Raw genomic sequence first — 51,102 nt, 5'->3', positions numbered from 1 at the left:
AAATACTTTTGATTTTATTAAAGAAAGTATAAAATATTGAAATCTACATTTTTTTTTTGGAAGTACTGGGGGCTTTTGGATTCTACATTTTTAAACACTATTATGTTAAGAATCAGCTGTCTCTTCATACTACTGGACGTTTCAATACTTCTTTTCATCTCGAATAACATATTTCTAAAATATCTTGAATTCTGAAAAGTAAGCAGAGAAAAAAATATTACTATTCCTAACATTGTTTTTAAAGTTTAATTGTGGGGCTGGGGATGTGGCTCAAGCGGTAGCGCGCTTGCCTGGCATATGTGCGGCCCAGGTTCGATCCTCAGCACCACATACAAACAATGATGTTGTGTCCGCTGAAAACTAAAAAATAAATATTAAAAATTTCTCTCTCTTTAAAAAAAATAAAATAAAGTTTAATTGTGATGAAATGTACATAAAATTTATCATTTTAACCATTTTTGTGTGTACAGTTCAGTAGTGTTAGTATATAACAAATCTCCAGAACATTTCATCTTAAAAAACTGAAATTCTTACCCATTAAATAATAACTCTTGCTTTTCCTGCAACCCCACCAGTCTTTGATAACCACCATTTTGCTTTGTTCCTACTATTTTAGACATAAGTGGGTACACCTTTTTTGATTGTTTTGTTTTACTTAGCATAATAGCTCTAAGGCTCATCCATTTGGTTTCTGGACTTGCTGGCCAACACTTGTCATTTTTTAAGATCTCATTGTTCTTTTGGTATTTTAACTTTCTCTAGTGATATAGAGAGCATTTTTTTCATATAGTTATTTTCCATTTGTATATTACCTTTGGATAAATACATATTTATTTGCCCATTTTCTCACTAGGTTGTTTTATGTTTTTGTTGAGTTGTACCAGTTCTTTTGGATGTTAACTCCTAGTCAGATGTGATCTGAAAATATTTTCTCCAATCGCATAGGCTGCCTTTTCATTTTATGTCTTATTGTGCACAAATGTTACACCCAAGAAATTACTAACAAACCAACGTCAAGTTTTTCCTGTTTTTCTCTCCTAGGAGTTTCATAGTTTGGGTCTTAACATTTTAGGTCTTTAATCCATCTTGTGTTAATTATTGTATGTTGTAACTTAAGGCTCCATGTTCTTTCTTTTGGAATGTGGTTCTACAATTTTTTTCAGCAACATTTGTTGAGGGGACTGTCCTTGCCCTATTGAGTAGTCTTTTTTTATTAGTTGCTCAAAACATTACGATGATCTTGACATATCATATATCATATATTTGATTCAAATGGAGTATGAATTCTTATTTTTCCCACGTGTTCAGATTGCAGGATCACATTGGTTATACAGCCACGTTTATACATACTGCCATACTAGTGTTTGTTGTATTCTGCTGCCCTTCCTATCCCCCCTCCATATTGAGTAGTCTTGATGCATGGTTGAAAATCAACTGATAATACAAGGTTTTAAATTATTTAAGGGTGTATTTTTGGGTTGTATATTCTATAGTATTGATATATATCTATTATGCTAATATCACTGTTTTAATTACTATAGCTTTATAAAATTACATGAGGAAGTGAGTACTCCAACTATCTTTTTTTAAATTTCTGGGACAATGTCTCCCTTTGCTGCCTAGGCTGGTCTTGAACTCACAATTCTCCAGCTTTTTCCTCCTAAGTCCTGAACTAGGTGTGTGTACCTGGCCAATTACATTGTCTAAAAATTGTTTTGGTACTTAGGGGTCCTTTGAGATCCCATATTAACTTTAGGATAAATTTTTTCTTTTGTTTTTTGTACCAGGGATTGAACCCAGCAGTGTTTATCAGTCAAGCCACATCCTTAGCTCTTTGCTGTATTTTATTAAGAGACAGGGTCTCACTGAGTTTCTCAGGGCCTCAATAAGTTGTTGAAGCTGGGCTTGAAATGGTCCTCCTGCCTCAGCCTCCAGAGTCACTGGGATTACAAGTATCCACAACCACGCCCGGCAACTTTTTCCATTTTGGAAAAAAAAAAAGCCATTGGGATTTTGATAAAAATTGTACTGTATCTGTAGATTGCTTTGGGTAGTATTGACATCTTAAGAATAAACAGCAGAGCAGGATCTAAGATTATGTCTGATACATAAAGGAAAATAAGAAATTATTTGTAAAATAATTCTTCTTAGAAAAATACTTCATCCTCAAAAAGTTGAGGAGTTATAAGGAGTCTAGCATGTGCAAGGGCCTGGGTTAAATTCCCAGTACCCTACAAAAATAAAAAAACAACCAACTTTTACCAACTTTGAAGTGTTGCCTAAATTTTCATAATTCTTATGTGACTATCAGCATTTTTTCCCCAGAACATTTGTAAAATATTTTTGATTGACCAGTGAGACAAGTATTTTGCCAGGATCATTACATTTACATAAACAGCAGAGCAGGATCTAAGATTATGTCTGTCTGATACATAAAGGAAAATAAGAAATTATTTGTAAAATAATTTACAAATTACATTTACATATAGTCTTAGTAGTAGTGTTTCCAGAAATACTATACATATTAAAATAAATACTGTGGTTTACAGACAGGGTTACCATTCTATTTAACTTCTGGTTTTCAGAGTACATGTACTTGGTTTATTTTTGAATGTTTTATTCTTTAATACCACTATAAAACGGAATCATTTTCTTAAATTCTTGGTTTATTATTTGTATATTTCAGAAATGCAGCTAATTTATTAAGTCTACATTCTACAACTTGCCGGATTTTTGTGGAATGTTTAGGACTTTCTACATCTAAGCTCATGTATTCTGTTCTGTAAAGATACCCCTTTTTCCAGTTGAGGTCCTTGCATTTTCTTGCCTCCTTGCTCCAGCTAGAATTCCCAGAACTATGGTGAATGGAAGTAGTGACAGCCTGCTTGTCATAGTCCTTTGTTTTTACCACAGACTTAAAAATTTGTTGTTTACATGTATATGACAGTAGAGTGTTTTGATGTATTATACATACATGGAGTATAACTTATTCTAATTAGAACCCATTCTTTTAGTATTTTTTTTTAGTTATACATTACAGTAAAAGCTGTTTTGACATATCATACATATAATGTATAACTTCGCATTTAGAATCCCATTCTTTTTTTTTTTTAAGAGAGAGAGGAGAGAGAGAGAATTTTTTAATATTTATTTTTTAGTTTTCGGCAGACACAACATCTTTGTTTGTATGCGGTGCTGAGGATCAAACCCAGGCTGCACGCATGCCAGGCGAGCGCGCTACCGCTTGAGCCACATCCCCAGCCCTAGAATCCCATTCTCGTAGTTGCACCTGATGTGGATTTCACTAGTGGTATATTCATATGTGAATACAGAAAGTTTTATCTTTTCTATTCCCATCCCCACTCCCTTCCCATCATTCCTGGTTTTCTAATCCAGTGAACTTCTATTCTTCCCCCCCAACGGACCATTTTTATGGCTTTATTATATTCAGGTTGTTTCCTTCTGTTTTTAGTTTTCATCGTGATCATTGTTAATGTATTTAGCAAATTATTCTTCTGTCAATTTAAATAGCCACTTGTCATGTTGTTTCCCCCCTTTTATTAATGTTGGAATATTTGATTCCTGTACACTGAGCAATGTGTGCATTCCAGGAATAAATCCCACCTGGTTATGGAATTAACTTTTTTAAAGTACTACTGAATCATTTAGCTATTATTTTGAGTCTTCAGTATTCAGGGATATTATTCTGTGGTGTTAGTGTTTGGTCTTATTGTCAGGGTGATAAGGGCCACATGGAGGGGGATTGAAAATGGAGGTTGAGGGGATTAGTGTTGATTTTTAAATGTCTGCCAGAATTCAGTGAGGCCATCTAATTCTAGGTTTTCCTTTGTGGGGAAGTTTTATCACTGATTCAACCTTCTTACTAGTCATAGTTCTGTTCTGATTTTTTTTATGATTTAATCTTAGGTTATTCTTGCTTAATATTTTCAAACAAAAGTAAAACTGGGTACAAGCCAGGATCTCTGGCATATGAAGCATGTACTCTCAGGGGCTTGGGAGGTGAGGCAGGAATACTGCCTGAGCCCTGGAGTTGGGAGGCCACTCTGGGTACACAGTGAGTTTGATAAAACGAAAAAACAAACTAGATGCCATCACTGATAATTGTGATTTTATGCAAAACCTATATTAAAATGTTAAAAAAATGAAGATACTTTAAACATTATTTCTGAGCTTTGCTCTATTTTCTCCCTGTATATCAGAGGCAGTGCGTGATTTCCTCTGATCTTGTCAACAACTGTTGTCAGTTCTAACTTCTTTTGAGTTTTTAAAGTATTAAAATATATCCAATAATTCTATTGAATCTGAAATAAAGAAGGGTGTCTTGTGTTAACTCAGTTCATTGTCCTAGGGAAAAATTTTGCTTTGAACACCAGACATCTAAGGATGGTTCACATATTTTTGAACAGCTGGAGAGTAAACGTGGTGCTGTGTAGCATTTGATCTACCATTACTTATTCATCTAATCCCTTAGAGGACATATTAGATTTTGCAATTACAAATATTTTTATGAATTTTTTAAACATGCATGTATGTGTGTGTGCGCGCACACACACACACACACACACACTAACAGAATACTTTCCTAGAAGTATTACTAGATCAAAAGGTATATGTGGGCTGGGGTTGTAGATTAGTGGCAGAACAAACATACGTGAGGCACTGGATTTGATCCTCAGCACCACATAAAAACAATAAAGGTTAAATTCTTTGATAAAAAGGTATGTATTTATACATCTCAAAGGTGGTTCTGTCTCCAGATCTTTTACACTCAATGACTTTTCTGAACAACTAGTTTATTGTCAACATTGAATTAGTAAATATGTATATTTATTTACATAAAATATTGAACCCAGGACCTTGCACACGCTAAGCAAACAGTCTACCACTGAGCTACATCCCAGCCCTTTTTATTTTATTGACAAGTCTTGCTGTTTTCCAGGCTGGCCTTGAACTTTTGATCTTCCTGCCTCAGCCTAAGGCGTCTCTAGGATAACAGGCATGTGCCCCACCTCTACATTTAATTAAGGTACTGTAGATAGATTAACTAGACTTTTGCTAATAGGTGAAAGAATAACACCTAATAATTCGAGGCTCTTGGAAATAATGCTGATTTTGATAAATATACTAACAAAATCTAGTTTTAAAAGGCAGGAGTTTGAAAGTCTGTTACATAATTTTTACCTCTGGCAGGTAAATACCACTTTTCAGCATTCAGTCATTAAAACTTTTGGGGCTTTCCTTGAGGTCTTCCCATTTTTTTTTCCATTTCTCTTTTCAGTTTATTTGCCTTGTATCTCTCGGCCATTAAGACAAGCTCCTCTGGAATACTCTGAAATTATTAAAAGTGTGATTAGGATTCTGAGTTCTTTTAATATACTAACATGCCTCCAAATCATTTCAAGAATTTACAAATTAAATGACATCTTCCAAAAAGAAATGTTTGCCTATTAACCCCTAAACTAGACAGATTTAAAATATACCCATCATTATGCTATTCCCCTGCTTGAATAGTCCTGCAACTTATTCCCAATGTCCTAATACTCCTTTTTGGGGTACCACTTCCTACACGTTGCCTTACCTCTACTCTTAATTGTTTCCACTCCTGGAACACTCACCCCATCTTGTACAACTCCCACCTCCACCAGCTGGTTGCTTCCTCAGCAGGGTTTTCATTGCTCATTAACATTAGCGTAGATTCCAATTATATTTCCCATAGCTCCTATTCTTTGCCATTTTACAAGCCCTCATGTTATAAAAACTGGTTATTAACTGTTTGTCCCTATAAACTGTGTGATCCAATGTCGGGCATAATGACTGAAACACGAAGGTATAGATTTCTAATGATTTGCATATTCTCACCTGATTTGCTCTTTCCAGAATGTTAATCAATTCAGTGGCAACCCTCCAATCATTTCTAGTGATAAGAGTAATTGACATGCCCGTTCTCCTTTAATGGGAAGGAAAATAAAACCTCATGTAATTTCTTTTATAGTATGTATTCATCATTTAGTTAACATAGAAAGTAATGTAAAAATAGGTACAACTTTTTTTGCTCAAAGACCAAATATATATTATGTGTTAAAATATGTTATGCAAATAGGGTTATGCAAATAGCATTTTAGAACTTTTTAAAAAACAGTCATTCCCTCAGTATTCAAAGGAGATGGCTCAAGGAACTTCTGAGGATACCAAAATCTGACGATTAAAATAAAGTCCCTTATATAAAATGCCATAGCATTTGCATAACATTTACATGATCCTGTATACTTTAAAATCATCCCTAGATACTTACATTACCTAATACAATGTAAATCACATGAATAGCTATTATACTCCATTGGTTAAAGAAAAACATATTCAGTATATAAATTTTTCTGAAATATTCTAGATATTACCTAATACAATACAAATGCTGTACTAATATAGCGGGGGATGTGGTAGTCTGTGGTAGAGCACCTGGCTAGTGTGTGTGAGACCCTAGGCTAAATCCCCAGTACTGAAAAAAAATTTTTTGAACTACAATTAGTTATTGTAATATTTTCCAATTTAAATATTTTTATTTGGTGTTACACAGGATTAAGTTCAGGGGTGATCTACTGTTGAGCTATATCCCTGGTCATTTTTGAGACATGATCTTGCTAGATTGCTTCAAATTTGCAATCAATCCTCCCTCAGCCTGTGGAGTCACTGTGATTACAGATGTGTGCCATTGCACCTGGCTTAATCCATACTACACCAGGCTTACTTCATTGTTTTAGAGAATGATAAGAAATGACTGTAATCTATAGTTGTTCAAATTGCATAAGAGGGTATAACAGTAGGGAAAAAACAATCCTCTCTCATACCATTACCAATTTGAGCACCTTTTTTTTTTTTTTTTGGTACTGGGATGGAATCCAGGAGTGCTTTACCATGAGCTATATCCCTAGTCATTATTTTTGAGGTACGGTTGCTTAGTGCCTTGCTAAATTGTTGAGGCTGGCTTTGAACTTAATCCTCCTGCTTCAGCCTCCTGAGTTGTTGGGATTACAGACGTGGACCACCACACTGACCCAATTTGAATAATTGGTAAATGAAGTAATCACTTGTTATATCAGTATTGTGACATTATAGACATAAAACCAAAGTATCAGAAATAAGTACATGAACCTAGTAGTGACATGGTATAGTTGAATCTGCATAGGTCAAATGAATAGAGGTGAAGAAGCCAAGCAGATTGTGGGGAGGAACAGAATTTATAAGGAAGAGAAAAGTATGGTTTTCTGGGAAGGAATAGTCTGTGATGAGAATCCAGAATTGACCTTTTCAAGGGTAGATTATGCTTACTTACCCTGCTCTTCCAGTTCTCCCTACTCTGTGTACATATTCTTCAATATTCCGTGGAAAATCATAATTATATACATGTGTGATATCATGTACATCAAGACCTCTAGATGCCAAATCAGTAGCGATCAATATTCTCACTTTACCTAAAGAGTGAACCCAAATAAATATCAAATCATTCTGATATAAACCAATCCAAGACAAATGAAAAGTGCCTTTTCCTTTATTATTCTTGGCACTGGGAATTGAACCCAGGTGTTCTGAACTACATCTCAGCCCCTTATTTTTTTATTTTGAGATGGGGTCTTACTAGGTTGCCCAAGCTGGTCTTCAGCTGGGATCATGATGTCTGTCTTCCTAGTATCTGGGGTTATAAGCATGGGCCACTAGACCCAGTCCTCCCATTAATTCTTAATCAGGTGAACTATTATTAACTTTCATTAAAAAGCTCATTGAAAATGGTAACTGAATTTCTTTAAATGATGGCAAATTACAACACAATAGATAACATACTTGAGCCAGTGGTCACTCCACCATCTGGCCAATATCAAAAAGATATATGCCTTTAGGTAAACTGCGACACAGCTCCCATCACAAAGTAATACACTGATACACAGGTTTAAGTATTAGCCTTTTGGGGGCTTGGCCACTTAATTGTAAGAAGCAAATTAATATTTAGAGCTCTAGTAAGTATATTTTGGAGCAGTGTATGCTGAGGATATATGAACTTACAAATGAGTTCCATGAAAAGACGCTGTCATTCAGCCAAGTCCAGGTATTGGGTTTATTTTAAACTGTAACAGAAAACAGTTATATATGTACCTGTTTTAAAGTTCTCTAATGCTTTCTCACGATCACTCTGTTCCCTGTTGCCATGAAGAGACTCTACTGATATGTGTCTGAGAATTAGGTCACTTGATAAATGATCAGCACTGAAAGACAAGATAGGGCAGTGATCTTAAGTGCTTATTCTCATGACACCACCAACTCATTAGCTTTCCTTCTATTAGCAAAACATTGAATAATAATGTAAAGGACAGGTTGCCCCTATTTGAAAATATACAAACAGAAATATCTTAAGCAAATCAATTTGTTTGGTTTTAATGCAAGCATGAGAAAATACTTACACTGCTTTCCTGCTGACAAACACAATGACTTTATCTTTAGGTGACATACTCTCAAGAAAAGTTTGAATATGAGTTCGCTTCTCTTCCTCTGTTGTGATGATTATATTTTGCTTCACTGTATTTACAGCCTAAAAGATTCAAAGATCATAGCACATATGTGTGAAGGAGACATCATTAGTTCAAAATGCAATGTTGGTTAAGGTTTTTGCCAACAAAAAGCAAAGATCCTAGTAAAATTATCTGTTCCCGCTTAGTTCACCCTTTCACTTATTTATTCAAGTTGACAACACTTTAATAGTGTTCAGAGAATGCTAAAAGCAATGATTACCCCTTTAGGAAAATAACTGAATGAATGTCAAGCTTTTGAAAAATATCATCCTGAATTCTGGGTACGACTTAGAATGAAGGGTGGTCACATTACAATCGAGGATTCACAATTCAGTGAGTATTTTGATTTTGACCATTTAATAAAAAAATTAAAAATATTACTGGTACCATTCAACCCATAATGAAAATATTTGTTTACATAGATAATATTTTACTAAGCATTTAATGAAGGGTGGTGAAATCCAGCAGTTATAGAGCCTTTCCTGAATGGTTAATGGTTTATAAAAGTATTTGATCACCATCTGCAAATCTATAATGAAATACAGAGCTAGGAAAGACTCACTTTCCTTTTTTGGAATGCCTTGAACATACTAGGTACTGTAGTTATAATAAAATGAATCTTAGACATATACACGGAAGTATATGGATATATGGGTAAGATTATGTGCAACTGGGATTAGTTCTGAAATTGAGTGGGCAGAGCAGATATGCCAAAATCAGCTATTTTTTATGGTTTGCTTTTGTTTTGGACTTTTTGCTATTAGGGATTGAACTCAGGGCCTTGTCCATTCTTGTTCACAGAAATATCACTAGCCATTTAGCTATGTGTTTTAAATGTCATATGAAAAGTCTTAAGAAACATATCAATATATTAGTAATAAAAAACAAACTTACAACGAGATCTAAAGTACCAACATAGACGATCATTGGTTCTCTCAAATAAGACTGTGCAAGTCGACGGACAGCATATGGCCAAGTTGCACTGAAAATAAAGACACATCAACATTAAACATTTACTATAAATACATTTTAAAATTACAACTTATTAAGCTTAATATGAACCAAGTTACTGGTGAAAGAAAAGTTTACTATTTCCTATTTTTCAATAAGGCAGATGTTACAGAATTGACAATGAATTACTGAGCTATAGTAAAACTACTAGAAACTTATATAGGTTCAACTAAAAATTTTTTACAAGCTGAGTATGGTGGCACATGCCTGTAATCTCAACAGCTTGGGAGGCTAAGAAAGGAGGATCACAAGTTCAAAGCCAGCCTTAGCAACTTAGACCCTAGGCAACTTCATGAGACTCTGTCTCAAAAAAAAAAAAAAAAAAAAAGGTAGTGGTGGGGCTGGGGATGTGGCTCAGTGGTAAAGCATCTCTAGCTTCAATTACCAGTTTAAAAAAAAAAAGGTTTTTATAGGTTGGCATGGTAATTACATGCCTGTAATGCCAGTTACTAATGAAGCTGAGGTAAGAGGATCCAGAGTTCAAGGATAGCCTTGTCAACCTAATGAGACCTTATCTCAAAATAAAGAAAAAAAAGATTGAGGATATAGTTCAGTGGTAGAAAGCTTGCCTGGCATGCATGAAACCCCATTCAATCCTCAGTACCAGAAGGAACAAAAAAGGAATTAGCATTAACCAACACACATAAACTAGTAATTTTCATACAATGTCAGGCTTTTGTTGATATCACATACAAATATTTTTCCAGACATGGTGGCATATGCTTATAAACCCAGAAATTTGGGAGGCTGATACAGGAGGATTGCCAGCCTCACCAACTCAGTGAGATACTGTCTCTAAATAAAATACAAAATAGGGCTGAGGATAAGGCTTAGTGGTTGAGTGCCCCTGAGTTCAATCCCCAGTATCCCCCAAAAAAGTATATATGTATATATAATATCCAAACTTTTTTAATGTGGGCTGGGCTAACAATGTTTGAATTCAGTGATCATTTTAACTTTATAAAAAGGGAATACTAGACTTCCATATACATACATATGTAGACTTGTGTTAGATTGTGATCTAAACAGGGTTGATAAGGAAATACAAGTAAATATGAACAACTTGATAGTTGATAATATTTAAAGGACTGGAGATGTGGCTTATTGGTTAAACACCTCTGGATTCAATCACCAGTACCAAAAAGAACAACGACAACAACAACAACAAAAATAACACATCATTAGGGACAGTGGTCAAAGGATATAAATTTCAATGTTTCTTCAACCATATATAAAATGAAAGTGACCACATTTTGTACTTTTAGAGTAATTACAATGAAATTGAATTTCACTTTTCTTGAAATGGCAAGATAATAGAAAACAGTGAGATTTAGTGTATTTCCTCAATTTTACACGCTCCTTAATGCAAATAAAGACAAAATATATAGAATCAATAGAAACTATTACATAAATGTAGAGTGTCTAAGGACAAGTGATGCATTAGTCAATGTAGCTCTTTCCATGAGAAGTAAATGTTTACAAGACCCTGGGTTCAATTCTCAGCACCACAAAACAAACAAAACCAAAACAAAAAGACCATAAGCCCCTATTTGTAATTTAGGAGTAGTCAGGAGTGAAGCAGTCATCTTTATGCTTACACTGAGTTGCTAAACTAAGTGATGATATCTTCTTTCACCAAAGGATCTCAAAATAATTTCTACTGATGCTCTAAAATATTCTGGAGAATCAACTAAGGTGAGTTTCTAATCCACAGACTTTTATTTTACACAAATTAAGCATACCTACCTTGTCATAATAGTCTGTCTGTCAGGGCGTACATCTAACAAAATCTTCATTATCTGGGGTTCAAATCCCATGTCCAGCATCTTGTCTGCTTCATCTAAAACCTGAATTCACAATTAAGAATGTGGCTGATTAGATGAGAGTTAACTAATATGTATGCTTTCTTTACAAATATAATAACCATTTTGCTGGGCATGGTGGCACATGCCTGTATTCCTAGCAACTTGGGAGGCTGCAACAATATTGTCACTTCCATGCCAGTTTCAGCAACTTAGCAAGATAATCAGTAACTGAGACCTTGTCTCAAAAAACAAAACAAAACATAAAAACACCCTGGATTCAATCCCTAGCCCCCCCCCCCAAAAAAAAAACAAAATAAAAAAATCCATCATTTCTCTAGAGATAAAAATAATTAAGCCATTTGAAGTCATAAGAACAGATCTGTGGGCTGGTAGAATGCCTGCCTTGCAAGCACAAGGTCCTGGGTTCAATCCCCTGCACATACACACAACAAAAAGATTTGTTTTAGTTGCCTTTCCAGTATCTTCTAAATCTGTTTAATGAGAATAAATATCTAAACCAACCAAGTAGATTTTAATAATTCCTTTGTAATTAATTACATTTTCAATCCTTATTTCAATATACTTAAAGAAATGGGGAAATATTCCTAGAATCTAAAGCCATTATATAAGCCATCCTAAAAATATTTTAAGAAGGAGTCGTTTTCCTCCCCAACATTCCCAACGTCTACATGATTACCAAGTATGTTACACTTCTCAAGTTCACAAAGTTATTCATTTGCAGATCATTCAGTCTTCCGGGAGTTGCAATAATGATGTCTACACCTTTTGAAACATCTTGTATTTGTCCATCTCTATCTCCACCACCATATACACAAACACTTAAAAAAAATTCAGAGGTTCATGGTTAGACATCCCATCATAACTGAAAATCTCAATTAATCTATGTATTCTGGATATAGATAACATGAAGTGTCAGATGACTAAGAACTATCCACAACCACCAATTCACAGTGGTAAAAATTAAAGAACCATGTATCATAACTTAATCATACAACACAGTTGTTATTGATTGGATCAATGAATAGATGCAGGATCCTTGTTAAGCTCTTCACCTTCTAAATAGGTGAAAAGCAAGAAGATGCATAAATATACACTTTATTAATGTATAAATCATTAATCTGAGTGACACAGGAGGCTGAGGCAGGAGTATAGCAAGTTCCAGACCAGAGCCTGCAACTTAGTAAGACCCTGTCTTAAAATAAAAAAGGGCTGTGGGCTGGGTTGTGGCTCAAGGGTAGAGCATTCACCTAGCATGTGTGAAGTACTGGATTCGATCCTCAGCACCACATAATAAAATACAGGTATTGTGTCCATCTACAACTAAATAGATTTTTAAAAAAGTAGGGGTGGTGCTTGTAATTTAGCCTTGGGGTAAAGTGCCCCTGTTCAATCCTTAGTATAAATAAATGTATAAATGAATGAATTAATATTTGAGAAAAGATGTCTGCTCTGATTTAAATGTTATACAATGTATTCATGCATTGAAATTTTACAATGGTACCCCATTAACATACAGTTCATGGGCCTGGGGAAATAGCCCAGTGGTAAGTATTCCCTATTATATGAAAAACCTTGGTTAGGTTCCCAGTACTACAAATAGATAAATACTATACTGGCACAGAATTGACCAAAGAAATTACTTACCTCCTAAGACCTTTATATGAATATTTAGAACATTCAGCTTCAACCTGAAGAGCCAGTTCCCGAGTTGGTGTAAGGACTAACATTCCAGGTCCATTCCTTTTCTCTCTATCTCTTTGGAAAGAAAAACAGATTGCCTATCTCAGATGCATGGTATACTTAGTTCAGAAATTTATAGCAATGAGTGTCAAAGATGTATGTATGTAGAGAGACATTTGTACCTTGTAAGATATCATTACAAGGGCTAGGGTTATGACTCAGTGGTAGAGTGTTTGCCTAGCATGTGTGAAGCACTGGATTCAATCCTCAGCACTACATGAGAATAAATAAATCAAATAAAGGTATTGTGTTCATCTACAACTAAGAAGTTTTTAAAGAAGATATTACAGTGTCCTTCAATAGACTTTGGCTTACTATTTGTTACATGCCAGATAAAATAAGCTAATGGTATGACAAGTTTTTGTAAATTCTTTTTGATTACAAAAGCAATATTAACCATAAATTGGGGAAATATAAGAAGTCATACAAATAAAAAATCCAAATAACATAGTTAAATCCTGACAGGGTTTAAGTCATGATTTAAATGAGGAACAATCAATATACCAGTCTTTTCTCTTCTCTGTACAAAATGAATTTATGTTTAAGGGGTCTTATACTATGAAGGTGGAGAGCCTTGCTAAGTGTACCAATGGAGAAGACTGAATGAACTCATAGGAACCAAATAGCAGACATTTGCAAGCTTCCAGCAGAGCTGGTGTTAAGGCACATTCTCTTGTCGGTGTGGATTATAATAGGGAATGGTACAGCATGCAATTTTAGACCTGGCCTGGAATAAATTGTCCTCCTCACAAAACATAAATAACAAAAGAAAAAACCCAGTGTCCCAAATAACCAACATTTTCATTTAATATGGCCTTTTCATTAACATTTATTTAAAATGTGAAACATGTTCTCATTGAAAAGAGAACTGGATTGAACATGATAATTTAAATAATTTGAATCAGCGTTCCTCTATTAAGGCTTTTGTAGCACTACCTATTGCTTCCTAAAAATATTTGCCAATTTATACTTTCATCAGCACTGTATAAGCATGTACTTGCTGGAGACAAGGCATTCCTTTTTGATTAATGTACTAGATAAAGAAATCTTCATAAAGCTCAGGCTGCATTAGAATATGAATTTAGCATCGGGAAAAGCCCTTATTCTTGAATCTAGAGTTACTATTTTTGTATATATTTGCATAGTGTTTAAACTTGCAGCCTAAACTACTGAAATTTGTGATTGTATGTTTGTGTGAGCTTCAGTTTAATGAAAGATTCATAATGGTTTTTGTATTATTATAATACTTGGTGTTTGGGGGTAATTTTTTTTTTAACTTCAATTTTGTTTTTGTTCTGTGGTTTTTCGGGGGAGGTGGGGATCAAAGCATGTGGTCAAATGTATTTTTCTTAAAATTATAACTCTCTAGAAAATAAGAACCCAAACATGGTCTAAACTATTCAATTTTTCAACTTTACAGTACTGACTAGGTTAAACGGGAAATTTAAGTTCTGAATGTTCTGTAAACAGTTTAGCATTGGAACCAACGCCAAATGGAGCACATGCTGTGGCTGGCAATAAAGTTGGAAGGCAGAAAATCCAAGTTTACCATGCCTGTGATCTGTATGTGAAGTGTCAGTTAAACAGTTTCGAGGATAAACTACACTGATGCCATGGCTATCGGGGTACCAAGTAAATGACTAAGCTGAAATCACTTGATCATTTTGTGCCAAGATATGCTGTTGGTGCCTGATAGGGATTAGTCTCTTTTTTAGGTGCCCTGTTCTTCTACCATAATTGTAAATGATTTGTGAGAAGTGCAAGCCATGTTTATCCTAAATTTTGGTCCAATAATTTATAGTACTAGTCATATGCATGTAGCTTTCTGTTTACATCTTGTGCCACATGGTCTTCATTTATGCCAGGTAAACTATATTTGAACTATGTGCAGCTAGCTTTGTTTTAATCAGCTTGGCAACGAGTGTGACTTTTTTAAAAAAAAAAAATCTTGCTGTTCAAATATGTAAGAGCCAAACTCTCTTTCCATTCCATTTTAAGTGTCTCTATTTAATCCTTCTCCTTTCCTCTTACTCTATGAAATTTTTTAACAAAAACAAAACTTTGAGGGCTGGGGATGTGGCTCAAGCGGTAGCGGGCTCGTCTGGCATGCGTGCGGCCCGGGTTCGATCCTCAGCACCACATACCAACAAAGATGTTGTGTCCGCCGAGAACTAAAAAATAAATGTTAAAAATTCTCTTTCTCTCTCTCTCTCTCTCTCTCTCTCTCTCTCTCCCCCCTCACTCTCTCTTTAAAAAAAAAAAAAAAAAAAACAAAACTTTGAGAGCAGCACATGTGTCCAGGTATTACTAGATTATTGCCAGTGTTTCTTCTTTATGCTATAAGCAAGGGAGATTAGGTTTTGTTACATCTTTAATTTATTTCTGAATTTGAAAAATCATTTCTGGCTTTCTCTGTGGCCTCCCTCCTTGTAATAAGTAGGAGTTTTATACATAGTTTGTTTTCAGCAGTGGGCACTGAATTAGGACAGTCCTCATCTCATTGCTTGGCCCTTCAAGCAACCTAGCTAAAAGGTGCTGATATTTTATTTAGTACTGCCAACTTAGTGATCGAAATATCTTGCTTTCTGAACCAAGATATTTGTAGTTCATTTTTGGGTTTTGATACCCAGCGAACATTCTGCATTCCAGCATTAAATCTCCTTCATTTAAAAGCAACAGCTGGAATACCACCAATCTTAAATGCCTCATTTAAAGCAAATTGGTTATGCTAAAATTTTATATTCTCTCAAAAATGGTATTACCTTTATTTGCTAGATTTTCTTAACCTGTTAAAGAGTGCTGTAACAGTTGCTGCTAGTATTTTGATAGGGTTCCACCAGTATTTAGTTTTCACATCATTCTAACGTATAGTTTCAAGTCTTACTAGACAATCTTAATTCCACTACATTTCTGTTTGGCTCCAACATTCCATTTAGCTTGACCAGTCTAATTTTAACATGTGTTTGTTGGAGGTCATTAATGTTACTTGTACAATGCTGTCACTGTGTGACATCCATATGAATTTTAGTGTATATCACATTGCAGTCAATCAGCTGTGATTATGCTTAGAAATACTATAGTAACTAGATGCAGTGTGAATTTTTTTCCATTAACAGTCAGTGGCTTATATGTGATTATGGTCCTGCAAGGTGATACTTGCTAAAATATCTAAACTTTTTTTTGTTGTTGTAACTGAATCATTTTTTTAAAAAAATTTATAAAGCTGGAAATGATCAAATGCTGTTTTTTTCATTGTCAACAGTGGTGTGTCATTTTATGTATGTTCCTAATGCTTATGGAACTCTCCCAAAATAAAGTTATTCAGAAAGAGCAAAAAACAAAAAAAAAAAAAAAAAAAAGAAATCTTCATTACATATTTGGTGTCTATAGCTATGAAACTATTAAAGAAGGCAGCCAAAAGATTTCTTACACTGGTTGAGAATCCAGATGAATAAATCCAGGCATTAAATAAGATAGTGTCTTCCCCGTTCCTGTTTGTGCGACTCCAATAAGATCTATTCCTTGTAGAATTATTGGCCATGCCTGTGACTGAAAAAGAATAATAAACATTAAAAGAGCATATCTCTTCTTGTTATGTCTGTCTTCCTCCCAGCTCCACACTTCATTTAACAATTTTGAATGCAAGGCATTGGTGGTAGTGGTAGGAAGAACTAGAATGTTCATAAGAGATAATTGTTCTATGGTGATTTAATATATATCCAATATTACTTAGGTAAAACATTCAGTGAAACACTAGAATTAAGGAAAGCATACTTGAATTGGAGTTGGCTTCTGGAAACCTGCCCTTTTAATGTTTTCCATAACTTCAGGGTAACATTGAAAGGCATCTTCAAATTTACAGGTAGGATTGGGGATAGGGCGCTTCGCACTATCTTTCAAGTCATCACATGTTATATTAAAATTTTCCTTCCTTTACAGGAAAAATAAAAACAAATGAGGATTAGTGGCTTAGGTCACTTTACTCACAAGAAAGAAATTTCAAAAAAAAAGTTTTACTTTGAAATTCAACTGTAAATGATTAAAATCAGACTACCATAAAATTTAGAGTGAAATATACTAAGAAATAGAAACAGAAGCCCATTTTCCTCCTATCTGAGGATAGTTTCAGAAGAAAGGCGATAATCACTATTATGAGTGGACCCATAAATTTCATGTGCAAAATTATAAATAGCACCTGAAAATCATGTTTCATAATTCAAAACCAGAATGGGCAAACATTTGAGGGACTGTGATGTTCCATATTTTCTTTTTTTCATATTTATTTTTTAGTTTTCAGCGGACACAACATCTTTATTTGTATGTGGTGCTGAGAATCCAACCCGGGCCGAGTGCATGCCAGGCGAGCGCGCTACCACTTGAGCCACATCCCCAGCCCCCCATATTTTCTTAATTTAACAGATGATCCTAAAATTTGTCATTTGTCCCAAAGTGAGCCTCATACCTCCACACTCCTGCTATACCATTCTTAGTTTTATAACAGATTTTTAAAAATTATTTATTTGCAGTACTAGGAATTGGACACAGGGCATCCCACATGGTGGGCATTGATCTATAGTCCTAGCTCTTTGCATTTTAAAGTTTTACTAAGTTGCCCAAACTGGACTCCAATTTGTGATCCTTCTGCCTCAGCCTCACCAGTAATTAGGATTGTGAACATACACATGCTAGGCTCAGATGTATTTTTATATAACAATTTTTTTAGAAGTTGCTATTTTCAGGTGCAGTGGCTCATGCCTGGAATTCCAGTGACTAAGGAAGCTGAGACTGGAGATCTTAAACTTAAGGTCAGCCTCAGTAACTTAGTGAGGCCCTAAACAATTTTGCAAGATCCTGTCTAAAAAGAGACAGGATAATCACAAGTTTAAGGCCAGCCTCAGCATTTTAGTCCTAAATACCCTGTCTCCTTCCTCAGTCTTGAGTCAGTGTATACCACTACACCTGGTTAGGTCCATTATAATCTTATAACCATATGGGACCACCCTTCATATATGTAGTCCATTGGTGACTGATCCATTGTTAGCAGCAAGACTGTATTCAGTTCCTCAGCTTATATTAGTCACATTTTATTGTTCAATAGAGATATGTCTACTCTAGACACAAAAAACATTTTCCATCATTATTGGATACCAGACTTCTAATATGTAGGATGCAACCAAGTTTTCATCTGAATAAATATGGACAGTCTATTTTCATTTGAACATAAATATGGAAAGCAAGCATAGGCTTCATATGCAATCATTTCAATCTTTGCCTAAAGAGTTAATACTAATAACATAATTATACAAAAGCATACTTAAATTAACAATAAACTACATACCTCCAGTTGTCTACTTGCACTTCTGTCATAGAACTAGTTGATGGTGATTCAACGTAAAAGTTTTTCTTAATTGGAGGTAAATCTGGGATATAAAGGTGAAAATCCAAACTTTGGTAATAAGATTTTACATTTCATTAACATTTACTCAAAGCCACAAAAACAAACTAAAATATGTATTAAGTTCACCATGTGTTTAGTTCTATACTTTACAACCAAGAGTTGCCACACTAGGCGATTTCCTTTTGGTTTTCATCCAAGAAAGAGACTTTTATCACTGAAGTTTCAAATAAAGTAAAGCATGCTTTACAAGACAGAAAACCAGTTTATGATGGTTTGCCCTCAAACACAGTTAACATTTCATACCATTATTTTTTAGGAAATTTCATTCTTCTGCTCTGAGCAATATATCTTATATGCCTGAGACCTCTTCCGAACTTAAATCCTTCCTCTGACTTCCCATAGCAAATCTCACAATGTCAAGGTAGCTCTGGAAACTTAACATGCAAATGTGCTGACCAACAATGATGTTAGTCACTTATAATTTGATCATTCTATTCCAGTGCATTACTTTTTAATTTAATATAAAAGATGCAGTATTGCTGCCTCACTCTAATTGCCCAGATTACTATCTAAAACATACCCAGATTTAATATACCACGTGTGGAATTTCATTTAAAATTCAAAAATGGCCAAGTGCATGGCACTTGCCTATAATCTCCAATGATTTAGGAGGGTGAGGCGGTGTCACAAGTTCGTGGCCAGCCTCAGCAATTTATAAAAAATAAAAATAGCTGAGGACTTAGCTCAGTGTTAAAGCACCCCTGGGTTCAATCCCCAAATATATAAGTAAATAAATGAATTAAAAAATATGTGATGGGGTGGTGCATGCCTATAATCCCAGTGAACCCAGGAAGCTGAGGCAGGCGGATCACAGTTGGAGACCAGCCTGGTCAAAAAATCCAAAAAAAAACCAGTCTCAATAAGTTATGCTTTTTATGATTTAATGGTTTTCCCTTTTTCTCACTATTGTTAGCTAGGTCATTCCAAAATAAATTTTTCATCAACCACCACAACAATTTATGGTTGACATGTTTAGTCACTTCACACTTAATTCTTGGGGCTGATTTTCTTCCTTTTTCTTAAACTTTTTACAGTGAGTTACCTCAAATAATGCATAAGCTTAATATTCAGTTTTCCATTTATAAAATAGAATTATAGAAATAATTATGACTACAATGGAATATTACTCAGCACTAAAAAATAACAATATTATGGCATTTGCAGGGAAATGGATGGCATTAGAGCAGATTATGCTAAGTGAAGTTAGCCAATCCCCCCCCAAAAAAATGCCAAATGTCTTCTCTGATATAAGGGAGGTGACTCAAAATGGGGTAGGGAGGAAGAGCATGAGAAGAAAATTACCTCTAGATAGGGAAGAGAGGTTGGAGGGAAAGGGAGGGAGAATGGGAATTGCATGGAAGGGGAAAGGAGACCCCCTTTGTTATACAGAATACAGGTATGATGATGATGTCAGGAAAAAAAAAGAAGTGGGTCACATTAGATTGGGTAGAGAGAAGTGATGGGAGGGGAGGGGAGGGGAAGAGGGGAATGGAAGGATAGTAGAATAAAATAGACATTATTATTGCTATGGGTATATACATGACTACATGACCAATGTGATTCTGCAACCTGTACACTCAGAAAAATGAGAAATTATATCCCATCTGACTCAAATGTACAATATGTCAAGATCTTGTACTGTCATGTGTAACTAATTAAAACAAATTAAAAAAAGAATAAATGAAAAAAAAGAAAAAAATAATTATGATTTAGATCAATGACAAATTTTCCATTTTCCATTTGGATTTCATTGCTAAGAATATGGCAGATATCTTACAGAAAAGAACTAGTATAATCAATAGCATATGTAAATCTGAGGACATAGCACTGACCTGCCCACTTTTTTTTTTCCCATTTCACAGCATCCTCTCGAATTTGATCCCAGTCTATCAATGGCTGATCTTCTGTAACACTGTCATTTGTGCTTGCATTTCTTCCAGCAGAAGGTTGGAATGCGACAATGTCTTTTAAAAATATTTTTTGCCAAATTAGTTTTGTAATAAATTCTATCTGCACAAAATCCTCAAAGCCATTTTTCTATACTATATTTAAGAACTGGAAGTGAGTGTGTTAGTGCACACCTGTAATCCCAGGTACTCGGGAGGCTAAGACAGGAGCATCAAGTTCAAGACTGGCCTGGGTAACTTAGTAAAACTCTGTGTCAAAATAAAATATTTTTTAAAAATGGCTAGGGATGTAGCTCAGTGGTAAACTGCTTGCCTAGCAAGTACCAAACCTTGAATTCTAATCCCCAGTGCCACAAAATAAAACACAAAAAATTGAAAACAAAAACCAATTCTTGAAATATAAAATTTATTTTTGTAAACTAACATGTGCAAGGAGATCCCCAGCACCACAAAAAGATGGGGTGGGGAGGATCATACTATAGTACCACGATGATCTAACTGCATGGGTTTTGTTATTTATTAACTTATGAAAAAATTTACTTATAAAAGAAAATATTATGAAGAGTCTAGTGTGTGCTAAAATACTGTCATGTCATTATCTAATTTTTTTAGAGAGAGAGAGAATTTTTAAATATTTATTTATTTATTTTTAGTTTTCAGTGGACACAACATCTTTATTTTATTTGTATGTGGTGCTGAGGATTGAATCCAGTGCCCCGCGCATGCCAGGTGAGCACACTACCACTTGAGCCACATCCCCAGCCCATTATCTAATCTTTATAATATTCCCACAAAGTAGACATTATCCCAGCTTGACAGATAAAAATCATGTCACCTTGGAGGTGAAGTTCCTTTCCAAGAAACACTAAGGAGGGGAAATGTGGCCATCAGAACCCAAGTTTCTGTTTTACTTTTGTCTCACATCTATGTATGGTTCAATAATGGCCTTTTCTCTAGATAGATATCAAATTTTTAATATTTCAAATACTAAGCAGTTTTCAAAGTCTTCCTTGATCTAGGGAAGAGACTAGAGTCAGAAGCCCAAGACAAATCCTCACCATTAATGTTGAAGAAGGTGTATTAAAGGGTTATTTTCTATTACATGTAGCTTGGAAGTAAAACTAAACTACAGTTTCAATTTGAGGAATGAAAGTAATCTGGGCTTCTGTAGAAAAGAAAATTACTAGATTTAAGAAAATCTAAACCTGTGTCTCAAGAAAGGAATCAAGTATAATGGATTATAACAAAGAAATTTTTAAATTTTTAAAGGGCTTCAGTGGGTAAAAATTACTTACCAACTTTGCATTCAGAATTATTATTTTCTTGTTTTTTAACAAAATTTTCTATCACTGCTTTTGCTTTTATTTGCATGGCCTTGTTGCCAAAAATTTTGACTTCTGCCTCAGGATTTCCTTTTATTATCTGAATATAGGAGGAAGAACAGATGAGAATGAAGTCCCCTCACACCTATCCCAAACAACCACTCAATTTCAAATAATATAATAGTGCATAGCATTACTATAGTTCTATATCTACATTTCTAAAGAGAAGGCTTGTTATATACTCTGGATTTACCTCCTGATTGGATGGGGAGAAGCAAGATAATTTGTAAATTAAAAAAAAACTGACAGCTGGAAAAATTAATTCAGGGTATGGTAGCATTGCCTTCTAATTCCAGGAACTCAGGAGGCTGAGGAAGGAGGATTTCAAATTCAAGGCAGTGTTAGAAACTTAGTGAGACCCTATTTCAATATAAAAAATACAGAGGCCCGGGGATATAGCTCAGTGGTAGAAGACCACTGGGTTCCATCCCCAGTATGGCCCAAAACAAAACAATTCAGCAAGTTTTAGGGGGGAAATCAGACCATCAATCTGACAGGTGACAATACTTTGAGTTCTTTCTTTTATAAGACGGGACTGTTTTGTTAGGCTTATCTTATAGAATTATAGGACTGAGGTGGATTACACTATATTATGTGGATAAAAGTTTACTTTATTATTTTATTGGTACTAGACATTGAACCCAGGGGCACTCTACCACTAAGCTACATCCCTGACCCTTTTTTTTTGGTTTTGTTATTTTGAGACAGGGTCTAAGTTGCCCATACTGGCCTCAGTCTTGTGAACCTCCTACCTCATCCTCCTGAGTCCTTGGGATTACAGGCATATGCCACTGGTCCCAGCTTAGAAAAATAAATAAAAATTTATTGAACTTCCAAGTTACTTATGTACATTTTTAATTTCATGCAGTTCTCTACTCAGACATGTATACTGTTATGGAGGTCAAGATTTTCTTTTTCTTACCAGGGATTGACTCCAGTGGCACCTTACCACTGAGCCAAATCCTTAGCCCATTGTTTTTCAGACAGGGTTTCACCAAGTTACTTAGGGCCTCGCTAAGTTGCTGAGGCTAGCCTTGAATTTCCACTCCCACTGCCTCAGCCTCCTGAGCCTCTGGGATTACAAGTATATGCCACCCTTCCCAGCTGAAGGTAAATTTTCAAAGTCTGATGTTATGACATTTAGGATAGAATTTATAACACTTTTATAGGTGTCCAACAGCAGATAACCTCACTGAAAATTTATCTAGAAGGTACTATACACTAAATGCTGTCTTGGGCTGGTGAATCAGTGCTTATCCTCTGTAGGGTTTACAGAAACAACTTTGTGTAAGTACCGAAATAGGCAGTCATAGATGCTGCAATGGAAAAGGGACACCTTCATAGAATGGGGAGCAGGGAGCAGGAAGCCTTAGACATCCCTAATGTGATAACTAAGGTAACCTGAATGAGTAGGAGTTAGTTTTAAGAAGATACCAATCATAGGAGAGCATCTGGAAATGGATAGTGTTCAAGACAGTAAGGGAAGTTAAACACACCAGGTCATTGGACAATGCTGAGGAGTCTGGACTTAAAGTCTAAGATGCCATGATAGATTTTATGTAGGAAAGGAACATGAACACAATGTTTTAATTGGAGGGGGAAATTATTATTTTTTTAAATTTATTTTTTAGCTATAAGTGGACACAATCTTTAATTTATTTTTATTTGGTGCTGAGGATCGAAACAAGCATCTCACGCATGCTAAGTGAGCACTTTAACTGTGACCAACAACTCTAGCCCAAAATTATTATTACTTTAAAAACTTGATTATAACCAATTTGTTGGCATTAAAATTAGAAGCATTTTAAATTTGAATAATGGCTTATATAACAAAATTAAGAAATTGAGTTTGATAAAAGACCCAGAATAGCAAAAACAATGCTAAGCAGGAAGTGTGAATCAGGCGGTATAGCGATACCAGACTTCAAACTATACTACAGAGCAATAGTAACAAAAACAGCATGGTACTGGTACCAAAACAGGCGAGTGGACCAATGGTACAGAATAGAAGACACAGTAACCAATCCGCAAAACTACAACTATCTTATATTTGATAAAGGGGCTAAAAGCATGCAATGGAGGAAGGATAGCATCTTCAACAAATGGTGCTGGGAAAACTGGAAATCCATTTGCATCAAAATGAAACTGAATCCCTTTCTCTCGCCATGCACAAAAGTTAACTCAAAATGGATCAAGGAGCTCGATATTAAATCAGAGACACGGCGTCTGATAGAAGAAAAAGTCGGCTATGATCTACATACTGTGGGGTCAGGCCCCAAATTCCTCAATAGGACACCCATAGCGCAAGAGTTAACAACCAGAATCAACAAATGGGACTTACTCAAACTAAAAAGTTTTCTCTCAACAAAAGAAACAATAAGAGAGATAAACAGGGAGCCTACATCCTGGGAACAAATCTTTACCCCACACACTTCAGATAGAGCCCTAATATCCAGAGTATACAAAGAACTCAAAAAATTAGATAATAAGATAACAAATAACCCAATCAACAAATGGGCCAAGGACCTGAACAGACACTTCTCAGCTGAACAGACACTTCTCAGAGGAGGACATACAATCAATCAACAAGTACATGAAAAAATGCTCAACATCGCTAGCAGTCAGAGAAATGCAAATCAAAACCACCCTAAGATACCATCTCACTCCAGTAAGATTGGCAGCCATTAAGAAGTCCAACAACAACAAGTGCTGGCGAGGATGCGGGGAAATGGGTACACTTGTTCATTGTTGGTGGGACTGCAAAATGGTGCAGCCAATTTGGAAAGCAGTATGGAGATTCCTTGGAAAGCTGGGAATGGAACCACCATTTGACCCAGCTATTCCCCTACTCGGTCTATTCCCTAAAGACCTAACAAGAGCATGCTACAGGGACACTGCTATATCGATGTTCATAGCAGCACAATTCACGATAGCAAGATTGTGGAACCAACCTAGAAGCCCTTCAATAGATGAATGGATTAAAAAATGTGGCATTTATACACAATGGAGTATTACTCTGCAATAAGAAATGACAAAATCATAGAATTTGGAGGGAAATGGATGGCATTAGAGCAGATTATGCTAAGTGAAGCTAGCCAATCCTTAAAAAACAAATGTCAAATGTCTGCTTTGATATAAGGGGAGTAACCAAGGACAGGGTAGAGACGAAGAGCTGGAGAAGAAGAATAACATTAAACAGGGATGATAGGCGGGAGGGAAAGTGAGAGTTAAGGGAAATTGCATGGAATTGGAAGGTGAGCCTCAGGGTTATACACAATTACATATAAGAGGAAAGGAGGAGTAGGAGGAAAATTATAGAAGTGGAAGAAACGATTTATAGTAGAGGGGATGGAGAGAGAGAAGGGGAGGGGAGGGGAGGGGAGGGGTGAGGGGACAGTGGAGAATGGGATAGACAGCAGAATACATCAGTCACTAGAAAGGCAATTTGTAAATCAATGGAAATGTAATTGATGTGACACAGCAATCTGTATACGGGGTAAAAATGGGAGTTCATAACACACTCGAATCAATCTGTGAAATATGGTATATTAAGAACTATGTAATGTTTTGAACAACCAACAATAAAATAATAAAAATAAAAAAAAAAAAAAGAAATTGAGTTTGGCAAAAATGGGAATAGGAGCTGGGATTGTGGCTTAGTGGTATAGCACTTGCCTAGCATGTGTGACGCACTGGGTTGGATTCTTAGCACCACATAAAAATAAAGGTATTGTGTTCACCTATAACTTAAATATATATTAAAAATATTTTTCCAGTAATTACAGATCAGAAGGCAGAAATAAATTTCAAGAAACAGACAAAACCCATGTTTATAATGATTGTGCCACAGATTTACACTTCAGTATTGCATTAGTAAACTGCACATTTAAATCTTCACTTTGAGGGGCTGGGGATGTGGCTCAAGCGGTAGCTCGTTCACCTGGCATGCGTGCGGCCAGGGTTCAATCCTCGGCACCACATACAAACAAAGATGTTGTGTCTGCCGAAAAAACTAATAAATAAATATTTTTTAAAAATCTTCACTTTGAGATTTGAGAGGTGTTTCTTGAAAAAAATCTCAGTACCTTATGCAAATAATCAGTCTTTCATGTGCCCTAGAACAACTTGAAATTTCTCCACTGTATGTATACACAAAATACCTACCACGTTGGCAGGTCAAAATACATACTTTCATAACAAAAATACAATGTACCTTTCAAATACAACATACATATAATACATATACAATACAAATCTAAGTTTGAATTTTTAGCAGCCTTAATTTGCTTCCAAAAGCTCCCTATTTTGGTTGGAATTTTCAAAAGTGCTTCTTTCAAGCCAGTGATTAGGAGGCTTTGGAAGAATACTAGGAGGTGGTGAATTACTAAACTTTGCCCCAGCATAATAGTCCTTTTGGCTCACTTCAGTTAGAAATGCTGATTTCTTCCAATGCCTATTTTTAATCTTCTCAGTGTTTTTAAAAGGCTTTTTTTCCTGTTTGTGGATTATATCTGGTGAAGCAGAATATTGCCAAAAGTTATTATCATGCCTTTTTGCAGAGTTGATCTTGGTTAACGGCAAGTGATGTTCACTTTTCTGTCTGTTTATCTTTAGTTGTTCTGGCTCTGGGGAAAGGCAGTTTTCTGATTCTCCTGATTCTCCTGATTCAGAATTTTTCGGATTCTCCCATCTTTGATCACTTCTCTGTATTTTCAAGGCCTCTTTTTCAGCCTGTTTTTCAGATTTGAGGTTAAAAATGATTAGTGCTGAGAATGTCAACTGATAAGGAAGAAAGATTTTGGCTCATGCTTTCAGAGGTTTTAGTGCACATTTAGCTGGCTCCATTCCTTTGGGTCTGAGGTGAGGCAGAACATCATAGCAGAAGTACATGGTGTAAGCAGACCACAATTTGTGTTTTAGAAAAACTGCTCAGACTCCACTAGATAATTGTTAGAGGGGATCAGAATGGAAGCAGTCTGTACAGTGAAGGGAGAATATTAACAATGACATTTCCCCTTGAGAAGTACAGTGAACAGACAAGACTCAATGGTGAAGAAGGAAGAACCACAAAAGATAATCAGATTTCTGGCTTCAGAACTCAGTAAATGATATCATTCTCTTGTACTAATATTGTGAACACAGGAGGCAGCCAAGGTTTGAGAGGAGGAGTTCAGGGAGTCATTTTGGACATGATGAATATCTCACAGATATAATTCTTTTTTTAAAAAAAATGTTAATTCTTTTTTTTAAAAAGAGAGAGAGAGAGAGAGAGAGAGAGAGAGAGAGAGAGAGAAAGAGAGAGAGAATTTTTTAATATTTATTTTTTAGTTTTCTGCGGACACAACATCTTTGTTTGTATGTGGTGTTGAGGATCGAACCCGGGCCGCACACATGCCAGGCGAGCGCACTACCACTTGAGCCACATCCTCAGCTCTCACAGATACAATTCTTAAGTGAAGATCAAAACTAAATATTTGCAGCTGGGGCTATAGCTCAATGGTAGAGTGCCTGCCTTGCATGTGTGAGGCACTGGGTTCCATCCTCATCACATAAAATAAAGTATCCATCTACAACTAAAAAAAATTTAAATCTAAAGACTTATACCTCTGGCTCACCCTCTCCCTCTGCTTCCTGGCTGCCAGGTGGTGAGCAGCTTTGCTCCACCACACCTGCCCCACCAAGATGTTCTGCCTCACCTCAGGCCCATAGCACTGGGACCAAGCAACTATAGTCTGGAACCTCTGAAACAAGAAGTCAAAATATATCTTTCCCCCTTAAAGAAAAAAGATCTAGCCAAGTGTGGTGATGCATACCTGTAATCCCAGTGGCCTAAAAGGTTGAGGCAGGAGGATCATGAGTTCAAAGCCATCCTTGGCAATTTAGTGAGGCCCTAAGCAACTCAGTGAGACCCTGTCTCTAAATATAAAAAGGGCCAGGGATGTGGCTCAGTGGTTAAGTTCAATCTCTAGTACCAAAAAAAAAAAAATCTATATCTCTGAAAGTCTCAAAACCTATACACGGAACAGAACATGGCTCAAGTAAAATGATCATAATGATCTTGACAATCATGAAGAACTTCGGCAACTTATGACAGCATGTTAATAACTGAGCAGAAACAGAGGTAAGTCTTCCCTTTGGAATGAACTATGCTTTTAGGATTTAAGGACACAGATGACAGTTGGGCATGATGGTGCAGGCCTATAATCCCTGTGACTCAGGAGGTTGAGGCAGGAGGATGGCAAGTTTGAGGCCACTTTCAGCAATTTAGTGATACCCTCAAATTAGTGAGACCCTATCTCAAAAAAAAAAAAAACCCAAAAAGCTGATTAAATTAGCCATTGTATTTAGTTGCTTATTTTCTTTTTATATGAAATTAAAGCATGTTCTATGTTAAAACAACAACAACAACAACTGGAGATGTACTGCTGATAAAAACACTACTGGGTTCAATCCCCACTATGAAAACAAAAACAAAACAAAGAGATGACTTACCTGTATCCTTGTATTTGTCATATTTTGGATTTCTTTTATTTTTGACCCTCCACGACCTGTTTTTAAAAGTAATAGAGTGAAGGAATATGATTGCAAGTTGAAATCAAAAGTGATTTTACCTACTTTCCTCAAAGAACCTTGTCTAGCTCTTCCCCAAATTTTTCCAAGAAAGTTCCTAGGGTACAGTAAACACTTTCTGTCTAGAAAGAGGGAAGGTTTTTATTCCAAATTTTCCAAGTATCACAAATTTTTGTGGGTGGTAGAAGGAGGCTTCTTTCTCAGCAGTGGAGTCTAAGAACCCTACTCCAACCTATGAAAAAAACTAATGGATCAACACTGGAACAACTATTCACCACCACAACAAAAATTCAGATAAAAAATGGTCAGTAGCTGGGCAAAGTGGAGCATGCCTGTAATCCCAGGCATGTAGTTACAGAGACTGAAGCAGGAGGGACTGCAAATTCAAGGCCAGCCTCAACAATTCAGCAAGATTCTAACTTAATGAAACCCTTTCTCAAAATAAAAAAAGGGCCGGGCACAGTGGCACATGCCTATAATCCCAGCAGCTGGGGAGGCTAAGACAGGAGTATCATGTTCAAAGCCAGCCTCAGCAATGGTGAGGCACTAAAGCAACTCAGTGAGACCCTATCTCTAAATAAAATACAAAATAGGACTGGGGATGTTGCTCAGTGGTTGAGTGCCCCTGAGTTCGATCCCTGGTACAAAAAATAATATACAATTAAAAAAAATGGGCTGTGGATGTAGCTCAGTGGTAAAGCTTCTGGGTTTAATTCCTAGCCCAGCAAAGAATAAATAATAATAAATATAATAAAAATAAAAAATAAAAATAATAAATAATGGAGTTGAGTAGACACTTCCCAAAATGACCAATAGGAAGGAATAAAATGCTTGATATCACTAATCAGGTAAATGGAGACAGAAATTGAAACCACAAGATACATCACCTTATACCTGTTAGAATGGTGATTATGAAAAAGTAAAAATAACAAGTGTTAGTGATATTGTAAGGACATTGAACTTCTTGTGCACTTTTGGTGGGATTGTAAAATAAATATTATAGCCACTATGAAAAACAGTATGGAGTTAAAAAAAAAAAAGCTAGGTATGGTGCTGCATACCTACAATTCCATTGACTCAGGAGGCTGAGGCAGAAGGATCACAAGTTCAAGGCCAGCCTTAGCAATTTAGTGAGGCCCTGTAAAAAAAATTGCTTAGCACAGGTGACACCCTGAGTTCAATCCCCAGTGGGGGTTTTGTGGGATCCTGACGTAGTCCAGCATTCCCACTTCAGAGTATACATCCAAAAGAACTGAAACTGGGAATGTCAAAAGGATATTTGTGTGCACAGTGGCTCATGTTTGTAATCCTAGTGGCTCAGGAGGCTGAAGTAGAAGAACCACAGAGTTCAAAGCCAGCCTTAACAAAAAGTGAGGCACTTAGCAACTCTGAGACCCTATCTCTAAATAAAATACAAAATAGGGTTGGGGATGTAACTCAGTGGTCATGTGCACCCTGAGTTCCATCCCTGGCATAAAAAAAAGGAGGGTGGGACATTTACACTCCTGTGTTTATAGAAGTATTTTCATAATACTCAAGAACCCCAGGTACTCAGCAATGGATAAATATAATGTGGTACATATATAAAATGGAGTATCACAGTCAGCCTTAAAAGGAAAATCCTGTCATATGCTACAAAGTGCATTGAGGCTTGAGAACATTGTTACACTAAATAAAATAAGCCAATCACTAAAAGACAATTACTTTATAACTCTTACATATTTATATATCTAAAGTTACCAAACTCAACCAGAACAGAATGGTGGTTGCCAAGAAAGGGAATGTGGGATACCAAGTTGTAGAGATCTGGGGTGCAACTTTGTTCTTATTGTTAATATAGTACTGTACACTTATTAAGTTGGGGCTGGGTTTGTGGATTAGTAGAGCATTTGCTTAGAATTCATAAGGCAGTGGATTATATCTCCAGCACTGCTAATAATAATAATAATAATAATAATAATAATAATAATTTGTCACACTTTTACACCAGTTAAAAATCAGATCTGGATAGGGATGCAGCTCAGTGATACAGTGTGTGCTTAGCATTCATTGAATCCTGGGTTCAATCCCAGCACACGTTATCTATCTATCCATGCATCCATCTATACACACACACACACACACACACACACACACACACAGTATTAGATACAGATTCAACAAAGCAAGTGCAGTGTAGCACAGTGGCCTCACTTAACACCTACTTGTTAAGTGTTGAGAATTGATTGGGAGTAAGCTGTCTGTCCTCAGACCTGATTTTTTTTTCCCCTTAGGTACCCAGGATTGAACTCAGGAGTACTTGGCCACTGAGCTACATCCCCAATCCTATGTATTTTATTTAGAGACAGGGTTTCACTAAGTTGCTTAGTGCCTTGCTTTTGCTGAAGCTGGCTTTGAACTTGTGATCCTCCTATCTCACCCTCCTGAGCCGCTAGGATTACAAGCGTGAGCCACCAGGCTCAGGCCTGATCTTTTAAGCATCCCTCTTTTCCCCTAAAATAATCTACGTCTTCTGGGAGTTGCTCCCCCAAAACATTTCTATAAAATACTAAAACATGCATTAAACTATTCTAGCCCAAGGTTTTAGAAATTATCCCAGGCAGAGATCTGTATCTCATTAGATGGCAGCTGATAGGCAGAAGAGCAATTGCGGAGGGGTACCCTTGCCTGGGCCCCACCCATATTTCTCCCTACCCTTGCCCGCCACATCCATTCTCTTGCTCTCACCGATCACCGCTCCGACCAAGTCGTTCTTGAATCCAAAGCAGAGCGGCGGTTCCCCGCGACCAGCCGCCACAGCTTCAGGGAGGCCAGAGGAGTCTCTCCAGCCGCCACCTCTGCCGCCCCTACTACTTCCCCGACCTCGTAGATTCAGCTCCTCCGCCGGCCTCCTCTCCGGAGCCCGGGGCGCAGTCGAGTTTCGCCGCGAAGCAACGACCCAAGAGGAAGCGTTGGCTCCTGCTTCTTGCCTAGACATGGTTCTGTGAAGATTCTGCGCGCGGGACCTATCAGGCTCTGCACCACCTAACAGCACCGTCGTGGAAGCCCTCAGCTAGGGCACCCACGCAGCCGCTACTTAAGGAGCCAGCACGAGGCTCGCCCCGCCCCTGGCCCGCCCTGCCCTTCCCTTGCCGCACAGTCATTGGCTGGTGAGCGTTGTGGGCGGAACCTTGCCGTTTTATCCAATAGGTCTCTTAATCTTGGGAGCGTGCCTTGACCTAGTCGATGGCGTTGATCCTGTGTGGGTTCTTTTTCGGGGCGTGGGACTTCTCCCAAGGTCGCTCTTTGCGCCTGGCCCTATTAGCACCCACCTTGACTACTCAGCATCCTTGGAAACATTTTTAATCGTGCCTCAAAAAGCTAATCACGGACCGGGCATGGTGGTGCACACCCCTAATCCCAGCAGCTCAAGGGGCTGAGACAGGAGGATCGCGTGTTCAAAGCCAGTCTCAGCAAGGACGAGGCGCTAAACAACTCAGTGGGACCCTGTCTCTAAATAAAATACAAAATAGGGATGAGGATGTGGCTCAGTGGTTGAGTGCCCCTGAGTTCGATCGCTGGTACAAAACAACAACAACAAAACCCCTTGGAATTATAAAATTATAATTATAAGATTATAATCCCAGCGGATTTAGGGTGGCTATGGCAAGAGGACAGCAAGTTTGAGACACAGCCTGGGCTACTTAGCCAGACTGTGTCTCAAAATAGTTACAGTGGCCCTGGGTTCAATCCCCAGCACTAGAAAAAACAAAACAAAATAAACTTGGAAACAAGGCTGGATAAAAGCGGTGTACACTTATAATCCCAGTGACAAAGGAGGCCATAGCAGGAGGGTCGCAAGTTCAATGTCAGCCTGGGCAATTTAGCAGACTCTGCCTCAAAAATGAGGCAAACAAATAAGGATTGGGGATGTAGTTCAATGGTAGTTCCCTCTGGGTTCATTCCCTAGAAAAACAATAAAACTCTTGAAACAAAAGGTTGGGAAAGTATCCTTGCTATGTAACCACTGCTTTCATATATTTAAATCTATTTTTAAAATAATAACATTATAAAATCTAACACTTATGACAAAAACCTTTGTTTTTAAAACTGGCCCTAATTTTTAAAAAATGTATTTAATGACCCACAGTTTAAAAATTATTGTCTTGAAGCCAAGCACAGTGGCTACCGCCCGTAATCCCAGTGGCTCAGGAGGCGAAGGCAAAAGGATCGCAAGTTCAAAGCCAGCTTCAGCAATGTAACATGGCCATAGGCAATTTAGCGAAACTTGTCTCAACCTTAAAAAAAAAAAAAAAAAAAAAAAGGCTGTTATGAGAGCGCAGAACTCAATGGTCAAGCGCTCCTGAGTTCAATCCCTGGTACCATCATCCACCATCACTCCCCCAAACACAAAAGTCCTAGTTTGAGACCATGGCAAGTAGCGCAATTCTGTAATCCCAGCAACTCCCAAGGCGGAGGCAGGAGGTTTGCAAATTTGAGGCCAGCCTGGACAATTTAGCGAGATCCTATCTCAAAGTAATGGGGCTAGGGATGCACTGTACTGTAATCCCAGAGCTAGAGAGGGTGCTAAGCAACTCTGTGAGACCCTGTCTCTATTTAAAATACAAAATAGGGCTGGCTGAGGATGTGGCTCTGTGGTCCAGTGCCCCAGTGCCCGTGAGTTCAATCCCCGGTACATCCCCCATCTCCCCCTAAAAAAACAAACAAACAAACAAAACAAACAAACAAAAAAAATCAACTTCATCTTTCTTTTTTCTTTTTCTTTTTTTGTTTTGGGGTTTGAACCTAGGAGTGCTTAACCCCTGAACCACATCCCCAAGCTTTTCTATTTTTTAATTTTGAAACCGGGTTTCACTAAAATGCTGGCTTTTGAATTTGCAATTCACCAGCCTCAGTCTCTCTCCTCTCTATGGGATTACAGGCGTGAGACACCACGCCCAGATTCATTTTGTTTTTAATTGAATCGGGTAATTCCTTGGGCTGGGGAAAAGGATGAGTAAATGACATTTTGTTACTGTTTTCCTGAAGTGCCAGGAGCAGTGAGAAACAGTATAAAAAACGTTAATTCCAGGTAATACGAATATTTGTACTCTTCTATATTTTATAATTTTCACAAAATAAAGCAAAATCTATTTACCCCCCACCCCCACCCCAGATCTATGATAGCAAAACCGTTTGCTAGAAAAAGCGGTAGAATCTCTTATCCCAGATCCTGGCGACTGTAGGATTTTCAGATCCTTCAACCACCTTGCTTCGCTCACTGGGTCCCACCCCCTCACCACGGCCCAGCACCAAAAAGGATTAAGAGTTCACAGCCAATTTTGATGTAAGAGCCCCCAGAGGCTGTGTTTTGTTTCAGTAAGCACGCAGAAAAATTTCCACTCTCTGGTACTTTTGCCTCGGGTGTAACCAGAGTGGGTTGATTGCAGACTAATCCGCCCAATTGCGACATTTCCACTCCACCTTTTCGATCTCAGAAGGTGAGCCCGGCTTTTTGCCTGCTGCAAGGCGATTTCTTTGGTTCCTTTCCCTTTCTTGAACTCCGGGTCAGAATTGGCCAGGATGGTCTGTGACCCGTTTACTGAACCGATGTAGTTCAGTTGATTAGCATGCATGACACTCGGAATTCAACCCCGAGCACAAAATAAGAGGAGCTTTTGGGAAATGCGGTAGTGTTTCCCCTACCCATAGAGAATGGAAATGGTCTTTAATGTTCTGATGCAGCCCACCCTTGGCCAAAACTGCCCAGTCCCTCTACCCTTCCCCCAATCCCCGTACAAAAATTTGCCAGGGTCTTCCCCTCCAGCGTCCACCTTCATGACCACGAACTCTCAACCAGGCACACAAAAACACCACAAGCCGCACTTGGAGAAACTGACCGAAATCCTGTTGCAAGGGCAAATTCTGGACCCCGAGAAGAAGCAGCAGGCCCAGCTCATAAATGAGCTGTACTTTGTAAAATGGAGAACCAGGAAAGCTGGTGGTGTGATCCAATCTGAGTCCCAAGGACTGAGAAATCCGGGCTCCAAAGTCTAAAGGCAGGAAAAAAACGGACACCGTAGCTCAAGTCGCAACTGGGCCTACAATCTTCAGGTACTCTAGAGGCTGAGGCAGGAGGATCGTATTCCTGTCCAGCCTGGGCATTTTAATGAGACCCTGTCGCAAAATAAATAAATAAAAAGGGTTGGGGATGTAGCTAAGTGATACCCCTGGGTTCAATTTGCCAGTACCCGGGAGCTGCGCGGGGAGCAAATTCGCCTTTTCTTAATCCTTTGTTCTATTCAGGATTTTTTTTTTTTTTTTTTCAGAAAAAGGCAACTCCTCCGGGGTTAGTGACTTCTGTGGGAGGGTTACTGTTGCTTTTCAGGAATGCCTGGAGACCTTTCCTTTTCTGTTTTCAGCCTCCACTAAGTAAGACCATGTTTCCTGGCTCCTAGGTGATTTTGGCAAGTCGCAACTGGGCCGGTGGCGCATGCCTACGATCTTCAGGTACTCTAGAAGCTGAGGCAGGAGGAGCGTATTCCTGGCCATCTGGGCATTTCTTTTCAAGAAAATGTTTTTTTTTTTTAATGTTAATTTTAATAAGCCACACCCACATTTTTTTTTTTTTGTATTGGAGATTGAACTCGGGGCACTTTACCACTGAGCTACATTCCCACTTCTTTTTAGTTTGAGCTAGGATTTCACTTAGTTGCTGATGTTGGACTTGCCATATTCCTGCCTCAGTTTCCCCACATCGCTGGAATTACGTGAGTGTGCCATGGCGCCTGGACAGAACTCAGTTATTTAATCAAACACTAATCAAAATCCTGCTATGAAGATATTTTGTAGATGTAACTAACATGTACTATCAATTTATGTAATGGAGATTACCCTCAATAATCTAGCTGGGCTTCATTCAATCATTTGAAGAGTTTTAAGGAAAAACAGATTTCCTAGAAGGTGAAATTCTGCCTCAGAACTATAGTATCAAATTGGGCGTGGTGGCTCATGCCTGTTTATCCCAGGCACTGGAGAGACTGAGGCAGGAGTATCAAACTTCGAGGCCAGCCTCAGCAATTTAGTGAGGTCCTAAGCAACTTAGTAAAAAACCGTATCTCAAAATAAATAAAGGGCCGGGCACAGTGGCATAAAGCTGTAATCTCAGCCGCTCAGGAGGCTGAGGCAGGAGGATTGTGAATTTGAAGCCAACTTCAGCAACAGCAAGGTGCTAAGCAACACAGGGAGACCCCATCTCCAAATACAATATGCAATAGGCCTGGGAATGTTGCTCAGTGGTTAAGCATTCCTGGGTTCAATCCCTGGTACAAAAATAAACAAAACGATACAGCATCATCTCCTGCCCAAGAATTCCAGCCTACTGGCCTGCCCTAGCAATTTTCAGGCTTGTCAGCCATCACAATTACATAAACCAATTTCAAAAATAAATTAATTAATTAGATATGTAGGCTATTTAATATATCATTTATATACATCCTACATATCATTAAATAAGCACACAGAACAATCTGACTTACTCTTTTCAACAAAGCATTTCATTTCCAGAGACTTCCCTCAACATGCCTGTGACCACCCTAATTGCTAGCACTTCAACCTGTTCTTTTCCTCTGAAGCATTTAAAATTATTTGTCTATTAGTGAGCTCCCTGTGATTTTTCCCCCCCATGCTGGGGATCAAGCCCAGAACTTTGCAAATGTCTGGCAAGTCTCTACCACTGAGCTACAAAGCTAGACCCTAAAAATGTTATAATCAGTACAGCATATTTCTTTTATTCACCACTTAAAACCTTATCTGGTTTATAGTAGATGCTAAACAAATATTTAGTAAATTAATAAATAAACCTGTCAAATTCCCAGTGCTTTTATTTCCCGGGGAAGAAAATGTATAAATACATTTACTTTTTTTCTGAATTTAATTTTGAAGCATTTAAAAACATAGGAAGCAATTTAAGAGGTCATGTACTAATATACAGTTTAAGAAAAATTTTGCTGGGTGTGAGAGCACATGTCTGTGATTCCAGCTACTCAAGAGGTTGAGGCAAGAGGATCACAAGTTGAAGGCTAGCCTGGGCAACTTAGAAAGATTGTCCCAAAATAAAAAATAAAAATGAGCTGGGGATGTGGGTCAGTTGAAAAACACTTGCATAAGGCTCTGGGATCAATCCCCTATTAAAAAAAAAAAAGGAGGAGGAGGAGGAGGAAGAAGAAGAACAATAATGACAATGGAAAGAAAAAGAAAAAATAATAAAGTTTTAAAGTTTTAAATAAATGTGTTTCTTGCTGGCACTGATTTCATATTTAAAACACAATACAGGGGACAGGAGGCAGCAAGATGGTGCAGACTCAGGGCACCAGGAGGAAAGTCTGTTACTACTATGACGGGGATGTTGGAAATAATATTATGGACAAGGCCACCCAGCGAAGCCTCACCGAATCCACATGACTCACAATTTGCTGCTCAACTATGGTCTCTACCGAAAAATGGAAATTTATCGCTCTCACAAAGCCAATGCTGAGGAGATGACCAAGTACCACAGTGATGACTACATCAAATTCTTGCGCTCCATTCGTCCAGATAACATGTCTGAGTATAGCAAGCAGATGCAGAGATTCAATGTTGGTGAGGACTGTCCAGTATTCGATGGCCTGTTTGAGTTCTGTCAGTTGTCTACTGGTGGCTCTGTCGAAAGTGCCGTGAAACTTAATAAGCAGCAGACAGACATCGCTGTGAATTGGGCTGGGGGCCTGCACCATGCAAAGAAGTCCGAGACATCAGGCTTCTGTTACGTCAATGATAATCGTCTTGGCCATCCTGGAACTTCTAAAGTATCACCAGAGGGTGCTGTATATGGACATTGATATTCACCATGGCGATGGCGTGGAAGAGGCCTTCTATACCACAGACCGGGTCATGACTGTGTCCTTTCATAAATATGGAGAGTACTTCCCAGGAACTGGGGACCTATGGGATATTGGGGCTGGCAAAGGCAAGTATTATGCTGTTAACTACCCACTCTGAGATGGGATTGATGACGAGTCCTATGAGGCCATTTTCAAGCCGGTCATGTCCAAAGTAATGGAGATGTTCCAGCCTAGTGCGGTGGTCTTACAATGTGGCTCAGATTCCCTGTCTGGGGATCGGTTAGGTTGCTTCAATCTGACCATCAAAGGGCATGCCAAGTGTGTGGAATTTGTCAAGAGCTTCAGCCTGCCTATGCTGATGCTGGGAGGAGGTGGTTACACCATTCGTAATGTGGCCCGGTGCTGGACATACGAAACAGCTGTGGCTGTGGACACAGAGATCCCCAATGAGCTTCCATACAATGACTACTTCGAGTGCTTTGGACCAGATTTCAAGCTTCACATCAGTCCTTCCAACATGACTAACCAGAACACGAATGAGTACCTGGAGAAGATAAAACAGCGGCTCTTTGAGAACCTGAGAATGCTGCCCCATTCACCTGGGGTCCAAGTGCAGGCCATTCCCGAGGATGCCATCCCAGAGGAGAGTGGTGATGAGGACGAAGAAGACCCTGACAAGCGAATCTCCATCTGTTCCTCTGACAAACGAATTGCCTGTGAGGAAGAATTCTCTGACTCGGATGAGGAAGGAGAGGGTGGCCGCAAAAACTCTTCCAACTTCAAAAAAGCCAAGAGAGTCAAAACAGAGGATGAAAAAGAGAAAGACCCAGAGGAGAAGAAAGAAGTCACAGAAGAGGAGAAAACCAAGGAGGAGAAGCCAGAAGCCAAAGGGGTTAAAGAGGAGGTCAAGTTGGCCTGAGCAGACTTCTCCAGCTTTGGCTTCTGGCCAAGTTCCCCACCTTTTTCCTCCAATCCCTCAGATTTTTATATTTTCTATTTCTCTGTATATTTATATAAAATATATTAACTGTAAATGTCCCCAGGGACTAGATAGGAACCAGGGCCCTGATCCCAAGGCAGCTGTGTTGAGGAAACTTCCAGCAGTTGCCTTGTTCCCCATCCCTCTTTAAGTCTTTTGAACCATCTACAGTGCAGATCTGGGTGAAAAGGATGTAACCATAAGAAAAATCCTAAAATGACAAGGGTCTGTTTAGTAGCTTTGGAAAGGTGCCCTTACCAAGTGTTCTAGAAGGGATGGGTGGGTCTTCAGCGACCCCCTGTACTTTTCAGACTCCTAACATCAGCCATCGGTTGTTTTCTTACCTTCCCACTGACCTCAAGAGAGCCAAGAAACTCCCACTGCCCTGTCTTCCCCCCAGTTCCACAGGTGAAGGTTGGTAGTCTAGCTTCCTTTCTAAGAAACTATTTTCATTTTTGTGAGACTTTGTAATAAAATGGTAAATTTCTATAAAAAAAACCCACAATACATAATTTTCCCAATTTTTTCTCACCTTGAAAAGTCTGTTCAAACTCAAACCATTATATGAAGTTCATGTTCTTCATGATATAAGCTAGTGGATCACAGTAACTCATTGTGATTTTTTAAAAATTTGTTTTGTTTTTTACTGGGGATTGAACATAGAGGTACTCTACCACTGAGCTATATTACCAGTTCATTTTATTTTTTTATTTTGAGACAAGGTTTTATAACAGGGTTCACTTGATGCTTTGACTACATCCCTTGTGGCTTTGAAAATTACATATTTTTTTTCTTTTCCCAACCTTCTTCTCCCTGATCTTCTTGATCTTCTTTTCTCTAATCTTTCCCCTAATCTTTCCTCCTCTTTGATCTTCTTTTCCTTAATTTCCTTTCTAATCTCTCCTCCCTAATCTAATTTTCTCTGAGCCCCCTGTTCCTGCTGATGGGCAGAATCACAGCCTTTGGAACAGGAGTCCACTGTGTTTCTCTTTTGCTAGCAAAGCAATAAACTTTTTCCTTTTTTTAAAAAAAAACATGTTCTCATTATAGGATTGGCACTGGGGACAAGGACCAAGCTTTCTGCAACAGTCTGACTAAATTGCCCAGGCTGGCCTTGAGCTTGCAATCCTCCTGCCTCAATCTCTAAAACTGCTGGGATTACAGATGTGTATCAACATGCCCAGGGCCAATGGCACTTATTCTATACCACAGAACTTTAGAGTTTATATATGGTACTGAAAATGGTTGGCTACTGCTTCACATATGTTGCATTAATTCTTCTTCTTTTTTTCTTTTTGCATCTAGGATTATGGTCAAAGAACACTTTTTTTTTTCCCCACTGGGGATTGAAAACTCAGGGCCGGGGCTGGGGATGTGGCTCAAGTGGTAGCCCACTCGCCTGGCATGCGTGCGGTCCGGTTTGATCCTCAGCACCACATACAGACAAAGATGTTGTGTCTGCCGAAAACTAAAAAATAAATATTAAAATTCTCTCTCCTCCCTCCCTCTCTCTCTCTCTCTCTTAAAAAAAAGAAAAAGAAAAAGAAAATTCAGGGCTGAGGCTGCCTGGTGACCTTCCTGCTTCAGCCTGGGATTATAGGTGTACCTCACCATACCCAGTGCTTTCTTGAAAAGTTTTGTTTTGTGTTTTAACAAAAGATTTGGTATAGCCAGGTGTGATAGCTCATATCTGATACCTGTAATACCTGCAACTCTACTTGGGAGCCTGAAGCAGAAGAATCATCAGTTCCAAACTAGCCTCAGCAATTTAGGGAGGCCCTAAGCAGTTTAGGGAGACCCTGTCTCAAAAGAAAAAAATTAAAAAAGGGCTGGAGATATAGCTCAGTGGTAAAGCACTCCTGGGTTCAATCCCTAGTACTAAAAAAAAAAAAAAAGAAAAAGAAAAACTTTGATATATCCTAAAATAAACATATAATGATTAAACACATTCAATTCTGTTGCTTAGGGAAACATAATAAGATCTATTTGAGTATGTTTAAAAGAGATCTTGCCTGATGTGGTGGTGCATGTCTGTCATTCCAGCTACTCAGGGAGCTGAGGCAAGAGGTTCACAAATTCAAGGCCAGCCTGGGAAACTTAGAGAGGCTGTGAACTAAAATAAAATATAAAAGGGCTGGTGATGTAACTCAGTTGAACCTCTGGATTCAATCCTAGTACTTATAAACAAACAAACAAAGGTTCCAGGTTCTGCTTCGTTTATTTATTTGTTAATGTAGTACTGGGAATAGAACCTAGAGGGCACCTTATCACTGAGCTTTTATTATTTATTTTGAGATAGGGACTCCCTAAATTGCCCAGGCTAGCTTCAAACATGTGATTCTCCTGCCTCAGCATCATGAGTAGCTGAGATCACAGACATGGTGTTGTTGTTGTTATTGTTTTATGCTGCAGATGGAACCCAGATTATGTATATGCCTGGCAAGTGCTCTATCACTGAACTACATCCCCAGCACATCTTTATAGTTTTCACAGAACTGTATGTTCAGCAAGTAGGATTGCAATAGAAACTATTACGTGCCTTTAAAGTTTCTATAAAGGCTGGTTTAAAGTTGTAATCACTTTATCTCTAAGATTTGAGTTCTTCCCCACATACAGGAGGCCCTGGGCTTCATCTCCAGCACCCCCTGATCATCCAATTGATAATGGGGATGCAACTCATGAATAGATGTATTCATGATGCCCTGGGTTTATTTCCCAGCACTCATGTATGTACAGAAAGAAAGAAGTAATAAAATACAGAAAGACAACCTCCCCCATGCAATTGTATCCAAGAGAAACAAGGAATTTTTGAATTTGATGAGCACATTTTAACAAGTTGAGGGGCCTGATCTACATCTACTGCATTGAGGGTCTTGTACAAACCTCAATAGAACCTCCTTGCTAGGCAGGGTGATGCATGCCTACAATCCCAGAGACAGGGAAGCTGAGACAGCAGGATCCCAAGTTCATAGCCAACCTCAGCAATTTAGCAAGAACTTTAGCAACTTAGCCAGACCAGCAACTTAGCTGTCTCATGTTAAAAGATAAAAGAGTACTGGGGATGTATCTCAGAGAAAAAGTGCCTGAGCTCAATCCCCAAAACCAACACAAATAAAATAAGTAATTCTAGCTTAAAAAGTCAACTTAAAGATTATTAGGGACTTGTAGTCTGACACAACCAGGTTTATTGACTCATTCCAGTGAGGAGACTGCATAACAGAAAACCAAAGGACATCTCACCGACAATAAAAACATTATTTTCTTTTTCATAGTATTTTGGGAAAGAAAGCTGTTTAAGTGAAATGGGCATGTGTATTTTTTTATAATAAAGTTTGTTTATTTTTTTTAAAGAGAGAGTGAGGGGAGAGAGAGAGAATTGTATGTGGTGCTGAGGATCGAACCCGGACCGCACGCATGCCAGGTGAGGGCGCTACCGCTTGAGCCACATCCCCAGCCCAAGGCCATGTGTATTTTTGAGGATCAAACTTAGAACCTTGGGCAAGAGCTCTACCACTGAGCTACAGTCCCAAACACCAAAGAGAACTTTAAAACAGGGAGTGGGTCAGTGGCCTGTGCCTGTAGTTTAAGTTACTCCAGAAGCTATAGTAGAAGTATTTCTTGAGCCCAGAGTTCAACAGTAGCCTGCACGGGCTGGGGATGTGGCTCAAGCGGTAGCATGCATGCATGCAGCCCGGGTTCCATCCTCAGCACCACATACAAATAAAGATGTTGTGTCCACCGAAAACTAAATAAATTAATTAATTTTAAAAAGAGTAGCCTGCACAACATAACAAGGGCAAGCCTCAAAAAATAGTTTTGCTTTGTGCTATATGTGTAAGTGCCTGTAATCACAGTTACTCAAGGTGGAGGGAGGAGTATCACAAGTTCAAAGTCAGCCTGGGCTACCTAGTGAGACCCTGTAAAAGAAAGAGAATTGGGGATTTAGCTCAGAGGTAAAGCAGCTGACTTCCATGTACGAGGCCCTGAGTTTGGATCTAGATTCTTGATTGTAATCTTTATTCATTTCTTCGGGATCCCCAATCATTCTCTTCTCCCGGAATGACCCAGGACCTAATGTGGACTGACCAGAAGGAAGAACTCTCACAGACTTTGTTTTCATTCTTTCTTTATTTATATGTGGTGCTGAGAATGGAACCCAGTGCCTCATACCTGCTAGGCAAGCGCTCTTCCACTGAGCTACAACCCTAACCCTGAGTTTTGGTCACTTTCTCAATCGTTATGACTCTCTCAAGGTTGAGGTCTACGTTCGGAAAAACTTGGATACCAAAGAGAAATTCGGTGACTCCACAACCTGAAGATCAATTCGGGGAGAGAGCGAGGAGGCTCGGAATACTGCTGGGCGATGGAGGAAATAGTGTCACGGAGCATCATCTCCTCTGCTCACCATTTCGTCCAGTTCGGTTTCCAGGCAGAACACCACTTGCAAGGTTTCTGGGTTTCTGGGTCGACGCGCGGAAGTAAGTTTAAATCAGAAACTCGAAGTCCTCAAACTAGGAACCAAAGACCCGCTCATCCAAACACAGAAAAGTCCTGAAAGAGACCCCGCAGTGGAAAGTCTGCAGCCTCCAGAGCCCCGCCCCCGGCCGTTCATTGGTCTGCAGGCGAGGCGGGGCCGCCCAATCCTCGCAGCTTGAAGTTGAGGGCGGCGGCCCCTAGGCGGAGACTCATCCTGCGCAAATAAGGAGTGCTTGAGTGAACAGGTCATGGATCCATCTTCTCTATGTAGTCTTCTGTGATCAGGGATCCCTACGGGAAGGGTCCGGCCTCAGTAACGCGCCCCAGAGCTTATGAAGGGCTTCCACATCTCCCGTAATGACTAGTCCTGGGTGGAGCGAAGGCTCGGAGATGGCTGCAATAGATAGCTTCTTGCGCAGGGAAGCCTCTGTTCACAGAATCCCGGGAGGTTGGGTCGGGTAGAATGGGCTACACGCAAGGCGCTCTATTTCTTTAGACTTTCCAGCACCTACAACCAGGATACTCTAGCTCCCGGCACCCTGCGTCTCTTTTCCTATGGTATCCCGCTTTCCACACTCACAAAACCTAGTCCTTGGCTCCACTCTCTTGCCAGGTCTTTTCCGCGCGGTGGAGTCCTTAGTCGCAGAGTATTACTGAGTACTCATACAAAACTGAGATCATGCTGTTCAAATTTGTAACTTGCTCTTTTCTTATAGTGTTGATCAAAGATAATTTTTCGGGGCAGCGTCCTCGAACCCAGAGCCAGCAAGAGGATTCTCTGCGCTCGCAGGCACTCCATCCCACAGAGTGGCGGATTCCCAGTATCTCTTGGCCCCAGACTGGTGTGTCCTCTGCACCCGCAAGGGAATTGTTTGCTGAGATTCTATTGTGCCTGGTGATTCTGATGCGACTCAGTGGCTTCACATCAGGGAATGCCTCTCTATGATTGAGATGCTCCTTGCCGCTGTCTTCTTTGTTATTTACATGAGTAGCCTGCAAGCCAAGACAGCATTCATCAACTGGCCCTGGAATGATTTCTTGCTAATTTTCATAGCATGACCCTGATCACCTCCATTTTTGTCCTTGTTTGAGAGCAGAAGGGGTACTGGGACTGAGGGCTACTACACATCTTTTGGCTATGATGCCTACTTCACCTTCCCTCTTTGGCAACAAACTGTTATGCTCGAATTGGGGACCTCCAAAAGACCACCAGAGACCAAGATGGATGTAAACAGCAAAGAGGTGTTTATTGCGAGCTAGCTTGGTACTCCGGGCATACAGAGCAACTGGTGTCCTGAGAGGACCGGAGCCCAGGGTTTGCAGCAGTTTTATACATTCTTTGGAGAAGGCAGGGACCCCCACATACATCATAGCATCTCTTAGAAAATAATCACACACCGAGGGAAAATCAAACAACAATCCTAAAACATGGTTAGCACATTCACTGGCGGGAACAAGTTGGGTAGGGGTGATTGGTTACTACAAGAGGGGGATTCATTTGAATTGATTGGTTTAAGCCAAGAGGGGTGTACATGCTGAACTACATGGTTTCCCAACATGTTATCAACCACCATAAACTACTGGAGGGTCATCTGGCATCTCAGATATTTCCCTGTCTTATGCTGATTGGTGGCTGCTAGGGGGTTGCTATGGATCCCCACCTAGCCTGACTGAGTCAGGGACACCTGTCGCAGCAGATCTCTCCTGTTATTTGTACATGAACAACTTAGCAGGGTGGGAATGTTCCTAGGAGTGCTCTGTGGGTCTTTCCAAGGACAAAGGTCATGTCCCTTCCTTGGACAGGCTTTGCTCTGAGGTAGAGGCTGGTTTTTCAAAACACATACAGCAGCTTCCACTTATCCTACAGATGGTCCGATGTAGGTGAACTCTCCTCATTTCTCTCTGCAATTTGGAAGCAAAAAACCCCACAACAACACTCCCTGCCAACCAACTCCTAGCTTCCTATTGAGGTAAAAGTGACTTTACTGGGAGAATTGCCTTCCAGTCTGCCAACTAACCCTTCCGCTATGGTCACCTTTATGGGTATGCCTAGGTCCCACTTCCTTCTGCATTGTTCAGTTCTGCCTAGACCATACCCCCACCTAAACCACAAAATGAGGGAATTGGATATCTAGGATTTCAGAATGCACACTCCACTTGGTGACCCTTTCCGAGTAACGTCTTCATTGTGTGTGTGGGAAATGGTTCTGTGGAGATAGAAATAAGCAATAAACATTGTTAAAATCTTAAAAAAAATATTTGGAGTCAGCTCATTCAGTCTATATTATTATTATAAATATTGTTATTTTGGTCCTGGGGATTAAACCCCTGAGGTGTTTTACCGCTGAGCCACATCTCCAGTCCTTTTAATTTTTATGTTGAGACAGAGTCTCACTGAGTTGCTTAGGGCCTTGATAAATTGCTGAGGCTGGCCTCAAACCTGCTACACTCCTGCCTCAGTCTTCCAGAATCCCTGGGATTACAGGCCTATACCACCACAACCAGCCCAGTTCTTTTTTTATTTTTATTTTTGGTACTTGGCATTGAACCTAGGGGCACTTTACCATTGATCTATATCCCTAGTCCTTTTATTTTATTTTTTTTATTTTGAGACAGAGTCTTCCTAAATTGTTGAGGCTAGCCTCAAACTTGCAGTCTTCCTGATCTGCTTTCTGCATGGCTGGGATTATAGGCAGGGTCCACCACACTCGGCCAGATTCTTTCTCCTCCTCCTCCTCCTCCTCCTCCTCCTCCTCCTCCTCCTCCTTCTTCTTTCTTCTTCTTGGTGCTGGGAATTGAACCCAGGGCCAGGCACTCTACCAACTGAGCTATATCCCCAGCCCCAAATTATTCTTTTTTTTTTCTTTTTAAAGTATGTTTTTTTAAAAAAGTTGTGAGGCCAGGCATGGTGGTACATGCCTGTAATCCCAGATACTTGGAAGGCTAAGGTAGGAGGATCTCAAGTTCCTGGCCAGCCTAAGCAACTTTTAAAAATGTGGTTGGTGAAGAGCACCCTCCAGGAGAAGCTTGTCAGGAACTTCAAGATGCTGCCAGGTATGTGGGATTGATAAAAGGGAAAGTGTTTCAAAATCATTAACTTGAGAATCTATTCTAAAAAGCAAGTTGGGAAGAATGAGATGCTGAATTTGCACTGAAACCTGTAGAGTTTTAATGTCTTGGGGACCTCCTACTTGGCCAATTTGCTAGTTCCTGGAAGAAAGTGTGTGACTGGAGATAAGGGTTCATGAATAATTTATTATATATGTGATATGCCACATTTTGCTGTTGATAAGTTGCCTAAAGAGTAATTATGTAGACAAGAGAAAGAGAACTAGAGGAACTCCAGAATTCTACATTTTAAAGGATAAGCAGTGAAGTCAAAACTGGTGATAAAGGAGAACAAAATGAGGGATACTCAGAAACCAAGAAAGAAAATATGGTAACAGAAAATCATGAATTAGAATGCAGACAGAGTAGGAATGTAAATTTTTTAAAAAAGTCACTTTTTAAAAATAGCCACGTGTGGTAGTACATGCCAGTAATCCCAGAGGCTCTGGAGGCTGAGGCAGGAGGATTTTAAGTTCAAATGCAGCCCTAACCAACATTAGGAAGACCCTGTCTCAGAAGGAAAACTAAAAAGGACTGGTGATGGTTCAGTGATTAAGTGGCCCTGATTCAATCCCCCGTAATAAAACAAACAACAACAAAAAAGTCATTGGAGACCAAAGATTCACAATTTTCAGTTTCTGAATAATGTCATTGTGACTTGGGACTTAGTTTCTTATAATTTTGTCTAAGGTGAAATGAAACCGATCAATCAATCAATCAATCAATTAATTAATATATTGCAGATTGAACCCGCCCAGGGTGGTCTATCACTGAGTTACATCCCCATTACTGGTATGTAATGCAGGTACCTGGTTGGCATAGCTCACTTCTGGCCTTGGCCTGAAGTACCTTGGCTTCCTGAGTAGCTGGATTACACATGCGTGGCTCCTTTGCTTTATTTTATTTATTTTTTAAAGATTTTAAAGAATTTTTTGTCATAGAAGGTGCTTTTAAAAAAGAAAATTCTTTAGTTATAGGTGGACACAATACCTTTATTTAGTTTTTATGTGGTGCTGAGAATGTGCCTCACACATGCTAGATGAGCATTTTTCCTCTGAGCCACAACCCTAACCCCTAGAAGGTGCTTTTTAATTTTTTTAATTTTTAATTTAATTTTTTTTTAAGAAGTTACCAGCTGGGCTGGGGATGTGGCTCAAGCGGTGGCGTGCTCGCCTGGCATGCGTGCGGCCCGGGGTTTGATCCTCAGCACCACATACAAACAAAGATGTTGTGTCCACGGAGAACTAAAAAATAAATATTAAAAATTCTCTCTCTCTCTCTCTCTCCTCTCTCACTCTCTCTTTAAAAAAAAATTCTCTCTCTCTCTCTCTCTCACTCTTTCTTAAAAAAAAAAAAAAAGAAGTTACCAGCTGGGGAAGAAACAGTTTTTTTTTTAAAGAGAGAGAGAATTTTAATATTTATTTTTTAGTTTTTGGCAGACACAACATCTTTGTATGTGGTGATGAGGAACCAACCAGGGGCCGAACGCATGCCAGGCGAGCGCTCTACTGCTTGAGCCACATCCCTAGCCCAGAAAGTGCTTTTTTAAACTGTCAAATTCATCAATGCTTTCATTTATAGTTTACACTTGCAGCTGAACAGATCTTTCTTAGGCTAGGGATGATCCTCAGTGGTAGTGTTTAGCATGTGCAAGGCCCCGGGTTTGATCTTCTACATCATAAATAAATAGGGCTGGAGATGTAGCTCGGTGATAAAGCATTTGTCGGACATGTGCCAGGCCCTGGATTCTATCCCAGTACTGGGGAGGGGGTGGAAAAATGAGAACAATCTAGAAGATTCAATATAACAATCAACTAACAGATTAGAAAATAAGAACAGAGAAAACGTTAGGGAAGAAATTATAAGCAGATAATTCAAGAAATTTCTAGAGTTGAAAGGGCCTGTGTTTTCAGATGAAGTTATACAAATTGCTGAGCCTAGTAGATAAAAACGAATAATAATGACAATTTGGATGTAAGGGACAAAGAAAAGATCCAAAACAGAATAAAAAAATGACACATGGAAAAGAATAGGAGACTCTTCTGTATGATGCTATGTAATGGTGGAAACATTTGTCAAAATCTGTAAAATACACAACACTGAGAATGTACCCTGAGGCAAAGCTGTTGACTTTGATAGTAATTTATCCATATAGGTTCATTAACTATTAGGAAGTGTACCAGGGGCTGGAGTTGTGACTCTGTGGTAGAGTGCTTGCCTAGCACATGTAAGGCACTGGATTTGAGCCTATCACATAAAAATAAATAATAAAATAAAGTGATTGTGTCCACCTACAACTAAAAAACAAAAAAAAAAAAAAAAAAAAAAAAACAAAGAAGTGTACCGCTCTCAAATTAAAAAACAAAACAAAACAAAACTGTACCACTCGGGTATAAGCTGTGGATGTGTGGAGACCAGAAGTATATGAGAATTCCCTCTACTTTCTGCTCTAATTTGATAGGAACCTAGAACTGCTCTTAAAAGATAGTCTTTAGCCTGGTGCCGTGGTGCACGCCTATAATCCCAGCAATTTGGGAGGCTGAGGCAAGATGATGGAAAGTTAGAGGCCAGACTGAGCAATTTAGTAAGACAGTCTCAAAAAATAAAAAGGGCTGGGGATTTAGCTCAGTGCTGACTGCTCCAGGATTCAGTCCCCAGTTGGGGGGTAAATGTGGTGCAGGAGATGGAAGGATAAGGGATGTAGCTCAGTGGTAGAGCACTTGATAGCAAGCAGTAAATTTTTAAAAAATGTATTCTGGAGGAAAATTATTTAAAACTCAAGATTATATAATCCAGTCAAATTATTTCACAGATTATTTAAAACATTTTAGACATCTAAAGTGTCAGTACATTTATTTCTCATAAACAGAAAAATGTATTCCACTAAAACAAGTGAATTGATGAAAGATTTTGTGCAGCTTCAGTGTATTTCAGTTTTGAAAGGAGTCACAGGGAGACCTGGCTCCCTAGCTAGTTGTGTTGTCCCAAATATTTACATTCCTAGCTTTTTTATCTTCATTTCTAAGGCTCTTTATTTGGGACCTGGTGCAGAGGTCCTCTTGAGGAGCTTCTGCTGAGATCTTACGAAGGCCCAAAGAGAGAAGGAAGAGGAAACCTTAAGACGTTTTCACCTTCTTTGTATCCAGTATTTTCTTTTATTAAATTTTATTGGTTCTTTTTTAGATATATATGATAGTGTAATCTATTTTGATATAATTATATGCTGAGAGCCATAGCCAAGTACGAATGACACATGGCATTTTTGGTTGAAAGGTGACGCCAGTAAGCCATTGGGATGATATGATTATGTTAAGATCTGCATTCAATTGGATATTAGACCCCTGCTATCCACCTGGGCCTGCTACTTTGGAGCTCTAGCAGGACTCCCGGAGAGTTCCCATTGGTTGGGGAAGTGCGGTAGGAGGGATTACCAGAGGAGGGATTTTCCTGTTGGAGGAGGGTGTTCCTGGAGGAGCTGCTTGGCGGCTCATTCAGTTTTTTTCCCAGGAGCGTGTGTGGAGTGTACTGGTGGAGTTCAGAAATAAACTTTGTTCCTGCTTGAGTGGCTCGTGATTTTGTGCCCAGCCAGACTGCAGCAATTATACAAGAATGGAATATGTCTTACTCTAATTAGGACCCCTGTCTTGTATATGCACTCAATGGTGAGATTCACTGTGGTGTATTCATATACTTACATAGGAAAGTTATGTCAGATTCATTCTACTATCTTTCCCTTTCCTATCTTCCTTCCTTTCCCTTCATTCCCCTTTGTCTAATCCACTGAACTTCTATCCCACCCCATAATGGATTAGCTTCCATGTATCAAAGATAACATTTAACCTTTGGTTTGGGGGGATTGGCTTATTTCACTTAGCATGATAGTCTCCAAATCCATCTATTTATAGGCAAATGTCATAAAGTCATTCTTCTTTACGGGTGAGTAATACTCCATTGTGTGTGTGTAAACCATTCAGCTGTTGAAGGGTACCTAGTTTGGTTCCATAGTTTAGCTATGGAGAATTGCATGCTATAACATTGATGTAGCTGAATCACTAGTATTTTCTTACTGCTAGCCTCCCTTCCCTTCCCTTGTCAGGTTCCTTAAAATCACTCTTAACTGTGAGACGCCTTCCATGCCCAAATTGGTTCACCTGAGCTTTCACCTGAGGGTTCTTTCATCCTCTTGCTTATTATCATTGCAATAAATGACTAAAGGGTTAACTCTTTCCATTTTTTGGCTTGTTGATTGATTTATTTATTTTTTATGGTGCTGGTTCAAATTCAGGTCCTTGGACATTCTGGGCAAGTGCTCCACCACAGAGCTACATGCCCAGTCCTTTTAATTTTTTATTTTATATTTTGAGACAGGGTTGCTGAGGTTGGCCTCCAACTCCGTGTCCTCCTGCTTTATTCTCCTGAATTACTAGAATTACAAGTGTGCCCCACTGCAGTGGTTGTTTTCTTTCTTTTCCTTTCCTTTCTTTCAGTGGTAATGGAGATTGAACCCAGGGGTGCTCTACTACTCCCAGCTCTTTTTGTTTTATTTTGAAATAGGGTCTTGCTAAATTGTCCACATTGGCCAAAAACTTTGATTCTCTTACCTCAGTGTCCCAAGTAGCTGGAATTACATATGTGTGCCATCACACCTGGATCAGCTATTTTCTTTATTTTAACCATTTTTCTAATAATCTATGACATATATTTTGATCTCATTATGTGGTATAAAAAGATTGTGTCTTCATTTTGTTTTATACCCTTTTTCATTATATGAATATTTCATTTTATAAGTTAAAGTTTAGATCAAAAAGTGATATAATGAAGACTAAAAGTGTCTCAATGAGAAATTCATTCACATATTCTGTTGCTGAACCCAAAGCCCCTCAGGCTGGTTTCTCCACGGCTTAGCAGACAAAATGAAAGCACATAATCTGCAGGAAATCTTGGTAGTTTTTTGTTTTGTTTTGCCTGGGTTTTGGTAGGGTACAAAAGGTTTAAATAGAAGCTAGAAAAATGATGAAGTCAATATTCAAATCACCTCCATTTCCAATATCAAAGCAGGACACCTGGGAGGTAACAGAATGATAAAACAACTGTTAAATGCTAAAAACATGCTGCAGGTTCTGTTAAATGCTAAAATCGTTCTAATTTTGTTAGAAGCTGGCATGGAAACCAGCAAATAAAATTTAGGACTTGCCAGGTGCTGGA

The 51,102-nt window shown here is 38.7% G+C and overlaps 1 protein-coding gene and 1 pseudogene across 2 annotated transcripts; one reads left to right on the top strand and one right to left on the bottom strand.

The window, feature by feature from the left end:
• Positions 1 to 5,239: 5,239 nt before the first annotated feature.
• On the bottom strand, positions 5,240 to 31,450 carry DDX43 (DEAD-box helicase 43; the record flags this gene model as incomplete). The annotated part of the gene is made up of 16 exons (XM_081296543.1): positions 5,240 to 5,350; positions 5,881 to 5,968; positions 7,352 to 7,490; positions 8,167 to 8,276; positions 8,472 to 8,599; positions 9,474 to 9,561; positions 11,337 to 11,437; positions 12,093 to 12,234; positions 13,061 to 13,171; positions 16,587 to 16,705; positions 16,931 to 17,087; positions 18,495 to 18,576; positions 20,447 to 20,578; positions 21,817 to 21,943; positions 28,396 to 28,451; positions 31,201 to 31,450. 16 exons carry the CDS (start codon positions 31,448 to 31,450, stop codon positions 5,240 to 5,242), a joined length of 1,941 nt encoding a protein of 646 aa, XP_081152669.1.
• A 5,354-nt stretch (positions 31,451 to 36,804) lies between these two features.
• On the top strand, positions 36,805 to 38,283 carry LOC308648745 (histone deacetylase 1-like; annotated as a pseudogene). The gene has a single exon. The product of its transcript is annotated as a histone deacetylase 1-like (transcript).
• The last annotated feature ends 12,819 nt before the right edge of the window (positions 38,284 to 51,102 follow it).

Source organism: Spermophilus citellus (genome assembly GCF_964194105.1).
Source record: "Spermophilus citellus genome assembly, chromosome: 5".
NCBI lineage: Eukaryota > Metazoa > Chordata > Mammalia > Rodentia > Sciuridae > Spermophilus > Spermophilus citellus.
Note: the sequence above shows the minus strand (reverse complement) of the source record. Positions and strands in the feature narration are given on the sequence as shown.